Source organism: Peromyscus eremicus, chromosome 5, assembly GCF_949786415.1.
Source record: "Peromyscus eremicus chromosome 5, PerEre_H2_v1, whole genome shotgun sequence".
NCBI lineage: Eukaryota > Metazoa > Chordata > Mammalia > Rodentia > Cricetidae > Peromyscus > Peromyscus eremicus.
The window spans coordinates 55,897,769-55,969,857 of NC_081420.1; the positions used below are offsets into that span (position 1 = coordinate 55,897,769).

The following is a 72,089-nucleotide window of genomic DNA, read 5'->3' on the forward strand; positions in this document are numbered from 1 at the left end:
TTTAATAAAAAATAATAAAAATATATTAGTAATTTTCTAAAAATAACCTTTAAAATCATAAAAAAAATTTTGTATTAAATAATTTCCCCTTTTTTTTCTGTTCCCCCTTTACTTATATTAATAAAAACTGAGATTACCAGGGCAAAAGCAAAAGCTAAAAAAGTTTTAAAAAAGCTAAAAAAAAAAAAAACTGTAGCAAAAAAGCTACTTAGCAACTGCAAAAGCCCAAAGTAACCTGTCAGTTTGCACAAGCACTATCTCTAAGTCATTACTGTGCCTTCCATCCCATCCTTCAAACCCCCAAAACTGCTAAGGCTGGTCCCCGGCAAGTGGCACCCAATGTGGGGCTTAAAAAAAATCAAAGGGTGAGTATTTTGCATTGCAACCCAGTAAAAAACCTGCTCAAAAAATCTGCAGTCCCCTTAATCAAAAATTAAGGCTAAAAAAGGTAGACAAAAATTATAATGGGTCAAACAGGGTCAAGTAAAAATCACATGTATAAAAAATCCTTTAAAAAATTCAATTAAAAAAAGTCTAAAAAATTTATCATTTTCATTCGCAAAACAAGTTCTTGGCTACCAAAAAAAAACCCTTTAAATTACAAGTTATAAAAAAGGGTAAGCAATAACATCAAAAAGTGGGTGGCCAAGCATAAAAAACAACCTCAAATACCTATAAAAATGCCCTGCTATTTTGGTCTATAATAAAGCAGACTATAACTAAAGCAAAGCTGCCTAAACTTCCCATTTCAAGCCAATCCTCCATAATAAATACAGAGCAAGACCCACAACAGGCACAAAGCTACACAGAGAAACCCTATCCAAAAAACCAAAAGAAAAAAATAATTAATGCCTCTAACAACAACAGCAACAAAAAACCTTTCCTATGCTTCAGGTAAAAAAACTGCTATAAAATCTAAATCATTACTGCACCTTCCAAATATAACATCCTTCAAACCCCCAAAACTGCTAAAGCTGGTCCCCAGCACTAAAAACCAAAATCAAAGCAAAATAGGCAGAAGATGTAGTAAGTTCAGTTGGCAGAGTGTTTGCCTCGCTTGGATGGTCCCTGAGTTTTTAGCCTCTATACACATAAACCTGGCATGGTGGCACGTGTTTGCAATCTTAGCACTGGGGAGCTAGAGGTGGGAGAGTCAGGAGTTGAAGGTTATCTTCAGCCACATAGAGAGTTGGAGGCCAGCCTGGGCTGCATGAGACAAAACAGAACAAGACAGAGTACCACAATTAAACTCACCTACTTGTCACCCATCCAGATGGTGACCACAGGAAGTCTACTATTTCATTCCAGCAGGAACAACCCCTCCAATGGAGGTCAACCTGGATGTCATTTCATTTCCTCCTTAAATAGGTAAGCATGTATGTAGGGATGATAAAGTAAAATGAAAAATTAACAATATTTCTCAATAACATCAAGCATATTCAGGTTTTATTGAATGCATGAGAAAAATATAATGATTTCTGATCTGAGCATGATAGTACATGCCTATAATTCTAGCACTTGGGGATGGGGGCAGGAGAATCCAGAGTTCAAAACCATCCTCAGCTATGTAGTGAGTTTGATACCAACCTGGGCTACATGAGATTCTCTCTTGCTCCACCCCCGTTCTGCAAAAAGACTCCTTTCTATATTCTAATGAAGTAGAGTTTTTTCCTATTATTGTTTTCAGAATCTTGTGATCCTTATGGAATGATTTCAGAGATCACACAGAACACAGTGCAGAAATCAGGCAGAATTATTATAGAATAGTGTAAGTGACTCTCAAGGATGAAAGTGGACAGTGACCAAAGACACCATTTTTAGAGAAAGTCATTCTCACAGGGGGAGAACAGACAATGGCCAAAGAGGCCACTGAAGAGGAAAACACACTCCCAGGGTGAATGTGAGCATGGTCAGGGACCACCATGGTGACATGTAGGCTTTGTACTACTTCTTAAATTTTCCAGAACACAAAACTTGCTGAGAGGTGGTTCCTGCCCGGGGGATTGGCTGGTCCACTTGACTTAAGTCTTTTTTTTTCTTTTTGGTTTTTCGAGACAGAGTTTCTCTGTGTAGCCCTGGCTGTCCTGGAACTCACTCTGTAGACCAGGCTGGCCTTGAACTCACAGAGATCCACCTGTCTCTGCCTCCCCAGAGCTGGGATTAAAGGTGTGAGCCACCACCTCCCAGCCGACTTAACTCTTAAAGAAGAGGACAAGGGAATGTTTTTGTCCTTTACAAGTAATATTATGACGTTTTTGGCGGTTTAAAACAAAATGTTCCTGCCCAGGGCCAACAGGAGACTCAGATCCCATTCTTTTGACCAGTAATTAAGAGGCTGAAATTTTACTTCCCACTTTTGCAAACTGATAACTGTGAAAGGGGAGTCCATTCTCAGCAACTAGAAGCCTGTTACTGTATGACTTATGTCCTTAGTATTGTGACAAATGCTTTGTAAATTCCATGTTCTTTATGTATATTTTGTTCCCAGGTTTGAAATATTTTATGGCTTAAAACAAGAGAAACATACTGTCTCCATTCTAGAGGCTAAAAGTCCAAAATCAAGGTGTCAGTAAGACTGAGTATTTCTAGTTTAACTGTCCCTCTGCCTGTCATTTCATCATTAAAAATAATACTTTAGGAATAGGGAGATGGCTCACTGGGTAACATGCTTGCTGCACAAACCTGAGGAGCTATGTTTAGATCCCCAGAACCCAGGTAAAAGCTAGGCATGATGGAACATGCCTGTAAAGCCAGCACTGGGAAACAGAGAGAGGTGGACCTCAGCGGCTAGCTAGCCAGCTTGTCTAGCTGAAATGGTGAGCTCTGGCTTCAGTGAGGGACCCTGTCTCAAATAAAGAAAATAGAAAAGAGATTGAGAGAGGACATCCTGGTATCAACCTCCGACATGTGCATGAGCAGGTGCAAGCACACATGTATACACATACACATACCCCTTAATAAGTATCTTTGTACAAATCACACCTTATGAATTTAAGGTTGTTGAGACTTAATTTTCTCCTGTAGATCCCAGTGGGCAGAGTGCAGTTGTGAGCAAGGCCACAAGCTTTTAAATTTATTGAACTTCACCTTTGGGCTAAAGACTATAGACCAGTGGTAGAGCACTTTAACTGCTACACACAAGAGCCTGGGTTCTATCCCAGTACTGCCAGAACAAACAAACACACAAGCAATTTAATCCTTGATTTCTTCAATGACTTGCTCAAATCACTCAAAAGTGTATTATTCTGCCTCAATATGTCTGTATAATTTCCTTGGTTATTTTTGGTTTCAGTTCATTACGATCTGATGAGGTACAAATTATTACTACATTATGTTTTCTTTTTTGACTTGTATGGCCCAAAATGTAATCTATCTTGGAGAAAGTTCCAGAGGTGACTAAGATGAACAGCGTATAGATAGAATATTGTGCAGATGTTCGTTAAGCCCATTTGATCCATGATATAGTTTATCCTTGATGTTTATTAATTAGTTTTTCCGTATACATAATCTGCTAATAAGAGTAGGGTATTGACATCTACTTCTACTATAGTATCTGGGCTATCTGTTCCTTTACATCCAGTAGTGTAGGCTTTAGAATTGGAAGCACCAATGTTTGGACCATGTGTATTTACAATCACTGTATCTTTTTACATGAAAACAAATGTTTATTATAGAGCATTAAAAAGAAAACACTAATTAACCACCTTAAACAAGCAAATAAAAACTCCATGTTACTAAAAGGTGGCAATGACCTGGTAGCATGCAAATACCTCTGGTTGGAAAAACATGTTTTTTTTTTTGTTGTTGTTGTTTTGTTTTTTATTCATGTACACATCGTGGTGGTTAGAATGAAAACGGTCCCTATAGGCTCACAGGGAGTAGCACTATTAGGAAGTGTGGCCTTGTTGGAGTAGGTGTGACCTTGTGGGAGGAAATGTGTCACTGGGGGTGGGCTTTGAGGCTTCAAGTGCTCAAGCCAGGCCCAGGGTCTCTCTCTTCCTGCTATCTGCCAATCGGGATGTAGAACTCTCAGCTCCTTCTCCAGCACCATATCTGCCTTCATACCACCATCCTTCCAGCCATGATAATAATGGGCTAAACCTCTGAATTGTAAGCCAGCCTCAATTAAATTCTTTCCTTTATAGGAGCTGCCATAATCATGTCTCTTCACAGCAATAGAAATCCTAACTAATAAATTATTTTAGCAAACAGATTTAATTTTGCTTATAAGAATAATCTAAAAAATACCATTAATTTATAGGATCCTGTTCAAGATCATCAGCTGGACAACTACATACTATAAAAAAAAGTCAAGGCCGGGCAGTGGTGGCACATGCCTTTAATCCCAGTACTCAGGAGGCAGAGGCAGGTGAATCTGTATGAGTTCGAGGCCAGCCTGTTCTACAAAGCGAGTTCCAGGATAGGCTCCAAAGCAACACAGAGAAACCCTGTCTTGAAAAACCAAAAAAAAAAAAAAAAAAAAAAAAAGAAAGAAAGAAAGGAAAGAAAAGAAAAAAAAAGTCAAGTACAGCTGTGGTAGCACATGCCTTTAATCCCAGCACTTGGGAGGCAGAGGCAGGCAGATCTTGGTGCATTCTAGACCAGCCTGGTCTGCAAAGTGAGTTCCAGGACAGCCAGAGCTGAAACACAGAGAAACCCTGTCTCAAAAAAACAAAAAATAAACAAACAAAAGTCTATGTTAGTGGTAGGTAGGCAATGCATGAAAGTGTCTCTTAGATCATAATAAGAAAAAAAGGTTAAGGCAATGGCAGGCAGCAACCAGAGTACCACCTGTAGAGTACAGTCCTGGTTGACTGGTATGCACTGCTGGAAGGTTGGTGTGAGCTCCTATAATTTTCAGTTGTGCAATCTCTACCATGCAGATAGGAATCACACAAGCAGTCTAGGTTGAAGGGTGGTTGTCAACAGGGCTACAACTCTTTGGTATCCATTCTCAGTTAATTGTTGCACAATCCTCTGTCCTAGACAAATGTTTTTCTGTTTTTGTTTATCACACATTAGTTTTACCTGTTCTAAAATCATAAAAATAGAATCATACAATATATGGTCTTTTCTGTCTGGCTTCTTTTGCAGCATTTGCTTTAAACGGTCATCTTCTTGTGTAGTTATTTTTTTTTTTTGTTGAGCAGTATTCATTGTATAAATGTAATCTGTCCTACATCTTGATCATCAGGCAACAGGTGTGAACTGTCTCATTGGGCATGACTTGAGCATCTATGAGACCTCAAAGCCCACCCCCACAGTGGCATACTTCCTCCAACAAGGCCACACCGTCTAATAATGCCACTCCCTTTGGGAGCCATTTTCTTTCAAACCACCACATTGCACTCCCTGGTCCCAAAGGCTTGTAGCCATGTCATAAAGCAAAAATTCATTCAGTCCAACTTCAAAAGTCCCCATAGTTTATTAACAGTCTCACACTTATTTAAAAATATAACATTCAAAATCTCTTTTGAGATTTATGAAATCTCTTAACTGTAATCCCTGTAAAATAAAAATAAAAAAGGAGACCACATACCAACATACAATGTCACAAGATATACATTACCATCCCAAAACATACGGAAAGGAGCATAAGGAGAAAATACTGGACCAAAGCAAGACCAAAAACCAGCTGGACAAACTCCAAACTCTGCAACTCTATGTCTGATGTCAAGTTGCTCTCCAGATCTCCAACTGCTTTCAGCCTTGCTGACTGCAACACACTTCTTTCTCTTAGCTGGTTCCATTCTCTGTTAGCACCTCTCCTCTGGAGGTATCCCTGTGCTCTGGCATCTCCAACATCTTGGGGTCTCCAAGGCAATCCAGGCTTTACCTTCACAGCTTCACATAATGGCCTCTCTAGGCCTCCATTTAGGGACACCCCTGATATATGCCTAACCTCAGCAGCTTTCCATAGTCACAGAAGCAAATTCTGTAACCTTTTTTTCCCTGTTCTTAAAGCCATAACCACATGGCCAAAGCTGCTAAGTTCTGCTGCTTGCTGGGGCTGGAACATGGCCCCCTCATTCAATTACATCTTCACCAGCTTCCTATTTTCCATGGTTTCCTTCACTGCCTAAGCTTAGCAGTCCTGGAACTTACTCTGTAGACCAGGATGGCTTAATCTCAGAGATCTGCCAGCCTCTGTCTTTGGAGTTCTGGGATTAAAGGTGTGTGCTACCACACCTGACTCTAAGCTTTTCTTTAATTCCTTTTCACAAGTTGGAAAGTTAGCTGTGTGGGATCTTGCCCTGAGGTCATCACTCCCTTTATTCCATTTCTTAATCTGTTTATCTCCTTGAATACAAGATTTAGCTCCATTCCACTTCCTGGTGCTCCTTTTCTCCTCAGATTGTACATTTTGTATTTTTTCTTGCTCAGCTTTCTCCTTTTCATTATAGATCCATATAAGAATGAATAGTAATAAACACACAACAGAGTCAATACTAGACTGTTTTGAGTTTTCCTTTATCAATAGAATTAATCAAAATCTCTTCACTTTAGCCTCAGACAGACTCCTTAGACAAGGGCAAAAAGCAGCCACATTTTTTACTAAAATATCACAAGTGTCTAGGCTACATATTAATATTCTTCTCCTCCAAAACCTCTTGAGCCAGACCACAATTCATCAAATCACACTCAGCACCACTATCTTCCATGCTCCTACTAGTATGTTTCATTAAGCAGCACTTAAAGTGTTTAACTGCTTTTCTAATCCACGGTTCCAAGATCCATATTCCTTCAAACAAAATCATGATCAGGACTGTCATATTGCTGCCAGGGGGACCAGCCTCCAGCAGTGCAGAGCTCAATGGAAAGCCATGGAGTCAGCTTGTACTGTGACTTTTTTATCTGAGGGGGGTAGGGAAAAAGACGCCCACACACTCTCTTGATGGTTTCCTTCAGACCTTTTCTTTATTGTTCTTTGGCATTCTTTATTCTTTATTTTTCTGGTGATTTTTTTCTTTTATCCTTGATGTTTTCCTGCTAACCCTCTCATTCCTGATGTTTTTCTTCTAACTCATAGTCTCAGTGTTTTCATTCTAGCACATTTTAACTCTATGTATATTCTTTCCCTTACAGCTTATATACCCCAGCAAAATCTTTCAGCCAATATAAAAACTACAATGTGGTTACATTCTGTTTTTCAAGTGAATGATTACAATGACTACAAAACAAACAGTAAAAAACAGCATATTTTCCATATCCCTTAGATGATTACACATTTTACGTATTACAGGTGAAAAACAAATTATCCCAAGAATCCACATACATTCATACTCAAGCAACTTGTTATAGATTAACCATGTAGGCAAACAAGATATTATTCTCAGTCAGGTCTTTTACTGGCAGGCTGCATTTTTGTAGTTACAAAGAAAGGGCCAATTACTTTATTATTTATCTTGAAAGGTAATCTTACAAGGAATCTTAAAGGATTCACAAACCTAAACTTTTATATATGAAAAAGAATCAGTCAGCTCTACTTTAAATCTTTGGGGTATATAGCCACTCATCAATAGTTTCTTATATCAGAAGACTGAGGGCAAAAATGAGCACAAGGAATTAATCATCACCTTTGATCACCAATCAAACCTAGCAAGGAAAGTATGTCGGCAAGCAATAATTGGGCTGCTTCATATTTTTTATTCTAACCTAATGAATCTATAACTCAGCTATTATGTTCTTATGAACTTTTGATTGTTTTCTTGGGTTATTCATCTTAAAACTATTATCCAAGCACCTAATCTAACCTGAAGTTATTTTAAGGCTTTGTTTCAGCTAATGATGCACACAGAAACCTGTGAATGCATCTTTCAGCATTAAGGGAATTAGAATTTGAGCCAGTCTGGCTCCTGGGACTCAATAGTTTTTCTTAATCATTAACCTGAACAGCAATCTATGCAGCTCCTTAGGGAAAACTCGTAGGCCTTAGCTATGTAACATTTCCTTGTATTTATTTTTATTCATCAAAACTCTGTGTAAGCTAACATTACTATTATCAATTAGACAGTACAGCTTAGGGAGAAATCATCTTCATAACAATCCACAGGTAAAAATGCCCAGTAGATTGGGATGTTTCTATGAGATAAACACACTACATAACAGGCAGTGAGGATCTCCTCACACCCATTCACACCATGTCAAATACCAGAGAAAGATGGCAGGAGCAAACATGTACAGGCACAGCCGAAGCAAAAGACATTCTGGGGTCTGTGTCTCAAGGCCTTGCCTATCTGAGAGTCACCCGTCAGGGATTTTCCTCCTAGTGGGCTGACGCCACCTGCTGCTCCTCTAACATGGCTACCAGCACTATCACAGCAATACCCCAGTCTCTGGTACCAACTTCTGTCTTAGGGGTTCTATTGTTGTGAAGAGACACCATGGCCATGTCAACTCTCATAAAGAAAAACATTTAATGGGGTGGCTGACAGTTTCAGATATTTAATCCATCATCATCATGGTGGGACATGGGGGTAGAGAAGGAGCTGAGAGTTCTATATCTAGATCAGCAGGCAACAGGAAGTGAACTTTCTCACTGGGTGTGGCTTGAGCATTTATGATACCTCAAAGCCCACCTGCACAGTAACATACTTCCTTCAACAAGGCCACCCCTCCTAATAGTGCCACTCCCTTTGGGGGCCATTTTCTTTTGAACCACCACAGCAAGGTAGTGCTATTTGGGGCTATGCTCAGGCCTCGAGAGGCCACCATTTACAACTTAGGCAAGTTTCAGCTGAGAATCCCAGCAGGTAAATCGGTGTCTGCATCTGGAGAAAGGTGGAGATGGGAGCATTGCCTTTGTGGACCACTGCCTTTGTGAATCTGACTCTTTACAGTACTGTGAAGTTGGAAGGAGCCAATCTTCTCCCCATCTGTCTCCACATTGTTTGGAAAAATCAGGTCAGAGGACAACCTGTGGAAATCGGTTTTTTCCTGTTACCATATGGATCACAGGAATCCAGTTCTAGTTGTCAAGTTTGGTGGCAAGTTCTCTTTCTGGCTGAGCCATTTTGCTGGTCTGGAAGCAGCATTTTTGTTAGTTAGAGACCCAGTGATGCCTATTAGAATTTTTTAAACTGGATAAGACATTTTTCTTTCCTGCCAACTAGTGGATGAGACTAGGTTTACTATAGATTCAATGAGGAAGCTACAGTTTCATGTTTTTTGAAAGTTTTAAATTGGCATATATGTTCATTGTACATATAATGAGTTTCATTATAACATTTTAATACATGTATATGTAAAGCACTTGGATCATATGCACCCTCATTGCACTCTTGCCCCCTCCCACTCCTGCTGATGGTTTCTTTCCTCTTCAACAGATAATTCCCCTTCTAATTTTATGGTGTGTGTGTGTGTGTGTGTGTGTGTGTGTGTGTGTGTGTGTGTGTAAGTATGCATGTGTGTACAATGAGTTTAATTTAGGTTACTTACTGAAGGTTACTTACAGGAATATGGGTAAAGGGTTATTACACGAGCATTGGCAACTTATCAGTATTTACAACACTGAAGAATATTTCCCTCCGATCCCAGCAACCAATAACTCTATAAACACTCAGGGAGCCCCTTACCCTCTATAATGGAGTGTTGAAGGCCCTATGCAGGTCTTGAGCAGGTGATCACAGTTTCTGAAACTTCAAGAGTACAATGGTCATATCATATTCAGAGGACAATGCTTCATAACACTCCACCCAACTCCATCCTATGACTTGTACATTCTTCAGCTTGCTGTTCTTTGATCTTCCATGAGCTTTGGGGTGGTATAATTGGCCAATTAATGGCTGAGCATTCAACTGCCTTTTTGTTTGTCTGTTTGTTTGTTTCTCAAGACAGTGTTTGATTGTGTGGCCCTGGCTATCCTGGAACTCACACTGTAGACCAGGCTGGGCTCGAACTCACAGAGCTCTGCCTGCCTCTGCCTCCCAAGTGCTGAGATTAAAGGAGTGCACCACCAACACCTACCCCAACAGTCTCTTGTTGTCAGAGCTCTGACCAGTTAAAAGTCTCTGAATAATTACTAGTCACTTTTTCTATGACCAAACACTATTTTATAGGTAAAACCATAAGTATTTAGGAAATAATTTGACAGGAAATCTTATCCATTTAGTACAACAACAGCAGTAGCTTCTCTAGCAGAGCCTATGACCTTCCTGGCCTCTGGGTTTGACCAGGTTTACAGTACCAGGTGTCTTAGAGTTTCTATTGCTGTAATTAGACACCATGACCATGGCAACTCTTATAAAGGAAAAACATGCAAACTGGGGTGGCTTATAGTTTCAGAGGTTTAGTCCATCATCATCATGGTGTGACATGGTGGCATGTAGTCAGACATGGTGCTGGAGAAATAGTTGAAAGGCCTACATCTTGATCTACAGGCAAAAGGAAATGGTTTGAGTGTCACACTGAGTGAAGCTTGAGCCAAAGGATCCCTCAAAGCCCACCCCCACAGTGATACACTTCCTCTAACAAGGCCACACCTCCTAACAATGCCACTCACTATGAGTATATGGGAGCCCATTACATTCAAACTACCACACCAGGCATGAGTTGAATTGAACAGGCCTCAAATCTAAGCACGAAGTGGTTGGTTACCCCCACAGTAATCACGCCACCATTGCACCAATGGGCATATCTTGCCTGGCAGGCCAGTAGTATAGCAGACAGGATCCATAGCGGAGTAAGATGAGAGTTCTCCCCAACAGCCTACATAGCATCTTCTAACACTATGAGAGCTAGCCAGCATGGAGGAAGAAACAGCTATAATATACATGTGCATCTGGAAGTACGCATTTCAATCACAATTAGCCAGGTGGAGCTTCTGTTACAAAGATCTCTCACTAAGTGTGTTTTGTATTTGAGCTACATTGTATCAAAAATTGGTTGAGAGTATGTTCCAATTGGTCTTCACAACCTGATACACTGACAGAAAATTATCTTCAAATTCTGAGGCAGGAAAAGAGAGAGAGTGGTTGTGGAGGCAGGTGCTATTTCCTTCAAGCTTCTGCTCGGGAAAAGGGTATGCACGCATCTATCATAAATCATATGGCCTTGCCTGAACTTAAGAGGACGGTGAAGAGTATTTTCCCCGTGTGAGCCACCAAATATTTATGAACATTTATACCTACTTTGAGATAGTATGATGTGTTCTCCTTGTAGCTAATGTATCCCATAGTATGTCTTCTGGGATTTCTTTGAATTTGTAATTGTTAATCACGATTGCTGATTGGATTTAGAACCGCCATGGAAACACACTTTGTGTGTGTCTATGAAGATGTTTCTGGAGAGGTTTTACTGAGCAGGGAAGATCCACCCTGAAGGTGGTGGTGCCATGTCGTGGGCAAACTGAGCACCACCATCGGCCTCGGCTTTCTGATTTTAGACATGCCAGCCTCCTTCCACACCTGCTGCTGTAACTTCCCTGCCAGGATGGGCTGTGTCCCCTAGAACAGCAACCCTGAACAACCTCCTCTTCCCTTAAGTTGTTTCTTGTCAAGTGTTGGATCAGAGTACCCAATGCAGAATCGTAGCAGATGTTTTCTCAGTTTAAAACAGCTAACCCCAAGACATCTCCAGGGATGGGAATTGTTGATGAGGAGAGGAAAAGGCCATAACTCCCAGATACGTTCTTTGTGGATCAAAAATACCATGTGTTTTTTTTTTTCTAAGACAAGGGAACAGATTGGCCTAAGAACCTGGAGGTAAGAATCATATTTTATAGTCACAGCAGTCAATATCTAACTCTGAACTCTTAGTCCTCAAGGCGTCTTCATATGAACTTTTTTTCACCCCAAGTTAGTTTCCTTTATCCAGTTCAGTAATTTCCTAAGTCAATTATTAACTCAATTAGAATTTTGCTTATAATTTGACCTGTGTTCTCATCCTCTCTTCCTTGGGTATCTGCTGCTAGAATTCGAGCGTCGGGCACTCTGGGAAGGAACGATGGAGAAGGCCAGGGCTAGTCACACACTGGAGGTAGGAGCATCACTTCCCTTTCTGTCTTACGTGTGTAAAAATGTCCAAGATTCTTATGATGGAGAGGGAGTGTAGCAGGCAGCAGCCTGAAGATCTGTAGAAGTCCATTCAAGTCCCAGCAAGGATGCCCACTGGAGACCCAGTTTCCTGTGGGCTTGTGGCAGGGTTTTGAGCACCTTCCTTATTAATCCATGGGAAGGTATGCCTGCTCCTGGCCTCACCTAGCCATTTCTCACAGGTTGGGCAAGTGGGAACATTTGCATCTTGTTTGGACCACATTCCCTAGAGGAAAATCCATAGGGTGTTTCTAATTCTCCCTTGTTTTCCCAATTCTTATCTGCAGGACTTGCATTCATAGTGGTTGGTCTCAAAACACAGCCAGACACCTCTAAATTCTCAGGCACCTCAGTTTAACATGAAACTGTGGATTAGGACTACCTTTCCTCCTCAAATCACAAAGCAGTAAGAAGATTGAAGCTTTGGTCCAACTCACTACCCATCTTTCCCCTCCCCTTCACAGCAAGGCCAGGAGTAGGTAGGAAGGAAACCAGTTCTGTTTGCTTCCTGCTCCTCCACTTTTCTGGTCACACATCAGGCAGAATGTTTTTCAACCCAGCAGATTAACATCTAGTGATTTTATGTTCCCAAATGCATGTGTAGGCGGTCATAAGGGAAGTGGGCACAGCTGAATTCCTTGGCTTGAAAGCTGAAAAGCAGCACGTCCACATCATCCCGTCACACCAGCTATGGAGCGTCTGCATGGGGTGTCCAAGCAACGTTTCCAAACCTGCATCTCCATGTATGTGGATCAGACGTTCCCATCACCTCTAGGGTTCAGGTTTATCTGGGCTGTCTGGCCAGCCTATGGGGCAGAACTTAGGACTCTAATTGTAATTTTGGAGAAGAAAAAGGGAGGATTAGAGGGGATCTGTATCTGTCTAAAATTTTTTTTTTTTTTTTAGTCTGATTTGTCAAAGTGCTTGCCTAACCTGCACTAGCAGGGTTTTATTCCCAGCATTGTGTAAATGGAGCATGGTGATGTGTGCCTGTAATCCCAGAACTCAATGGGGTAGAGACAGGAGGACCAGAAGTTCAAGGGTATCCTTCAATACATAGGAAGTTTAAGGCTCACTAAAAAAAAAAAAAAAAGTTAGAGCTGGGTATGTTGGTATGTCGGTGCATGCCTGCAATCCCAGGAAGCTAAAATAGGATTGCAAGTTCAAGTCTAGGTTAAGCTAAGCTGCATAATGACGGCCTGTCTCAAACAACAAAAACACCAAATTTGTAGTTAGGTTTATCCAAAGACCAACTTAGCTTCATGAAACCTGTATCTCCAACTTCTGCCTCTAGTTTTCCTTCCTATAAAGGCTCTGTGTGTGTGTGTGTGTGTGTGTGTGTGTGTGTGTGTGTGTGTGCATGTGTGTGTATGTATGTATGTGTATGTGTGTGTGTATGTATGTGTGTGTGTATGTGTGTGTGTGTGTATGTATGTATGTGTATGTGTGTGTGTATGTATGTATGTGTGTATGTGTGTATGTGCACGCGTATGTGTATGGTAGGAAGAAACCTGCACTATGGTGTGCATGTGGGGTTCATAGGATAAGTTAATGGAGTCAGTTCTCTATTTCCCAAAATGTGGGTTCCAGGGATTGAATCCAGTCATCAGACTTGGTGGCAAGCACCTTTGCTCACTGAGCCATCTCACTGGCCCCTTTCTGTAAGTTTTCCATGTAGGGCTAAGGGACCAGATTGAAAAGCCCACACATCTTTAGTATCGCAGCAGAAGAGAAGTATTTTATCCCTTGCCTCTTGGAGTGTGGGATGGCTGGAAATCTCTCAACAGCTTTCTCTTTGTGATTTTTTACTTTCCCAGAAACCTCATCCGATGGGAATATCTCCATAGGAACCAACAATTCCCAGAAATCCTTCAGGGCTGTTGTAAATCCTTCAGGGTTGTTGCAAATTGATTGCATCTCCAAGACAAGGAAGAGAGTCGTCCAGTTAGGAAAGAGAACTCATGGTGTTTCATCTCATGCACTCACCTGCTGGAGGGGAACTCTCAGGCGAGAGTCACGCAACACAGAACGAGTAGTTACTTGAGTCTGCTCTTATGTCAAATGTTGATTCTCTCTCTTTAGTAAAAATATTTTAGTGCTAATACTACCACAGGGGAAAATTTGGGAGCAGGAAGAGGGTATGTATAGATCTGAAAACAGTACAGGTGTTAGTGATTGTTACTTCTGTCATAACAAAGAAGAAGTCGTAGTGGCCTCAATAGAATGGTGTATCTGGCCCGAGTACAGTCCAATACAGTCAGTCATGTTGCAATTCCTCACGGCATCAGACAATTTTATCTCCTTGTCAAACTTAAAATGGGCTTCTACCTCACTGGTGATTCCAGCTCCCACTCTAAGATCACGTGTCTGCCAGTGAGCAGAGCTAAGAGAGGAAATGCAACTCACATTCTCTTCAAGGCATAGCCCAGACATCGCACACATTGCTTCTACTCCTATCTCTGTGTTCAAAACTTAATCACATGATCACATGCAGCTGCAAAAAAAGGCTGGAGAATGTCATTAGCTTGGGAGAAAGGTGTTGTTGTATTTTACTATTACGTTGCTATGATACATACAATGACCAAAGCACCTAAGGGTAAGAAGAGTTTATTTTAGCTTATGCTTCCAGGTCACAATCTTATCATTGAGATCAAGGCAGGAACTCAAGCAGAAACTGAGTCAGAAGCCATGGAAGAACACTTGAAAGTGCCTTACTCTCTGGCTCATGCTCAGTCAGTTTACTAATATAACCCAAGTCTGCCTGCCTATGGATGATGCTACTCACAGTAGGCTAGGCCTTCCCATGTCAATCATCAGTGAAGACAATCTGATCAAGGGGAGTCTTACTTGAGGTTCCCTCATCCTAGGTGTCTCTAGGTTGTGCCAAGTTGACAATAGAAACTGACTAGAACACCAACAAGATGTGTTCTTCTAAAACCTGGAGATTTTACTACCAGTGGAAGAAGAAAAGAATGGAATTAGGGTGCCATAGCCATCTCTGTCGTAAGGATTCATTTTCCATTGTTGTACACCCCTCTTGATAATTTCACCATCTCAGCTGTACCCGAGTCCGGCTGTGAAGCTCCCACGAGCCTCCAAACCATGCCTTGCCTTTGTCTTAGTCACTTTTCTCCTCAGTAGGACAAAAGAGCTGACAGAGGTAACTCAGGGGAGGAGAGGTTGGCTTTGGCTCACAGTTTTAGAGGGTACACTCCACAGTGGCAGGGAAGGCACCGGGGAGTGACCCTGTGGCAGCAGAGGTATGTTGGGGAACTCCTCACATGGTGGCTTCATGGGACAGCAGAGAGGGAGACAAGAAGCAAGGCTGGGCTGTCATTCTCAAAGGTTCACCCCCAAAGATCTGTCTCCATGAGCAAGGCCTCACCTCTTAAAGGTCCCATAACACAAAGCAGCTCTGTTAGCTGGTGTTTGAATACATGAGCCTGTCAAGGACATTTTCAATTCAAACCATAACAGCTTTGTAGCAGAATTTGTCAGACATTTTTTATGTTATTAAAAATTATTAAAACCGTTAAAAACTACTGAGGATCCCAAAGGGCTTCCTTCCTTCCTTCCTTCTTTTCTTTCTTTCTTTCTTTCTTTCTTTCTTTCTTTCTTTCTTTCTTTCTTTCTTTCTTTCTTTTTAAATTTTGCCCTCCAAGTCAAGCGCTTTCTTTTTTCTTTTTTCCCCATTTTTCTTCATTAAGAAATTTTCTACTCACTCTACATACCACCCACAGATCCCACCTCCTTCCTCCTCCCATCTCCCAGCCCTCCCTCCCAAACCACCCCACATCCCCACATCCCCCAAATCAAGGTCTCCCATGGGGAGTCAGCAGAGCCCAGTACACTGAGCCTAGGCTTCCTTAATGTAAACTAGTATCTATCAATCTTAATCATCTTTAAAAACTAAAACCAAGAAAAATTTAAAATATCATTTATTATTTTATAAACAATAAGATAAACCCATTGTATGTAACACCAGAATGACGACAACATTACACATGCAGCTTCTAGGAATTTCCACCATACACTTGTGAAGGAGAGTAAACCAGTTAAACAGTATCTTAGTATTATCAAGAAAAAATTTTGTGATCATATCCCCATCTCCCATAATAAGTAATGATGATGACACAATTCAATTGAGTGGACTGGAGAGATGGCTCAGTGGTTAAGAGCACTGGCCCCTCTTTCAGAGGACAGGGGTTCAGTTCCCAGCACCTACATGATAACTCACAACCAGCTGTTCCAGGGAATCCAACATCTTCTTCTGGCCTCCCTGGGCACCAGGCTTACATGTGGTAAACAGATATACATTACAATTTTAACTTTATGCATGTAAGATTGTTTTTATGGCGAGGGTGGGGGTTGAGGCAGGGTTTTGCTATGTTGGTCAAGCTGACTTCACACTTGCTGTGATCCTCCTGCCTCAGTCTTCTGAGTGCTGGGCTTACAAGTCTGTATCACTAACCACAGCTCTTTAGAAAGATTTTAACATTTTTTTCTTTTCTAAAATTAGTGATTTGAGATTCTACTTAACCTTTCTTTTCCCTAAAAAGGTATCTTTTGGAAAAGGGGGGAAGACTATAGATAGAAAAAGTCTGGTTTACACTTGGTCACATGAAAGACCAAAAAAGGCTCTGTCTGACCTTTGATTTTCCATAACATTTTCCAGCCAGAAATGAAAACTGATAGTTTAAGCTTCTTGTGAATCCCCCAAAGCACTGTTAAATTTGAACATCTGACTCAACTCATTTGAGAGGAAATCTTATGCAAGAGATTGAACAAGAATGCTCTCGAGGGCGTGGGAACCAGAACCTAGTTGCTTTTGGTAGCAGTAGAAGGTTCGAGCACACAGGGATAGCCCGGTGGTTCACAAAGTGTGCTCTAGAGATCAGTATTAAGGCATTACCCAGGAACTTGTGAGAATTCCAAAGTCCACATTTACTGACTCAGAGACTGGGCTAGCCCCACAGTCTGTTTCCCAAGGCTTCCTGGTAACCCTGGATTGGGAGATTTTTGGAGGGGAATTATTTGAGGATGGCTGGAATATCCAGTCTATAGTTAATCTTTAGTATAATCACCTCCTCTGCTTCGTTTCCTCCCTTCACAAACATTGAAAGTATTCCTTTCTTTTCAGTGTTTTCATGATCTGTACCAGGTACATGTCTGTACTTTGTGTGTCCACTTGTAAGCATCAATAGTGCAGGCCAAATTTAGAGTACAATTAATAGCAGTCCCAAAGGAACCAGCTCTTGGAGTGGCCTATTAGTAAAGCATTTGGTAAGTATACTTCATGTCCTGGGACCTAGCCTTCTGCTCCTGACATTGATCCTAGACACAGGCTTCCAAACATTGAAGCTCCACAGTTCCCCACAACTTGGCCCCTTTGGTTTGATGTTATTCAAAAACTGTTCTGCCACAGTTTCTGCTCTTTAGAAATTCAAAAGTGAAGCTTCAGCAGAAAGGGGGTTCCCTTCTAGGATTGAGACAAGAACATATGGAGTCCTAGTCACCAGCCCAGAGTTTTAAAGGCTGATCAGTAAATGATGAAATCAGAAGAACCAGTTAGGCAAGCAGAGGTTGATAAAGGAGCCATTTGGATGAGTTTGTGAGAGCAGAAAGGGGATGCAAGGGAGGAGGAGGAAGGAGGATGGAGGAGGACGGAGGAGGACTGAGGAGTATTTACATTAGTGCTAGGCTTTCCAAACTGGGAAGTTACAGTGAAGTCACCTAAAGCTACTTTTTCTATATTATATATGGCATGAAAAGTATCCATGCACCCTAGCTTCCATCAACAAATATACACAAAACCAAAACACACAGAGTGCTGTTGGGCCCTCTCTCCCATTAAAGACTTTAGAAATGGTTAGTTAGATCCCATTCTTCAGTGGCAAAGTCCAGGTTAGTGATGGACATGCTGTTATGTCCTGTGACTTCAGAACTTTCCAGAACCCAAGGGATCAACAGGAGACACCTGTTGAGTGAGTGTTTGTCTTCTTTGATTTTGCTTGAGCTTCATGATTCCCATCAGCTTCTCTTGGCCTCTGACTGCTCCGAGTTTTCTAGATGCTTCTTCTACTCTTCTTCCTGGAAGATTAACTCAGTCACAGCCACACGTGTCATAGTACAACATGGTCCCCACCCAAACACATGTGAACTGAACCGTCCATTTTAACGCTGAGATTCTAAGTTTGAATTCTACCTCAGAATCTTGCTACCTTCCTACCTGATGAAACCTAGCTGCAAGGCTTCCCCATCCCTCCAGAGGCCAAAACTGACTGTCCACTTAGTCTCTTCTGTGCATTGATAACACAACTCACTGTTTTGAGAAAGAATCCAAAGAAGCCCTCCCATATCCCAGCTAACTCCAGGCTGGACGGTACAGATACAGAGACTGAGTGGGTCTGTGGAGGTGGATGTCCTAATGGCTTGTGCTTGGTGGCTAACCTCCAAGGCACATATTAGCTGAGACCCTCACTTTACATTTCACCATAGGATCTGGTGGTTACAGGCTGTCCCTCTCTTGGAAACCCAGGGCCCCTCTCTGACTCACTTCTCATCCTTACTCCCTACTTTTACCCAGCTGACCAATCATACTAATTTGGTCAACTCTTCTCTGTACTGCTTGATTCTTTTCTTCCTTTTCAGTCAGATCCACAGACCCACCCAAGTGCAGTCATCAACTTCTATGTAGATTTATTCCATCGTAATGTAATCAAACTGCCACCTCATGTAAACCTCGCCTCTACATGGCATTCAGACCACTCAGAAGCCCAGGGTTACTGTTTCTCTCCTAAGTGAGGTGTTCTGAGGTGTGGTCACCATCAGTAGGAAGTTCCAGCTCCTTAGTATGGCTTCATCTTCCATGACAATATTTCTGTCCATCTGTGCAGTGTGGTATCACTGTGGCCACGGTCCCCATTTGTTTTAAACCCCATCATCCAGGACTGCCTTCTCCCAAACCTTACCACTCTATTTCACACTTCCATACCCACCCCAGCCGCTTCTTCCAGAAGCTATTTCCTGCCTTCCTTTACCTGACATTTCAGAGGCCATCAGCTCAGTAAGCCATCTTTGAATCCCATGTGGGATTAAACACCTTTTCTGTTTACATATCTCCATCTTCGACTTTTAACAAATCTTCCTACCTCCTTCCTTCCCTCCCTATCTCCCTTTCTGCTTTTTCTTCAGTACTAGGGATTGAACCCAGGGCTAGGAAAGTGTTCTACTATATCCCTAGCACCACAAAAAAAATTTTCTGCAATGATGGGAATCCTTTGTACTTTTGTTGTCTATTAAACAGACATATGTTGGTAGTGAAAACTTGAAATATGGTTAATTCAACTAAAGAACTTGTGTGCGTGTGTGTGTGTGTGTGTGTGTGTGTGTGTGTGTGTTGCATGTGGAGGCCAGAGGACAATTTTGGGTGTCATTCCCCAGGAGTCATCTACTCTGATATTTTTGAGACAGGGTCTCTCATTGCACACTCCTGGCTCCTAGTAATTGTTCCTAAACAACCAGAACACCTCGGGCAAAGATCAGATTTCTCAGTAATTCAGAGGTGGGATTTCTAATTGGCCACAAGAGGGCACCATTAGGTGAAATTAGCCTATAGAAAGCAGAAATCTTGTTTTTGTTACAAAAAAATTATCTTATTTTTAATTGTGTCCATATGGGGGTGCAGATGTGAGTCAGAGTCAGGGTCTTGTTGTGTAGCCCCAGGCTGGACTCCTCGGTGCTGGGATTTCAGGTATGTTCCACAATTACTCCTCCCCACAGAGGTATGGTTTTTGTTTTTGGGTTTTGTTTGTTTGTTTGTTTTTATCAAGTTCTTTGATCATAGGGGTCATATTGAAATTATATTGCAGTCTCCCTAATGACTGTCGTACTGGGAAGTCTTGGGAACTCCTGTGGTTTTAGACACTTCCTTACTTCCCATTATAAACTGTGCTATTAAGGTTCACAAGGAGCCTATCCTCTTGAGTTTGGGTCTTCAAGCTACCAAAGAAAAGGCTATTGCCAGGTAGATGCTCACCCTAAGCAGGGAGATAGTCTAACAGTACTGAGCCCCCTAAACTGTCAGGCATATGATATTATGCTTCATCCCAGAACCCTAAGAGAACACCTTAAGGAAATGGATAGATTGCCAGGGCTATGAATAATTCCTAGTGCAACAACCATTGGGGGTCTCCTCATTTGGGCTGCAAGGATTTCTACTTCTTGATTCACCTGAGGAAAATTAGGAGCAGGCCAGATGAACAACATAAGAATGGAAGGAATTGGATTCCCACCCACCCACCTTATGGCTATGTTATTAAGGATTTAAGAATATCCGGGTTGGCCAGAACCTGCTTTGGCAGGAGGGGGATGCCCTTCACATCTGGGACTGTGATGGTTAGTTTTAATTGTCAATTTAACACAACCTAAAATTACCAGAAGGGAATTGCTCAAAGAGGGGTTACCTAGATCAAGTTCCCTGTGGGCATGTCTGCAGGGGATTGTCTTCATTACGTTAATTGATGTGGAAAGGCCCAGCCTAAATCCATGGGGTTAGGTTCCTACTGTATAAAAAAGAGAAAGTGAGCTGGGCCTAAGTGTGCACGCATTAACTTATTGCTCTCTGCTTTTGATTGTGGGTGTGATATGACTAACTGCTTCAGGTTCCTTAGCTCCCACACAGTGGTGGACTGCAACTCGGAACTGTGAGTCAAATAAACCCTTACTCCCTTGAGCTCCTTTTGTCTGGGTATTTTTTTTAGAAGTTTTTTTTGGTTTTTCGAGACAGGGTTTCTCTGTGTAGCTTTGCGCCTTTCCTGGAACTCACTTGGTAGCCCAGGCTGGCCTCGAACTCACAGAGATCCGCCTGGCTCTGCCTCCCGAGTGCTGGGATTAAAGGCGTGCGCCACCACCGCCCGGCTTTTGTCTGGGTATTTTATCCTACCCACAGGAAATGAAACCAGGACAGGGACAGGATAGCTTATCCAGCTGACTCTACTGAGGATGGACTGGCTTTTCTCAAGATGGTTTTACATTCTTACTTTTTTTTAAAAAAAAATATTTCGTTAGTTTTTTGATATAAGATCTCATGTAGCCCAGGACTGATGCCTTGATTTCCCTGCTTCCGCCTCCTGAGTGCTAGGATTGTAGGTGTATGCCACTATTCTTGGTTTCTTAGGATGCTGAGCTCAAGCCTGGGCTTTGTGAACATCCTTAGGTACTCACTCTACCAACTGAGCTACATCCCTAGGCACTTTATTTATTCATTCATTTCTTTTGAGATATGTCTCACTATGTACCTGAGGCTGACATGTTATTTTCTATGCAGCCCAGACTGTCCTCAAACTCAAACTCATGACCTTCCTGCCTCCAAGTCTTAAGTGTAGGGATTAAAGGTATGTGCCAGCATGCTAAGTCCTCTCCCTGCTCCCTCTTTCTCTCTCCCTCCCTCCCCTGCCCTGTGCAAGTATGTATGTGTGTGTGTGTGTGTGTGTGTGTGTGTGTGTGTGTGTGTGTGCAGGGGGAGTAAATGTGTATGTGGAGGCCAGAGGTCAACCTTGGGTATTGTTCCTTAGACCATTCACATTATTTTTTTTTCAAACAGTGTCTGTCTCTTAATGAACCTGGAGTTCACCAGTTTCACTAGGCTGGGCGGCCAGAGAGTCTGAGGGCTCCACTTCTGCCTGCCTCCTCGGCACTGGAATTACAGGTGAGTGCCCTCATGTCCAGCTTCTGTGTGATTTTGTTTATTTTTTTGTTTTACAGAGCTTTGGGCACTGGAACTGAAGTGCTCACGCTTGCGCGGTAAGCACCGGACTGAGGGCGGGATCTCCGCAGCAGCCTGTCAGTTAAGTCCAGGCTCTGGGCAATGTTCATGATTGCCAGGCCAGGGACCAGACAGTGGGGGTACTTAGCCCTTATAGTGTCGGACTCACCATCTGCGCTGCCAGGTGAGCCCACTCAGAAGAAGGATGCTGATGATCAGGAAGGCGCAGCTGGCCACTGTGAAAAGAGGGGGGGGGGGTCAGGTTGAGCACGGGGGCCATGCTTTGCGGGGAGGGGGCCAAAGGAGCTGGATCCCTATGGCAGGCCAGAAAATTCCCTAGGTGAGCGTGGAGCTCCTGCACAGCTGGGGCCTACAGCTTCGTCTTTGCACAGAAAGGGGCTGGCACTTGCCCTCTGGAATGGAGTGCAGCTGAAACTTAAGGAAGGCTCAGAGCGCAGGGCCTCACCAGTAGCTTCTTCCATGAAAGAAATGTTGAAACAAGATGAGAAATCCTAAACACACTGATACTTCCTGGAGGTGCTTCACTCCCCAAATGCTGACTTGTGAAGGTTCCAGAATCCACCGGTGCCCCCCCCTCCCCCCAGTAGTCCAGGCCAGTATAGCTTTGAAGCCTGTTTTTAACCCCTACCGGGAACAACTGAGGTGTTTATGGACATTTTTTTTTCTCTCCCTGGATCCTGGCTTTGTCCCTCACTAAAGTTTGGGGGGCACTGTTCTTGAAGATGTATGTGGGAGGAACTGGTTTGGGGCGCTTTAAGGTTTAAGTCTTGTTAGTTAGGCCCTTGGTTTGTATTGATTGTCAGGACCTAGAGTCACTTTAGAGACAAAACTCTGGGCATGTCTGTGCGAGATTATCTAGACTAGGTTAACTGAGGTGGGGAGACCACTCTAAAAGTGGGCAGTGCCGTTCCGTGGGCTGGGGTACTAGGCTCTACGCAAAGGGGGAAAAGTGGACTGAGCAAAGCATTCCTCTCTCTCTCTCTCTCTCTCTCTCTCTCTCTCTCTCTCTCTCTCTCTTTCCTTTTTTATTTTTTGAGACAGGGTCTCATTGTGTAGTTCTGACTGTTCTGGAACTTACTATGTAGAGCAGGCCGGCCTCAAACTTGCAGAGATCTGCCTGCCTCAGCTTTCCAAGTGCTGGGATTAAAGGCGTTCACCACTATAGCCAGCCTTTCTCTGTTTCTTAACTGTAGATGCAATGTGACCAGCTTGCTCCCTCTCCTTTGCCGTGCATCCCCATGGTGAGGGACTGGATCCTGGAACTGGGAGTCAGAACAAACCCTTCTTTCCCCCATTTTGTATCATCAGACATTTGATCAAAGCAGTTCGAAAGGTAGCTAATCCAACTCCCAGCATACCACAGCTGATCCACAGGGTTTTGAGCAATGTTCAAACCTATAGTCATCTTTTCCCCTTATAAACATTAGTGAAAGGAGGGATCATTTCAACCAGTCAGACTGCCTATGTCTTGGCATGCTGCCCAATTTGTCCGTAAAGGAAACTGCCTGACCCACCTGCTGTCTGATACCCCGTTGTGAATATGAATGTCTCCATAGTTGTAGGGGCTTCTGTCAGCAGTTGGAAGTCTGTGGGAAAGAGAGACAAACAAACACTCAGTTTATAGCAAGCATAGGACTGCACGAGGCTGGAAGAGGAGGGACTTCTCAGTGAATTCATCACTTGGTTGGGGAAAGGGATATGAGGGGCCTGGTGAGCAGGATCTGTCTGGAAACCTCAACCTCAGTCTTGTGATTTCTCCTTCTGATGCTTCCTTTAGATTGTTGGTGTATGTAGAGAGGGTATCCACATTTATGTGTATGTGTGTTCATGTGTGTGTGCAAGCGCCCATGCACATGTACCTATGGAGGCCAGAGGTCAACGTCAGATATCATCCTTAACTGATCACCTTATTTTTTGAGACAGGGTCTCTTACTGAACCTGAAGCTCATTGGTTCCGCTAAACTAGATGATGGCCAGCAAGCCCCAAAGATCCTCTGTCTCTGCCTCCCCAGTGCTGAGATTATAGCCAAATACTGCCATATTTGAGCATAGTTTCTGGGGGATCAAACTCAGGTCCTTATGCTTTGCATGACAAACACCTTACCAACTGAGCCATCTTCCCAGCCTGCTTTGGGTTGATTGTGTTGCTATGGCCATGTTCTTGCTTTGGAGGAGAGGAGGGCAGCTAGGGCCAGCTTCCCCTCCTCATCTTATTCATTGCTGGAGAAGCTTGCATAGCACTGTCTGCCCTTGCTTGATGGCCAAATGTCTGTTCTCAGAAGCTCTCTCCATACCTGTGGTGGTGATGGGGCAGGAAGTCTCACTCTCACTCTCAGGAAAAGGATCTCTGCTTCCTTGAGATTCTTCACCGGCTACAGAAGAGAAAAACCAATGAATTTGGAACCCAGGATGGATATATGAGACTCTAATGCCTCCCTCCACCTGCCATCTGCTGCTGGCTCCAGATACACCTGCTATAAGGGATGACACCTTGTTTGGGCATGTCTCAGGGACCCAGTTCCACACCAGGGGCACCAGAAGCAGCTAGAGGGCCATGGTAGACATATAAGGGGGAATTCTAACCCCGACAGTGACTGTCTATGGAACCATGAGCAAGACTTTCTCTCCAGGCTTCCTACTCAGCCCTGGATTCCACCCTTGACTTGGAAATGAGTCAAAATCACACATATTCCGCAACCACCACCAAATTTAGCTTTTACAGTCCCTTTGTGATCAGTGACTCAGTGTTGTAGTGCGTAGCTGTTTTGTCTATGACCTTGAAGCACCACCCCTAGAGAGGTAGCAGGTAATTGTCCTACCTACCTATGACCTTGAAGTACCTGCCCCTGGGGCGTGGCTCAGGGCTACCCTTAAGACCTGAGAGGCACATATTCCACTTCCTCTTCTCTCCCTCATGGGCTTGGATGCTGAGACAGACCAAGTGGAAGAACAGTGTGGGACTGTACCTCGGCCTTCTAGGACCCTACGATAAGTCTCTCGTGCTGTAGAGAGTTTTCCTCCCTAATAAATTCCTTTACCTCTAAGCAGACTCCATGGATTTCTCATAATAGAGTGTGCTGGCTAGTTTTATGTCAACTTCGCATAGGCTAGACTCATTGGAGAAGAGGGAGCTTCAGTTGAGAAAATGCTGCCATAAGATTGGGCTATAGGCAAGCCTGTAGATCATTTTCTTAAATAATGATTGATGGGGGAGAGCCCAGCCCATCACTGGTGATGCCACCTCTGGACTGGTGGTCCTTCTATAAGAAAGCAGGCTGAGCAAGCCACTAAGCAGCATTCTCCCACAGTCTCTGTATCAGTTCCTGCCTCCAGGTTCCTGCCCTGATTTGAGTTCCTGTTCTGACTTCCTTCAGTGATGAACAGTGATGTGTGGAAGTATAAGTCAAATAAACCCTTTCTTCCCCAAGTTGCTTTTGGTCACAGCATTTTATCACAGACACCTAGGGACTTGCCATTCCATCTCCTACAAAGAAAACTATTGGCATGCCCTGGCCACGAGGGTGACTCATTGGAAGTGAGTGATGAGAAAGACATAGCATCCCGAGAAGACCCTGGAGGAAGTCACAGAATGTGACAAATGGTAGTAGATGAATGGTAAAGAAACTAGGAAAATTCATGAATGAATGTGAGTACCTTGATTATGGAAGTAGTAAGATTTCAAACAAATATAGCAGAAGATCTCAACACAGGCAGGTTGTATGTGAGCATGAGTGTGTATGTGAACATACATGCTAAAGCAAACCATTTCTCACATATATTTTTTAATCAAAGATCAGGGAGGACCTTTGCAGGGAGTGTAATGACAATGGAGCACTGTACAATGACACACCTACATTAAATACAAGTGAAAGGAAGAAGCATGCGGGCGCAAGGCTGGACTTGTCCTCGTGGTCTTGGTAGTTGGGCAGAAACTGTGGAAGTTCAGGATCAGCTAGACACAGGATAGCAGTATTACAATGAGAAAGCACCCTGTGTGCTGCATTGGAACACTAGACAGATTTTGTCTGCCTCTAACTACCTATGTGTGGAGCAGAGATGAGGGGACCTCAGTGTTGGTCTGTTCTGTTTTAAAAGATGAGACCTAGAGGGTCAAGTGGCTTTCCCAAGGTCCCATGACAGAGAGGAGTCTCACTTTGGTCCAGATGGAGAAAAAAATGGGATGTGCACAAGAAAGGAATAACCTACCTGGAAACTGATGGTGTTCTCTTTCATGTACACATGTGAGCTGGGGCTGAGTCCATCCCTTCTTCCCACAGATCGTTTTGCAGATGCTTGTGGCGGGACCTCTCTGTAGGGCCTTGTATCCTTGAATACACTCATAGTGAACTCTCTGTCCTACCACGAAATGATAGATTCTCTTGCTATCTTCGTGTTCCCATGGAGGGGGCTCCCCGCAGTGACCTGGAAGAGGAAAATGATTCTGAAGGCAAGTTTGGGAAGGTGTAATGAGTGCCTCTAGGTTGCTTCTTGCACCCAGAGTGACTCTGGTCGCTAGAAACTGGACCTTGGTTCTTATTCTTTTGTTTCACTCTCTCACTGAACCTGCAACTCTTGAGAGCATCCAGGGGGCAGGAATGCAGGCATTGTAGGAAGGCATGGAACCCAGTGTTGTGCAACTATTTCCTGTGCATTGAATTATTCCCTCTTGGAGGGATGCTCCTTAGGACTCAGAAAAATAAACAAAACACACAGGTCTCAGGAAGTTCCTGAAACTCACCAACCTCCCATGCAAAGTTACATAAGCAATAACAATGACTGAGGGGACTCTCAATTGTTGGAACTCTCTCCCGGTCCTGCAGGAATCTCCAGGATGTAACTTTCATGGGTTGTCATCCATACTGGCATGGGTTTTTGGTGATGCAACTATGTTTGCATCATCCATGCTCCCAAGAGTAAGCCCAATAAATTGATTGGTTTATTTCATGACACTTGGATAGAAAAGTTTCTTTGGTTTGTTGTCAGTGCTCTGACAACATCTGGTGAACAGATGCTTGTATAACATGAGTCTCCCCAGGAAAAGTCACACAGTACCCTGTCACTCCTTCAAGGGTCAGACAGTTGATTAGGTGAGAAAGACATAGGTGGACAGAAAGTGGGTATTGCAGGTGAAGAGTGGATGCTTGCCAGGGGTGCAAGGGAATGGGCTCTTCATTTGATTGATGCTGCAAAGACCCTGAGGGTTTTTGAGAAGTAGACAGGTGTAAGAGGGGGCTCTGTTGAGGGGCAACAACAGGACAGAGAACTCTATGTTTCCACAGAATAAGTGAAGAGGCAGAAATTTGAGTGGCAGTTGGTAATCATTCTCAGACTTTGCTGAGCTGACCAAGGATAAGGCTTATGTCTGGAGAAGGGAAGACACAGAGAAAATCTCAGAGAAATGAATCATGATCTTAATTAAACCACATCTGAAGCGAAGCTTGACCCACATTGGCCCTGTCAGGCCTCCTAAAGATGCCCTGTGCCCAGCAACTTTATACTCACTGGACTGACCTAGGGTTGGCTGAACTTTGGCCCCTGAGATCATGGCCTGTTCTAATTTAATCTGGAACTTCCTACCCACTGCCCTCTGTCTGATCAGATAGAACTATACAGACTGTCTAACTCTGGATCATGATATTACTCATAGGTTTGGAACTCGCCAGATGTTCAAAACAATCTCCAACAGAAACACATACAAGCCCTCCAACCCAGTAGGAAGCTGAGTGTTCCTAACAATATTGTACTTTGCATAACAGAACTGGAACTATGTTTTAGTCTCAGAACAATATATTATTTTAAGGTCAGGAAACCTCATAACTGACAGAACCTGTTTGAATTTTATTTGTTTCTTTAAAATGGAAACACAAAACTGTGACAATTTATGAAACATCCCTCAGCTAGAAACAGCTGGTTCTCTCTCTCTCTTTGTAGTTTGGAGGTGAGGAGGGTATCATACAGTTCAGGTTGGCTTTGAACTTCTGATCTTCCTGCTTCTGGTCCCCAAATGCTAGGATAACAGGCATGTACACTAATGTCCAGTTCAGCTGACTGTCTCTTGAGTGAGAACAAACGTTGACCTTCCAATAACTGTAGAGGTTGGCACTGGTTAGCAGGAAAGCAGAGTAAACATCAAAGGTATTTAGAAACAGAACTTTAGGATGGAGCTGGACGAGGAAAGGGACTAAAAACATCAAATCGCAATAGTGCTTCTTGATTGTCACCTGCCCCCCATTATTGGATGCCATGAGTAGTTTTTAAATAGTTAAAAAAAAACCTTTCATTAGAAAGATCCCTTATCTAATCTAGGAGACTTGAGGTCTTACTTTAACCCTGTGATGTGACTTTAGCTAAACTGCTTAACTTCCCTGTGTCTCAGGTGATTCACTTGGTTGTGGGGTCCAAATGAGATTATACATGATATAAGAACGTTCTTTGTAAGGTTATAGCTTTATCATAAGACTGTGGGGGCTTCATATGGCCAACCGGTCCCTGCTACTCTCAAGTAACCCTAGCAGACTCTGTTCCTGACATCGTGGCTTAAGTTGGGTATTATTATTTCATTTGGGAAAGGTAAGGGCAGACATAGTGCCCACTCACCCACACCTCGTTAACTAGTCAATAATTGTCTGTGGCTTCCATTTTATAACCCTGTTCTATAAGAAGCCAATTGCTATCAATAGTTTTGCTTGACGTTAATTGTCTTGCACTTACGAGAAAATAGGAGGAATTCTTAAGGGCAGGGATCATTGCTTATTCAACGTGTTACTTCTGTGGGCATTTGTCTGGCTCACAGTTTTTCCCAACACATGCTTCTGAACTGAATTGAACTGCAGTTGAATTTTATACTCCCAAGCCATAGTCTGTTCCCTTCAGAAAGAGAGTTTGAAATGCTGAGCAGTGAGCCTGCCAACATTAGGCAATATTGTCATCTGCATGGTGTTCTGAGAGAAGGAATAAGAGCTGCTCCTGCCTGTGGAGAACAGGACTGATCTCTCTCCTTTGGCTCCTCCTTTCTGTGTAACAAAAGGTCAGCTCCCAGGAGCCAGCTAGAGGAAGGTTGTTGAGAGGCATATCTTACCTGGGAGGTTCCCTTGGTGCACAGACGGTGTTGATTTCTGCATTTTTGTGGTTGGTTGCTCTTTCTGGTCTTCAGGTTTAGGTGTAACTTGCTTTCTTGAGTTGCTATGGGCTAGAGAATATGGGAGGAATGAGGCAAATAAGTTTGCAAAATGCTCAGAATAGAAAAAAGCTGTTTGTGCATCCATTCACCCCAGGACGTCTCTCTGGCGTCCAGGAATGAATAGCTGAGTGCTGGGTTTGCAAAGCTGAACAAACAAGTCCTCCCTTGGATAGGGCCTGCACACCTCGCCTTAGCACTGACCTCTCATACGCACATTCACATTCATGTGCATTTTGACAATACATGCAACACATTCCTAGAAGAAATGCAAGATTCTCCTACTGGAAAAATCCTTGTGTACACATGACTGGAACATAATCAAAATGGGTCTCTGCTTGTTATCAGTGCTGCTGGCGTGGCATACAGTAGGTGGAGTGGTCTAACTCCACAACCCAAACTAATTCCTTCACTCCCCTGCAGTGGTTCAAAGCTATTCAAATGGGAGAAATGTGCTTTTAAGACAATGGTAAGAAAACGCCAGCTATGAAGAGAAGTTGCAGATGAGCACCTCAGTGAGGAGGCATCAGAACTCCATCTTAGGACAAGGGGAGATCTTCCGGAAAGTGAGTTAACCAGGCACTTCAATAGAGCAGCCATCTTTAAACTCTGCCCTCCACACATGGTTTGGCTCACTGACTCACTCCATCCTTAGGGTTAAGAAATAAAGATGAGCCGGGTGGTGGTGGCACATGCCTTTAATCCCTTTGGGAGGCAGAGGCAGGCGGATCTCTGTGAGTTCAAGGCCAGCCTAGGCTACAGAGTGAGTTCCAGGAAAGGCTCCAAAGCTAAACAGAGAAACCCTGTCTATAAATTAATATATAAATAAATAAAGATAAATGACATAAAAGATCAATTATGGGACCCACCTAGGTGTCCAACACCAGAGGAATAATTAAAGCAAATGTGGCATATATGGAATTTTTCTTTAATACATGCCTATATGCATACATAACCACATACACACACATTACAGTCAGGGTCTCACTACGCAGTCCCGATTGGCCTGGAGCTCACTATATATAGACCAGGCTGGCTTCAAACTCACAGGGACCCACCTGCTTCTGACTCTGAGTGCTGGGATTAAAGGCATGCACCACCACTCTCAGCTCAGCTGCATGATGGGAAGTTTCCAGCCATAAAGAGGAAACGGGGTGCAACTAGAGATAACAAACTTAGGCAAATTAAGCCAGCCTCAGAAAGAGAAATATCTTGTTTTCTTTCATTTGTAGTTACTAGGTTTGCTATAGGTACCTAAAATTAAGTATGTCTACACGACCTGAAAGTACAAGAAAATTGTCCAAGGAAACCGAAAGTGTCTGATGGGAGGGGTACAGAAGAGAGAGTGGGGGTATCAGGTGGGGGCAGAGTATAGTCATTCCACAGTGTGCACCTATATGAAGATATTCTTATGTAATACTGTGCTATGTGCAATGGATATATGCAATGAAAATGTTTTAGATATATAATATACCATATATAAATTTTATATTTTTATAAATACATATAATATATTTTATATTATATATATTGTATAAAACTAACACTTTTCTAGTCTCACCGCCCCCAGAATGGGGAAGAAACTGAATGCAGAGACAGGCTGTGTGAAGGAGCATTCTGAACTCAAGGTAAAAAAGGATAGAGACCAACAACAAAGTCAGGGACTCAATCAGATTGACCCGGGCTTAGCAAGCCTAGCCCTCAGAATGAGTAGACACTCCTGAAATAATGTTAAGTGAGTGGCTGTCACAGAAGCCTCTAAAACCAGTTACTCACAGATTTGTCTACCATTATGTCATGTTGGTCTGAGTTAATGGCACCTTGACTCTGTCTCCTGCTATCCCTGGTTCCTTTCCCATTGAGGTTACAAAGGGACACTTACAGTTGCTTGTACATTGACAGCTGCTGCTCCAGGAGTTCTCTGAACAAGCCATGTAGACCAACTCCTTTGTTCTTCGGAAACCTCTCTTGCATTCACAGTTGAGGATGGTGCCATTCTTGTAGGCGAGGGCTTTGAATGTGGCATTGGCGACCTCTGGTGGGTTATGCCCACACATTTCTGCAAAGACAAGAAGAATGTTAGTGGAGCAAGCCCTAGTGAGACGTGAGTTTGATCTTGCAGGGGCTTGCTCATGTATTTCTTCCTTCTATTTAAAGGATTGGTATGCACGCCACTTTCTCAGGAGAGGAACCGAGGCTCACACAGTGGTTCCTGTCCTGGCTGGTTTTTATGTCAACTTGACACAGGATAGAGTCATTTGAGAGGAGGGAACCCCAACTGAGAAAATGCCTCCATAAGATCCGGCTAAGATCAGAGCATGTACAGGCCTATAGGGCATTTTCTTAATGGGTGATTGATAAGGGAGGGCACAGTCCATTGTGGGTGATGCCTCCCTGGGCTGGTGGTCCCGGGTGCTATAAGTAAGCAGGCTGAGCGAGCCAGGAGGAGCAGAGCAAGCCAGTGAGCAGCACTCCTTCATGGTCTCTGCATCAGCTCCTGTCTCCAGAATCCTGTCTGAGTTCCTGCCCTGACTTCCTTCAGTGATGAAGTGTAAGTGTAAGCCAAATAAACCCTTTCCTCCCCAAATTGCTTTCAGTCACAGTGTTTCATCACAGCAATAGTAACCCTAACTAAGACAGTTCCTTAGAAGTCTTTGTATCAGAGAAGCTTCTACTTGCAGTGGGTGTTGGTCACTGCCCAGATGTATAAATGATCTATGTGCTGAGAATAAAAGACTGTTGAATGCTCAGCTCCTAAATGTGACATCTGCATCACTCCCTCCAAGGCTTGGGAACGTTGCAGAAAAGTGGAAGGGAACAAAGTAAAAGTGAGAGGAAAGGGTGGAGTAGGTAGAACATAGTTTCCCGAGTATGACTTGGGTGTGCACTCTTGAACTCCCAGCAACTCTAATTACCTGCACCAGATTGTGTCTGTCAACATTTCATCATAAAAAGGGGAGGGGCTCATGGAATTCTACCCTTTTCCAATGATTTATAGGCAGTTAACAGTTGCTGGGTAGGGGGATATCATGAGGTGTGGGAGCCCACAGAGGCTATCTAGTGAGACCTTACTCAAGGTCAGAGAATCTGAGCTTGCTTTACCCAGCAGGGCTGCATAAGGGGATGATTTGGCCACAGGCGTGTTTACCAGGTGTTTGGAAGGGTCTACACTTGGCTGTTCGATGTGCTTTGATCTTGCAAGGGGGAGGTCTTTTGCCTCTTCCCTTGGCATATTATAAAAAGCCCCTTTGAACAAACCTCTAGGTAGCTGGGTATTAACCCAGGGACCTCCTGAAGCAATCCTGTGTCTCTGTATTTCTCCTCATCGTCTAGGTCTATCTTTCTACCTAATATTTCCTCATTTCTCTTTCCTTCACACAAGAACCCCACGTAAGGTGGGAGCAGGTTGGAGCTGGACTCCCACAGACTTCCACAGTGAGGCCCCGCCACAGAAGATATATAGGCAATTGATGATTGCTGATACAGGGAGAGACATTTTCCTGAGTGATATAGCCACTGATACATTGCTTATTTTCCTATAAATAACCTTGTAACCATTTTCCTATAAGTAGCTCTAATTAAATTCATTGGTTCACCACAAAGATAGAGAAGAACACAGAAGAGCAGCTAGCTGGGAAGAGGCAGAGGATCAGTGGAAGTGGGACCACAGAGAGTGGTGGGTATGTATGTGAACATGATAGCATACATTATATACATGTGTGGAAATGTTATAATGAAACCCATTATATATGTTTAATATATGCTAATAAAAATAAAAAGATAACTATTTGTGTCAGAGATGCTGTAGCACTGTTCAATCAAGTTCTTCTGCAGAATAAAATACACACCATAGAAGGAAGAAGTAGAAGTAAGTAGAGTTCTATTCTGAAGGTACTGCATGCCTAGCAAACACAGAAGAGAGGGTGGGCCACAGGAAGTCAAAGCTCCGGAGACAGACCTAGTGTCCCAGCACAAACACCAGAGACAGTGCTTCCACGTGTAATATGTTTTGAGACAGGGTCTTCTCGTGTAGCCCAAACTGGCCTCAAGTTCATTATGTAGCTGAGGATGACCTTGAACTCCTATCATCCTGCTTCCACTCCCAAGTGCTGGGATTATAGGTGCACACCACCACAGCTAGCTCTCAACACTCAACTCTTGAGGAGGAAATGTGGTTTTGATCTAAGAAAATCATTCCATTGCAACACGTTCTTCCACTTGAAGAGATTTGGTGACTAGGACAGCACAAGGAATGGGGTAACAGTAAGGAGAGGAAATGTGGGGAAAGCAGGAGACTGTTGTAGGGGCGAGCCACTCCATCTGGGGGGAGCACACTGAGGCTGATCCCAACACTTGCTGTATATACCAGACTGTTGTTTATCGTGACAGTTGGTTCAAGGTGTCAATTTGAATGCTTTTATGGGTGCCTAGAGAATTCAAAGCGTAGTTCTGGGTGTATCCATAAGAATATTACCAGAGAAGATTGACTGTGGGTCAGCAAAGTAATAGAGAAAAGACCACCCTCTGTGAGAGCACCCACTATTCAGCCAGTCAGGCAGGGATGTGGCTGGGACAGGAAGTAGAAGGCAATGAAGTGTGTTCTCTCTATCACCCTCCCCTCCTGGTCTCCTTTTCCCTCTCCCTCTTCTCTACTCCCTCCTCTCCCTCTCCTCTCTTTGTGGTGGTTTGAGTGAGAATGGCCCCCATAGGTTCATATATTTGAATGCTTGGTCCCATTTGGTGGAACTGTTTGGGAAGGATGAAACATGGGATGGGTGGCAGCTTGGTGGTAAGCACCTTTACAGGCTGAGCCATCTTGCAGGCCCATTTCTGAAATCCTGAGACAGACATTTACTTACAGATCCAAGATGCTCCCTACTCCAAGAAAAGCAGATCAGCGTGCATCCATTGTGAAGCCACCAAAAACCTAATGTCTTAAAGCAGCTAGAGGAAAAAGTTACACATATAAGTGGAAAAAGGATGGATGATGGCCGACTTTGCCACAGAAACAAAGGGAGCCAGAAAATAACGGGTTATCAAAGCCAGCCTTCAAACAGACAGTCTTATCAGCTCATATTCCTGATTAGACATGACACCCTTGAAAAGTGAAGGTGGGATTAGCACATTTTCAGGTAAAAGAAAGTTTACAGAATCCTACGAGCACACTTGCATTGCATATTAAAGTGAAAAAAAAAAGCTAAAGACAAAACTTTGAGCTGTAGGGAAATTACACTAGTCAGAAATAGAAATCTACTGGGAATAATGAAGGATATGAGTAACTAAATATGCATGTGAAAATACCATCTTTTTCCTTGAAAGAATTGCCTTACAAATATGATATTGTGTGGTAGGTCTTTATTTATTTTAATTACATCTGTTGGGGGTTGTGGAGCACTCATGAGTGCAATATCCCTAGAGACCAGAAGAGGGTAACAGATATCTAGAGTCACAGGTGATTGTGAGTGGCATAATGGGGTGCCAGGAACTGAACTCAGATCTTCTGGAAGAGCAGTATACATTCTTAATCACTGTGGCAACTTGCTAGTCCCTGCATGGTAGATCTTACCACCTATGTAAATGTAAATCATGACAAGTGTAGAAAGAAGATTGAGGGTAATGGACCTTTAGATTTTTAAGTTAGTATGTCCGAAATGGTACAATATTAACTAAACAGAGCATGGAAAATTAAGAATGCATGGTGACTACCCTAGGAAAGGGACCAAATAATTAAACACTACAGGGAGCATATATAAAAAGATAATAGACTAAATTAAACAGAATATTCCAATGTGTATTAAATATGTATTTGAGTAGCTAAGATGAAGAATAAAGAAACAAGAATGCAGTTGGGGAGACTAGGAAAGAGCAAGAAGGCAGATGTGAAGGTCAAACTGTTATCAGCTATTAAACATAAATAACAAGTTTCTAAAATAGGAACTTTCAGACTACGACAAACAGCAGTGCCCAACTATATGCCATCCATCCAAGAACAGTCTTAAATATAAAACCCACAAGGAACTGGGAGTAAAAGAATAAAAACATGTACACAGAGATTAGTATAATAAAGCTGATGTGGCTATGTTACTACCAGAAAGTAGTCCCATGAGAAAGGGCATGATTCACAGCTGAAATGCCTCTTCCCATGAAAGTACTAAGGATTCTACACAATGGCATTTGAGTCATCAGGCATGGTGATCTCAAACCACTTGCCATCTGTGTATACTGAATCAAGTAGACAAAATCTATAATCAATTAAATTTACACATCAAAATCATAAAATATTCATGAAAAAATTTCACCCAAACCTCCAAGGAGACCAGACTTAGAAACTGTAACATTGCTGAGATAAATTTCAAGAGAAGTAAATAGAGAAAGATACAATGTTTATAAATTGGAAGACTGCCTATTATCCCCAATTCGGTTTTTTGAGGCAGGGTTTCTCTGTGTAGTCCTGGCTGTCCTGGAACCTGTAGACCAGGCTGACCTCGAACTTAGATCCACCTGCCTCTGTCTCCCGAGTGCTGAATTAAAGGTATGCACCACCACTGCCTGGCTTAGAATACTGTTGCTGGAGAATTTCTCTCCAGCTCCCGCCATCAAGTCCCGCCAGTCCCAGAGCCCACTTATAAAATAAACATATAAACTCTTACATTATTTAAACTGCTTGGCCATTAGCTCAGGCCTGTCACTGTCTAGCTCTTACTCTTATATTTAGCCCATTTCTATTAATCTTTACTTTGCCACATGGCTCATGGCTTACTGGTACCTTACATCTTCCTTGTCCTGATGGCAGCTGGCAGTGTCTCTCTCTCAGCCTTCCACTTCCCAGAATTCTTTTCCTTGTCCCGCCTATACTTCCTGCCTAGCCAATGGCCAATCAGTGATTTATTTACTGACCAATCAGCAACACACTTGACATACAGACCATCCCACAGCATTTCCCCTTTTCTTTTCTTAAAAAGGAAGGTTTTAACTTTAACATAGTATAATTACATATAACAAAACAATTATCAAGCAAGAATTACAGTTACAATATTAAAGAAGAGATCCTATTTATCTTATATTTGTAAGTTTAAGGTTTTATATCTAACTTATCTTTTATTATAACTAAGGAAAATTGTAAGTATCTAGTCTTTAACCACATCAAAGACCTCAGAAGGATATACTACTACCTGAGAAATGGAGAAGGATATAAGCAACTTTTAGGAGTCTTGTAGGGTAGACAGAGACAGCTGGCAGCCTGGACAGTCATTCAAAGTTCTCTTGTAAAGTTGGGGCATCTGTCTTCAGCCCACAGGCCTAGAGTCTCTTATTCACTTTTCTCTGTGTCCTGTAGAATGTCTGGCAGTTTTCTCTGCAAAGCAGGAACCTGAAGGACCATTTTGTCAAGCAAAGTTCAGTGGTCACCTTTGTATGGGTCCTGCATGTCCAGTTGATCAGGCAGTCCAGGCAAGAACAGTTTCTTGCCCAAATGGCTATTTTTGTCAAGGTGAAGATAAACTCCGTATGGAGTGTCTTCGATGCCCATCCTCCTCTCTGAAGTAAATCGGTGCTGTCAGGAGCAGACATGTCTCACTGTCCAGAAAGTCTAAATTTTTAAAACATTTTAAATGCCATATTCTGTAGGTCTTTGAAGTGTTTGAAGACTACCTATCTATCTGAAATATAACTATGTATACCTAGAAGACTTAACTAACATGGCTACAAATATGATTATCATAGATGACTAACTATTAATCTATTTTTTAATTATCCATTACAATTTTAAATGAGTTACATAAACATAATACCTCAAACAAGAATAGAAATATATATACAGTATAACAAAATTAAGTTTAAATTTGTATCAATAAACTAAAATCTGTAGCAATGTAAAACATTTTAAACAAGTTGTTACTCTTTAAAAGTAGGTTCATTAATCTACCCTTTTATCTTATCATATCTAAACTATCCCCTTTTTTTCTTTAGAAAGAGATTGTATTTATAATCAACCTGATTTAAATAAAAATATTGTTTTTTCTCTGTCCCACATCAGAGGGCTCTTCTGATTTGGGACATAAGAATCTCTTAACCATTTTTTTTTTTTTTTGAGCAATATGTCTGGGTTTAGAGGGGGAGTGAGCCAATTCCATCTCTAAAGCCAGTTTGGTATATTTGGGAATTTGGGCGTAGCTTCTCTTACTACTTCCTGCTGGAGGGGGGCGCTGTATCTTCTGGAGACAGAAAGAAAATTTTAGGATCATGGAGTAGTCCGTGAGGCTGTATATCTGAGCCAGTTGACTTGAAACCATTCTGGATGTTGAATCATCTGGGCCATGGTGTCATTGGAGACCTTTTAGGGGGTCTTGGCTGGTCAAACCTGATGTATCTTAATCTGGAACAAATCCATAGTCTCTGGCTTTCTGTGGAAACAAGAGCAGAGACTCTTTTTCAAAGCAACATATCCTTATATCCAAATTTTGAAGTCAAGGTACCTTTAAAATATACATTTTGGCATAACTCAACAGCTTTTACAATCAAATGTTTTTTTGCAGTTACGAATATCAAAGAGAACATAATCCAGATTCTCTGTGTGGTAGTCATCTTTACGTGGCTTATTTTTTTATATTAGCTTGAGCCTATTCCTTTTAAACTGTAGCCTTCTAAGCCTGAAACGGTGTAGTGGCTGCTGGCTCCGCCCACTTCAGCTTCCCAACATGGCGGCGGTCCGCTTTCCGCCAGCTCTGGGAGCCATAACTATCAGAAATAGTGGGTCTACATTTTTACCAAAGTAGCGTGTAGCCCAGAAACCTCTTTTTTTGTTTTGTACTAGCAAAGGCTAAATTCACCACACAGTTTAATGTGCTACTTGTAGAGACCTCATTCCCACCATATTGCAGATCGAGAGCGCATGCTAGGAACCTGCCAGTAGCTCAAACCGGCAGCTGCCGCTTATTTGAGAGAGACAATTAGGAAGCTGTTTTTAGGTCCGTTTTTGAATCTTTTTTCTAAGTTTTTAGGTGGAAACTCTTGCCCCACGTTGGGCGCCATTTGTTGCTGGAGAATTTCTCTCCAGCTCCCGCCATCAAGTCCCGCCAGTCCCAGAGCCCACTTATAAAATAAACACACAAACTCTTACATTATTTAAACTGCTTGGCCATTAGCTCAGGCCTGTCACTGTCTAGCTCTTACTCTTATATTTAGCCCATTTCTATTAATCTTTACTTTGCCACATGGCTCATGGCTTACTGGTACCTTACATCTTCCTTGTCCTGATGGCAGCTGGCAGTGTCTCTCTCTCAGCCTTCCACTTCCCAGAATTCTTTTCCTTGTCCCGCCTATACTTCCTGCCTAGCCAATGGCCAATCAGTGATTTATTTACTGACCAATCAGCAACACACTTGACATACAGACCATCCCACAGCAGAATACTGATTTTTAAAGACCCATGTCAGTCTACCTTCAGTTCAGTGTAATTACAATCAAAACATTCAACGGACTTTTTAGTAAAATTAGCAAGTTGTTATTCAAATTTCCTTGCAAGTGTCTAGGATAATGCTAAAATGGAGTGTATGTTTGGAGACTCAGACCATCAATGAACTAGTTGTAAAGACAGCAAGCTATTAAGACAAGAATGAGTACCACAACAGAACAGAAGTTCTGGAAACTCATGCACATTTAATTGCCCCCCCATCCCCAATTTGCCAAAGCAATTCCATGAAGAAAAGAAAATACTCTTGAGTCCTGTGGATAAATGTGTAGAGGGAAAAGGGCTTCCTTCCACAGATAAAAATTTATTTTTTCTTATGTATAAAGAACTGTATACTAGCTTTATACATCACACATGCAACCATAAAATTAAAGCAGTAATACTTCTAAAAGGAAATAAAGGCAAATAGCTTCAGAAGTTGGGCGTAGGTACAGATTTCTGAGGACACAACTTGTGCTAATATAAAAGAAAAATAGGGCTGGGAAGATGGCTCAGTGGTTAAGAATGCTTGCTGCACTTGCAGAGCACCTATGTTCTGTTCCCAGCCCCTGAATCAAACAGCTTACAACCACCTAGAACTCCCACTCCAGAGAATCTGACCCCACCCTCCCACCCCAACACACAGATTAAAAATATTAAAAGAAAAGAATACAAAATGCCTTTGGCTAATCCAAAGACCATGAGAAAATGGAAAAGAAATGGTAAACTGTGAGGAAAAAATATTTATAATGTATATATGACAATATTTCTTTCCAGAATACATAAAGACCTATATATCAACACTAAAAGACAAATGAACCAATAAATGAACAAATATTTGAATAGTCAAGTTTCTGAAGAAAATATATGATTATCACAAATGCTTATGGCACTCAATAAGCTATCGAGAAAATATAGGAGCTTGAGAGAGCTCAGCCCAAACCTGATGACCTGAATTCAATCCAATGGAACCTGTGGAGGAAGAACAGAACCCACTCCTGAGTTGTTCCCTGGCCTCCACTCATGTGTGCTTGTGCACTTGATACACACATAAAACACATTTTTAAAGAAATAAATCAAATTGAAAACCATCATAAATTTGCCCATTAGAATGGATGAGATGGATCAAAAGGAGAAACCCCAAGAAATGTGAGGGGGACCAGAGCTGCTGGTATTCTCTTATTTATCAGTGAGAGCACAAAATAAAATTATTTGGGAAAAACTATTTAAGGCAGTGGTTCCCAACCTGTGGGTCTCAACCCTTTGGGCAATGCTGTGGGATGGTCTTTCTGTATGCTGTGAATATGTGTTGCTATGACTGGTTAATAAAGAAGCTGCTCTGGACTATGATGAGTCAGGTTATAGCCAGGCGGGAAATCCAAAAGAGAGACAGGAAGAAGAAAGGCAGAGATGGAGGAGACACCAGCCCACCTCCCAAGGAGCAACATGCCAACAGACTGGTAACACCACAGCTATGTGGTAAAATATAGATTAATAGAAATAGGTTAATTTAAGATGAAAGAGCTAGCTAGCAAGAATTCTTAGCCATAGGCCATACAATTTGTAACTAATATTAAGCCTCTGAGTGATTATTTTATAAGCGGCTGTGGGACTGCGAGTGAGAGAGATTTGTCCCATCCATGGGCCAGGCGGGACATAGGAAATCTTTTGACTACAGAGCAAACCTTTATCTCCAAAAATATTTACATTATGAGTCATAACAGCAGCAGAATTACTGTTATGAAGTAGCAACAAAAATAATTTTATGGTTGGGGTCACGACAACATGAGAAACTGTATTAAAAGGTTGCAGCATTAGGAAGGTTGAGAAACCACTGGTTTAAGGTATTTAAAATGGGCTGGAGAGATGACTCAGCAATTAAGAGCTGGTATTCTTGCAGAGCATCCACATTTTCCAGGACACATACTATGGTTCACAACTCTCAGTAATTCCATTCCCAGGGGGAAATGATGCAGCCTTCTAATCCCTGTGAAACCAGAAACCTTATCTCTAAAATAACAAAACTAACTCAGTAACTCATGTACCTATCATTGTGAGAATAGAGCATAAATTAAAAAAAAAACACTCAAACATTCAAAGGAATGAATTACTGCCACATACAACATAGATAAATCTCAAAAAAAAAGTTGAACTAAAGAAGCTAGACATATTGTATGATTACATGTACATGAAATTAAAAAGAGAGGGAAAGAGACAGAGAAAGACATAAAGAGAGAGACAGAGACAGACAGATGGAGACAGAGTTTGAACACAGAGAACTTAGGCCAGTGGTTTCTTAGGGTAGGTGGAGACTTACTCAAAGGAGACAGAAAAAAAAGCTCTGGGCTGATCATATGCTTGCGCACAGTTGTCAAAACTCATCAAGTCACTTCAAATCTGTGCATACAGCTTCTCTAGAAACAATCTTTCTTACACACCACACATACACATAATACTGATAATCATAATAAATAAGATAAAACAAACCTGCAGGGTTGGAGTCTGGAGGGAGGGACCAGCTGCTGCTCTTGATTGTGCTCCACAGTCATTAGGACCAGAGTTTGGATCCCAGCACCCATGCAGCAAGCTGGGTGTTCCTTCAAATACCTGCGACCCTAGCCCCAGTGGGTAGTGCAGACAGGAGGACAGCTTGGATTTACTGACTTCCAGACTAGCTGAGAACGGATGAGGTCCAGGTTCAGGGAGAGTGACAAGGTGAGGGGGCACTTAATAGCATCTTATGGATTTAATAACAGTCAGGCATATGCCTCTATACACACAAGTGTGCATACCCTCACACAGGCACAGATACATTACATAAACAAACTAAAGTAATAAATAAAATCCTTTAAAAATAATTTCTCTATAACTAATTTCACTGCAACAAAATCAATTAACTTAGCAACTCTTGGGTTCCTCAGCACAAAGAGTCAAGGGTTAATTTTATGTATTTTGGAATCTGGTGACACACCTCAAGCCAAGGAGCCTTTAAACACAGAATTTGAAAAGGGTCAGATAGGTTATTTTGGGGATAACTTTGCACCCTAGGCATTCTTCAGTATAATGTGGTGTTTTTCTAGACAAGGCCATGGAAATTTCCACAGTCCTGTGGAGTAGTCCAGTGTCCAAGGAGGTCATGTGGGGACATGGAGAAAGTTCTAGAAATTTGTACTCTCACAGATTTTTCTTTCCTAAAAGAATCTTTCCCGGAATTGCTTATAATTCTCTCCCCTGAAAGGCCTTGCCAATCGTATTCCAAAAACTATCCAAAGACCCTGAGGCAGAAGGGTCCATGGGAAAGGCAGTCATGGAGGTTTGCTCTTTCTGATCCCATAGGAGTAAATCTGGGTTACTCTTAGCTCTTCTCACTCTGGTGTCATAAAAGAAACATCAACAGCCAAGAAAGAATGAAAATAATTTGTCTAGAAGGTTCTCAGAGAGGTCATGAAGGAGAATTCCATGTACACAGCTCAGAGAAGGAATCCTAAACATATTACCAGTCTAAAATGACATCATGTGGCAGTTTCATCTCCTGAAAACCCCAAAAGCACGTCTTCCAAATTCAGCTCCCAGGTTTTCCTCTGCCTTAAATCTTGGAATACGGGGCTCCCAGGAGGCTCCTAGCACAGACCCCAGGTTCACCATGTGGCTTTGCCTTTCAGCTTTTACACCTTTCACGTAGGCACTGGGCCAGGAAGCAGCCAGCGGCTATCAACCAATAATCTCAAGGGTTTGGATCAGAGACCTGCCCTGGGAGAGCAACGCCAAACGCTTCCAGTGTTGAACATGTTGCCCATCTTATGTTAGAGTCACCATACTGCGGGGTCCCTTCTCCCCAAACCTCTCCTCCATCACTCTCCCTGAAATACTACCATGAGGCAGCTACCCTTGGGTTTATTTGTGAGTCCTGCATCTCCAGGTATTCCCTGAACAACTGGAATAAAAGACGTAGGAATTTTTGGCTCCTTCAGGTAACATTCTGGAAAGTACTAGGGACATAAAGCCTCCTTCCTGTGGACTGCAGCGGAGAACAGGTAAGGGAGAATGGTGTGTGTTGTGGTTTGAATGTGGGGGCCCGGTCTCCCATAGGCTCATGTTTGAACACTTGATTCCCAGCTGGCGGCGATGTTGGAGAGTATTGTGGAACCTTTCAGAGGCGGAGCCTCGCTGTGAAAGGAGGTCTTTTTTGCTTTCCTCCTTTTTCCCTTCTGCTCCCAGGAAGAGGCCTCCACATACAGTCATGAAATTAAGGAGCACAGATGAGCTTAGTACTTCTTCCCCTCATGGCCATCTCCTTCATATGGTTTTATGGCTCAACTCCACTCCTCAAGTAGAAAGGCATCCCCTTCGTTTTCAACGCTTCATTTTTAGAAAGAGAAAACACTAAAACTAATTTTGCCTTGACATACTTCTGTGTCCCTTGAGTTAAACGGGAATATTGATAGTTGAAGCGTACTTGGAAGACAGGAAGCCCTTTTCATCAGTAAGACATTATTACCACTGATGGAGGGTGACGGGTGAAGCCGAGGCTGCTCATGGCGGTGAACATTCAAGTCACCTGGAGATACAGTCTGGGCTTCCTACTAAGCTCTCAGGTGGTGTTGGTACTTCCTGTCTACAGTCCCACACAGGGTAGCTAAGGGTTAGGGAGAGCTCCTGGCTGGTGCAGCCTCCTTTCTCTCTGTATACCGTTCCCAAGGACTATTGCCCTCCAGTGCACAATGAGCAGGGCTTTGGTGCTTTGGAATGTGCCTTCAGAGTGGCTTGTCCTTTGACTCGGGATCTAGCTTGTGGCTGCAGGAAAAGTGGGTGAATGAGAAACGTTTGTGGATTGGGAGACATCAGCGATGTTTTATCTCTGATGTCTAAAATGAGACCTTATCTGACCCCTGCGGCTCATGTAAGTGGCATGAAAGGTACAGAAAAGGAAGGGGCTTCCAAGGACGTGGACAGAGTTTGAGATAAGAGTCCTTGCTGTGTGGGTGATTCAAGGAAAAGCTGTTAGGTCTGTAAGCACAGCCAGCCCTGAGAAAGTGGTTTCACCTTTCTGCCTCCCCCTTTTCCATCTACAGGGAGTGAGGAGGGAGATTAGAATCACTCACCAAGCATGGGATCTGCTAGGTGAGCACTTACTAAGCTTTAGAAGGGACTCATAAGTACCTGAAGAGTGTGAGTCACCCGATAAAGAAACAGTCTGGCTTCTGCCTGAAAGTCCTTCTCTTCAGCTTCCAGCTCTAATAAGAAAGCCAAGGGTAATGTCAGGTTGTCTCCAACCCAAATCAGTGACTGGGCATTATAGTCAGTGGTTTTCTTGTTTTTGTGTGTGTGTGTGTGCAATAAAATACTATAGGATGTGATAAATATCTTTTAACATGATCAAAATGCTCTGAGAGCTGGTAGAGTCATTAGGAAGAAACCGATGTCTTCGTCCTTTCTGTGAATCGTGGGAAAGCCTGAGGGAAGACCTACGTTCTTTGAATCCAAATTCAGAGATCTTCCTTCCAATTCAGAGACATGTAATCTCCCGGGGACAGGATGCTCTCCTCCCTGTTGAAGGCTGTGGCTTGCAGGGAGATAGCTCATTCTAAGCTATCTGTGGACTAGGTAGTGTTTATTGATGTTGTGGTTCAGTTCAGATCATTATCTGCAAGTCAAAGTGCTAGGCCCCCCCCACCCCCCCTCCGCGGCCCTCCCCCTGCCCCATGCAGGGCTTTTTTTTTTTTTTTTAATGTAATAACAGCTCTAATTTCTGATCTCTGCTTTGTGTGCTTTACCTCCACTGCTCTGAGCATTGCAGCCACGAAAGTGAGATCTTCTCATCCGGCTTCACACAGCTGAAGACTGAGGTCCCAGGAGGTCAAGTTACCCAAACCACATTCTCATAGTGGTGGGAACTAATTGGCTGCCTTTATTTTTATCTTTCAGAAAAACAAAAATCTCCCTTTTACCTTTAGGAAATTATTTCAAGTAGAAAACACAAATGTGGTAAGACAGAACAATGAGAAAGAGAAAAGAAGTATGAATCAATAATGGTCTTAAAGCCCAACGTTAGAAATAAACACACAAACCACCCTGTTTCCCTTCTGATCCATTTCTCTTAGTGACCATTATCATCTGAGCTAATTCCACACATCCTCGGCCTTCACATCCACCCGGCTCCCGAGAGGCACAGCACTCTTGCACTCATACGCCCTCTCCACTGACTTTCAAAACTCCAGTACAGCCCAGCAATTGCCCACCTCTGTGGCAATAGCATCCTACCATTTCTCTCTGCCCCACTTCTCTCTACCCTTCCAAAATGCCTCTAAAATACCATCAAAACAAAGAAAAAACTAGAAGTGAAGTGCACGTGTGATTCAGCTTTGTGGTTTATCTCTGGATTCGGCACTGCTACAAAGCCTCTCTTTTGACCCAGGAAGTTTTTTTTTTTTCCTAACGTCTGCTGAGTTCTTGGCAAGGAATGCTGACTTTGTCCTTGCTTTGCTTTGAGCATCCAGTTGCCAATCAAATAGCAGAGGGCAGCTTCCTCTGAACCATCAATCGACCACATGACCAAAGCAGCTTTTCAATCACCGGGAGACATTGCTTTTGGCCACACGGATTTGTCCTTCTGGGCTTTTGGCATTGGGGAGAATCCTGGCCCCCGCCTCAAAGCCAGACAAAGGAATGAGATGACCCTTGACTGGAGTTCAGAGTAGACAAAAGCCATCCTAGCAGAAGGGTTATGAAACACAGTGTATTATTTTTTTCCTTTGCTCTAACAGAATACCCAACAAAAGCAACTTAAGGAAGGAAGGATTTACTTTGACTCATAGTTTGAGGATGCAGTCCATCATGGTGGGGAGTCACGGCAGCAGGAGTTGGAAGCAGCTAACTACATTGCATCCGTAATCAGGAAGCAGAGAGTGGTGAGTGCTGGTGACCAGCTAGCTCTCTCTTTTGAATGCAGGCCAAGACTTCTGCCCCTGGAAATGATACCACCCACTTTTACTTATTAACCTAATCTGGAAAGATACACATACACACAAATCACATGCCCTAGGATTTGTTTCCATGGTGATTCTAAATCCCATCAAGTTGACAATGAGATTAGTCATCACAAAGGCATTGCTGTAAGATTGTAAAACATCAGTAGCGAACTTCTGCCCTCTGGGGTTCTCCCATTGTGCTGTAAGCCTGTATTTAAGACCTCTTCCCTCCTTCAATAAACAGCATTCAGCATTAAAAAAAAAAAAAAGAAAAAAAGAAAAAAAAGAGAGAGAGAGAAAGAACATAAACTTGTGTGGGCACAGAGGTGGAAGAGAGTCTGGGAGGAGATGGGGGAGAGGAAAGAATATGATCAAAATATATTGTATGAAATTCTTCAAGAACAAATAAAAACATTTTTTAAAAGTAAAAAAAAAACAAATCTGGAAAAGAAAAACTGACATTTACATCATTTCAGATTGAATTATAAATTTCTAGGCAAAAATAAATTCAGGAAACAGGAAAAAAAGGCATTGCTGTGTTCAGTAGACTATGGGGAGACTCTCATGCTGGAATATTACTCAGAAGGGACAGAAAGATGAGCATTCCTTGAAATAACGTATCATTTCATCTGTAAAATCCTCATAAGTCTTAATGACTGCTCAGATTACTTCTTAGTGTTTTGTTGCGTTTTGTTTATTTGTTTGGTTTTTTGAGACAGGATTTCTTTGTGTTGTCCTAGCTGTCCTGGAACTCACTCTGTAGACCAGGCTGGCCTAGAACTCACAGAGATCTGTCTGCCTCTGCCTCCTGAGTGCTGGGATTAAATGCATGTGCCACCACTACCTAGCAAAAGATTATTTTATTTTATTTTGTATGCTTACATATATGGAGTCAGATCCCCTGGAATTAGTTACAGATGGTTGTGAGCCACCATGTGGGTGCTGGGAATTGAACGTAGGTCCTCTGGAAGAGCATCCAGTGCTTTTTAACTACTGAGTCATGTCTTCAGCCAGACAAACAATCTCTCTCTCTCTCTCTCTCTCTCTCTCTCTCTCTCTCTCTCTCTCTCTCGTGTTTCAAGAAGACAAGTTTTCTCTGTGTAGCCTTGGTTGTCCTGGAACTAACTCTGTAGACCAGGCTGGCCCCAAACTCACAGGGATCCACCTATCTCTGCTCCCTGAGAGTGCTGGGATTAAAGGCACACACCACCACTGCCAGGCTGACAAAGACATCTTATGGGAGAAAGGGTTTTTTTTAGCTCACAGTTCCTGGTTACAGTCCATAATTTTGGGGAAGTCACATAACAGGGCCTTGAATCAGCTAATAACAGTATCTTTAGAGATTTTTAAAATTAAATTATAATAGTTTTGAACCAGTTTACATTGATCCATTTTTTTGTTGCTATAATAAAATGTCTGAGACTTGGTAAATTTATAAAGAACAGAAGTTTCTTTGGCCTATAGTCCTAGAGGCTGGACAGTCTAAGTCTTGGACTCTAAGAGATAGCATGGGCATTTGCTAGGCATCTGATGAGAGGCTTCCTGTTACACCGTAAAAAGGCAGATGGTATCACATGAGTGGTAGCCCGGCTGTCTCCTCTTCTTGTAAATCCACTACTGCCACCATGGGGCCCTACTCTCACGACCTCCTATACGATAATCACCTCCCAAAGACTCACTTCCAAATACCACCAACGGAGAGAAGGAAAGTGGTGGCTGGTAGTTCTCACAGACAGTCCAAATAGCCGTAGTTCAACCTGGACTCTAGGAGGATTTCTAGTGGGTAGATAAAAGCCAGCCTTCCTCAGGAACTTGTGAACTGTTTCCCCTCTGCCAAAAGGAGTCATTTCCCGGACCTCTGACAGAAGGGGCATATGCTACCTATGGTGCCTATCAGCATATCAAAGCACATGCTGGCCTCCAGCCTCCTTCAGCATCACAGCAGCTGTTACACATTTCAAAGCTTCCATGACAGTTTCCTGGACCATCCCTCCCCGTAGCCATTCACCCTCCTCATAACCCACATTCCTTACTGTTGCTGCTCTTACTCTGTCTTATTCTCTCTCTCACGATGCTCTATTGAATAGTGATGATCTCTTGCTATCCTGCTATCTCCAATATCCCCTCCTGCTTCCCTAGCCCTGCGCCACATTCAGTCCTCTTCATTTTCTCTCTCCTCTCTCTCTCATCTACAGTAAAAACCTTAACTATACCATAGGACAGTCACATCAGAAGTTTCTTTGCTACACCCCCTTGCACACAGTAGGTTAGTGTGATGGCCAGTGTTGTCACCTAGGTGGCAAGTATCTGGGCGCACCAGTGAAAAGTTGTCTAGATATTAAGGGCAACCTCTAAGAATGTCTGTGAGGGATTGTCTTGATTGCATTAATTGATGTTAGTGAACCTATCCTAGTTGTGGGCTGACTGCTCCCTGGGCAGGAGATCTTGGACTGTATAAAATGGGGAGGGTCAGCTGAACACTGACATACACATATTCAAGCACTCTCCTTCCCAATTGTGGTTATAACGTGACCTTACTTCCTGAGATATCATAAGCTACTCTGTTTTTTCTTTTCTTTTTAAAATATGGCTCATTGAATGTCTGATGTGTGGAAAGTTTTTTTTTGGGTTTTTTTTTGGGGGGGGGTTGGTTTTTTGGTTTTTGTTTGTTTGTTTGAGAGAGGGTCTCTCTGTCTATGTAGCTCTGTCCTAGAACTCTCTATGTAGACCACACTGGCTTCTAACTCACAGAGATTCACCTACCTCTGCCTCCCAAGTGCTGGGATTAAAGGCATGTGCCATTATGCCTGGCTATGCGTTCTTTTTTTTTTTAATTCTTTCTTTCTTTCTTTCTTTCTTTCTTTCTTTCTTTCTTTCTTTCCTTCCTTCCTTCCTTCTCTCTCTCTCTCCTTCCTTCCTTCTCTCTCTCTCTTTCTTTCTTTCTTTCTTTCCTTCCTTCTCTCTTTCTTTCTTTCTTTCTTTCTTTCTTTCTTTCTTTCTTTCTTTCTTTCTTCTCATATGCCACAGTGTATGTGTAGAGGTGAGATGAAAACTTCCAGAGTCAGTTTTCTATGTGGGTCCCAGCGACCAGGTCATCGGGCCTAGTGTCAATCTCTTTACCTGCTGAGCCGTCTTGCCGGCACCAACTGTTGTACTTTAACGTCTCTAAGTTCCAAGTTCCAATGGGCTTTCCTTCTTGATTGGCTCAGCGTGTGGCCACACCAAGATTCAGTGTAGACCTAGGAAACTGATTGTAACTTGGACACACTTTACAGCTCAGAGTCTGCATGGTAGAAAGCATGGTCTACTCTGCAGAGGGAACTGGAAGGCATTTCCTTTGTAAGCAGGGACAGCAATAGGGGATTTGCCAGAGGTGGTGGGTAAGTTAACCACTGTTGCTGATGCCCACCCTCACCTCAGCACTGATTGCTCTGGTTGGTCATGTTCTCCATGCTCAGAGGTTCTGAGACATTTAGAGGATTAGCCAATGACTTGGACATTTTCCACTCCTGCAGGCCCAAGGACAATTTTGGCCAGGGAGAAGAGCATGCAGGTGACTCCTACAGTCCTAGAGTGCTGGCGTTTGTAGATGTAGCTCAGTGGTGTGAATACAGCCTTGCTATGCTCATGGTCAAGGAGGCCAGAACTCAGTATCTGCACTGTCCTATCTGGTTTGACCTGTTTCAAGGTCCACCCCCAAAATACACACACACACACACACACACACACACACACACACCAAAACAAAACAAAAACAAAACAAAACCCTGGTGAACTCTGAAACCAGAAGCTGGGAAAAGAAGCATTTTCATTACCTGGGCAAGAAGGAAGTTTCAACTTGCTTAATTTCGCTTGTTTTGAATTTGTCTTTGTTTTCCCTGAATATTTTTTCTCACTTCTTTATTTAATTGTATTTATTATCTAACTTGGATTTTTTACATCTATTTCTCATTTTAATTCCTTTTTATATTAGTTCAACTTTCATTATTGTTCATCTTTTCTAGGTGTGTGATATTAGTTCTTTACTTTCTTATGGTCATTGGTGTTGTAGATGTTATTTTAGTAGGTTTTACTTTATTGTATGTTTAGAACATGATTTGCTTCTGAGCCATTGATGTTACTGTTGTCGCTGGAAATCAAGCCCAGCACTGGACCACATAGGGTAGGAGGTGAGATATACTCCTATCTCAGATGAAAGTAATTATACTATCTCCCCTCCATGACTCAGTCCTGCTCAAATGTAGGCAATATCTCAACACGAATAATGAAGGAGACAAAAGTCCCAAGATGCAGAGGAGTGGGTTGGAATCAAGGCTGGAGACTCAATACTGGGTGTAACAACAGAGAGAAGTAGCACACTGTTCTCACTCCCACAAGAGAAACACTGCTACCAATCTCAATCACTTTTATACTCTTCCAAGTTACACAGTGCTGAGTCTACAACAACCACCAAAGATAACGCATCTCATACACTGCACTGTCTACAACACAGCTCCTGAACTACCAAAGAGACCCCACTCATGGGAATACTACAGAAAAAGCAGGTCCTTCAGCACTCAATCAATCAGAAGCTACCAAATGTAGCCCAGGAAACCACTAGAAGTAACCTACCTAGAATTAAACTCAACACTTACTACACAACAAACTGTTATTCCAAGGACCACTATCAAGAGAAAGTTATAAGAAGGTCTTGTTAACTGTCAGTAAGCTTGATTTGTGGGCATTTGTATAGCTATATGCCCATTACATAGGAAACGTGCATTCTCTTTACCACACCTGGAACCTTCACAAAAGCTGAGCTCTTACTTAGGCATCAGAGGTGGTTTCTACAAGTATCAAAGAATAAGGATCACACAGATTCATTTTCTAACCATGGTGTAATGAAATTAAAAGTTAAGAACAGAAAGCAAAACCACAAACAACAATAAAACTTAACACATTTTAAAAAGAAAGCTTAAAGTTCCAAATAAATCTGTGGATCAAAGGCAACTCAAAACTCACTCTGCGCTGAATGGTAAAGACAATGCTAAGTGTAAAACCCGCAGTACTCAGCCAACACACAATAAGTGTAAAGCCCACAGTACTCAGCCAACACACAATAAGTGTAAAGCCCGCAGTACTCAGGCAGTACAGTACCTACGGGGAGGTTTGCAACCCCAAAGGAAAACATATGCTTAATTAAAGAGCAATCATTGTCCAATTAAATATTTACTGAAGGAAGTTAAAAACAGTGGAAGAAAGTTAAAGAAAGCTTATCAAAGATGCAAAGACTACAGGAAGAACTGACCAAAGAGGGAAAAAAAAATAGCCAGCAGAGAATGTCAGCCAATTAAAGGCTATTCATTTAAGCAGATTCTGAAAATAACCAGGATGGAAAGGAGCAAGTACAACAGAAAAACAATATGAAGAAAAGGGAGGTGTAACTATTGATCCACCAAACACTCAAAGGTAAGCAGGATTTTGAGTTCAAGTCCACCCAGAGGTATGTGGCAAGACCTTGTCTTAGAAAGAGAGAGAGAAAGAAATTTAAGAAAGAGTAGAACTATAACTAATAAAGAAATCAATCATTTGAAAAAGTCAGCTCATGAACAAATACATGAAATAAGTTCCAGATGTTTAATGCAAACTGTTTCAGAGAGTATCTTAGTTACTGTTCTGTTGCTGTGATGTGACATCATGACTACCAAGGCAACTTACAAAGAAAACGTTTATTTGGCTTATGGTTTCAGAGAGTCGGAATCCATGATGGCAAAGCAAAGGAACAGCTGAGAACTCACATCTTGGTCCACAACCATGAGGGAGAGAGAGAGAGAGAGAGAGAGAGAGAGAGAGAGAGAGAGAGAGAGAGCATGAGCTATCACGTGAGTCTTTTGAAACCTCGAAGCTCATCCCTGACTCCTGTTGCATACCTCCTCCAACAAGGACATCCCTCCTAAGTCTCCCCAAATGGTTCCGCCAACTATCAAATAGATGAGCCTATGGGCCACTCCCATTCAAATCACCACAGATGGTTAAATGACTCTTTCCAATTTCTTTACATGGTTATTTTAGTCTTTCTATTAAACCTGGAATGAACTGCAGAGGAAATGATCATAAGAGAATCTCACTTATAAAAACAGATGTGAGAATATTGATTATGATATTCGAACTCAGTTTTAGCCATGTAGGATAAAAAACTAGTATTCTGATTGATTAGAGTTTATCTCTGCAGTGATGGAAGGTGCATTAGTGGAAAATCTCTTGATGTGATTCACGACTCTGTTTAGAGGTGGAAAATTATATGGTCATGTCAATAGCAGAAAAGACTCTAAAGAAGATTAAAGAAATATTCATTAAAGCCAGTCATGGTGGCATAGTCCTTTAATCCTAGCACTCCAGAGGCAGAGGCAGGTGGATCTCTGTGAGTTCTAGACCACCCTGATCTCCATAGTAAGTTCCAGAACAGCCAGTAGCTACAAGTAAGACCCTGTCCTATATATATATATATATATATATATAATGTATACACATATACATATATATATATGATTAAAAGAAACATCTCTTAAAGTAGTCATTATTAAAGAGAAGTTTTGGTTTTAGTTTTTGGTTTTGTTTTATTTTATTTTATTTTGTTTTTAGAGACAAAGTTTTTTTGTGTAACAGCCCTAGCTGTCCTGGAACTCTCTATGTAGACCAAGCTGGCCTTGAACTCAACAGAAACCTGCCTGCCTCTGTGCCCCATCCCCACCCCACAGAGTGCTGGGATTAAAGGCCTGTGCCTCCACACCAGGCTCAAGAAGTTTCTTAAAATCAGAGCGAAGACACTGAAAATAAACAGCAGCAATGCTTGCACAGTGGTGTCCCCTATGATTGCTCCAGCTCCTCTGAGAGTCTTGGTGATCTGGCCCACAGTTGCTGAGGCCCAGCTCTCAGGCTGCATCAAAGAGGCAGCTCCCACAAGGCAGGAATGGGTGACTCACCAGGAAGACCCCTTTGCGGACAGCCTTGTGCCTTCATCGGCAGTACTTACACAAACAACAAGCAATAGGTCTAGAAGAACTAGGAATTTGCTCTCAGAAAGGGAAAGAGAAGCAAGGGCTCTCAATTGTCCAGTCTGGGCATCAGTAATGCTTCCGCCGCCGTAGAGTGGTTGGGCCTGGTTTCTCTCACTCTCCAGTCTCCTCACTGAAAACAAGGTTCAGTACTTGAAAGAGTTAACCACAAATTTACCACAGAATGTCAACTTGATTTAAATTAAAGTGTTATCAGATTTTAAAAAAAAGAAGAAAGAAAAAAAAAAAAAACAGATGGGGAAGAAACATCCCTGTTCTTTCTCTGAAAACTGTTTTTCCCCAAATCTTAGAAACTGATTTCTTGGGAAGGAGCCATATTTTTAGCAGATATACTAAATTGGTACATCCCACCCACAGTCTTCTGGAAACAGACAGAGCCTTCTGAGAAGTTAGGTTGTATTGATGAGGAGATTTTCAAATGGACATCTGTGGGATTTCCCCTGATTTGTAGTCCCGGTACTCAGGAGGCTGAGGGACGTGATCACCATGTGTTTGAGGCCGGTCTCTATATAGTTAGCTCCAGGTCAGCCAGGGGTACATAGCAAGACCCTGTCTCAATAAACCAACCAACCAACCAACCAACCAAACAAACAAACAAACAAACAACAAATAAATAAAAATAAAACACAAGAAAAGACCAGAGAAGTAAACATGGTGTGGAATAGCAATTTAGAATTAGAAGAGAAACAGAAAACAAAACCAAACAAAAAGTCATGGAAAAAAAGAGGCACCCAGGAGCAACTATGCTAAGCATTGTCAACACTGTAGTCTAAGAATTTACATTATACTGTTTATTATAATATGAATTTGTGTTGAAATATATGAAACCAAGGCTGGAAGACGGTTCTGTGGGTTTGCTGCATAAGTGTGAGGATCTGAGTTGATTTCCCCAGCATCCCATAGACTCTGGTATGGCTGTGCACATTTAAATCCCCATACTGGAGGACAGGCAGAAGTGGAGAAGCTCACCCCCTGAGCTCACTGGCTAGACAACCTAGCTGTCAATCACTGCAATTGTATTCTCTGAGGAGGATGGCGGCCAGACACCTCTGGAGCCTGGCATGCTCTGGCCAGTAGTTCCTTAGCATCAGTAGCTAAAAATTGCCTCAGAGAGGCAGAACCTGAGGAAACAGTGAGAAAGGGAAAGTGATGGACTGGCCGGTACCAGACAAGGAAACCTAAGTGAAAAACCAAACATCAAGAACCCTCAGGGTGCACCTCCCCTCAGGGGTACTAGCAGGATGTCTGAGGACATTGCCCTTTTATTCTAAAAAAGACTCTTAAGAAACTTGTTTTACTTTCTTTTAAATAAGGAGTTTTCTCTTTCCAAAGGTTCTTTTTGCTCTAAGTCAGACTCTGAACAGAGGTGTCACCACCGCAAGGACAGGAAGCAGACACCACGCTGATACTCAGCTGAGTGACAGGCTTGGCGGGGAAAGCCACCACAGCCTGCCCACAGTCAGCAAGTGTCAAACATGCAAGCTGGTGTCAAGTCATTGGCCCCAAAACTCCCTGGAAACTCTCAAGGTGCCGGGCAGGAAGAGGTTGACGTCAACACAGATGTTGGGGGACTTTAAATAAAACTTTCAGAAACATTTCATTTGCCATTACCCAGCAACATGATAAACTGATCTTTCCCTGGGGGACATGGGCCAGTTTGATTTGGGGACTAATTCATTTACATATAAACATCGTATGTTTGTATATATTCATTTAGTATGTATTATTCTTATAGTTTATAAATACATCTTTAAAGAAGCACTGATTCTCTGCTTTATAAAGTAATGTGAGCACTGGGGATGTAGCTTGGTGGTAAAATGTTTGCCTAGCATGAGTGAAGCCCTGGGTTCAACCCTTAGCATCACACAAAACAACGCAAACAAAAGTCTAGTGTGATGCTATACTTTGTAATCCCAGTACTTGGGAGATGCTGGGGAAGGAAGATGATGAGGTTGAGGCCAGGCTAGACTGTGTAGAAAGTTCAAGATCAGCCTGAACTAGAATCTCTGTCTCAAAAAACAAAAGCTTGAGATATGCTCAGTGGTAGAGTGGTTACTTAGCTGAGCATGTGTTAGGTACTGTTAGATCCTTAACACCACAAAAGGAGAGAGAGAAGGGAGGGGAGAGGAGGGGAGGGGAGGAGAGGAGAGGAAGGAAAGAGAAACTCACTAACCATATGAATTGGGTTAATGAGGTCCCTTCCCTCCCTCCCTCCCTCCTTCCCTCCATCCCTCCCTTTTTTCCTTCTTTCCTTGAAAGGGTCATAGGTGTTGAGGACTGGAGAGAATTCCAAATGTACTCAGACATGTGACAGTTGGCCTATTGATGATGCCTCTAAGATTTATGAGGCTGTGGAAATAGTCTGTTACTAAAGGACTCCAAATATATCCTACCTCAAATGTTCCTGCAAGGAATCTCTTGAGGCAAAGTGCACAACCTCTGTCCAAACTGTTCTAAATTCAAAGTGCAAAGTGTTGGATCCTAATAATTCCAGCAATTTATGCTGACATAACAACGCTCTCAGCCCTTCTCTCTATTCTAAATGTTAGTGTAATGGAAACGGTTACTGGCTTACGGTGTGGTCTTGCAGGAGTAATGGACAATGGCCTATGTGTACGTCATCTCTGTGTTCGTACTTGAACCTCAGCCCTTGGCTTGGGTCATGAGAGTCCAGGCAGTATTTCTCCCCTCATAAGCTCTTGGAAGCCAGGAGTTGAGTCTTACTCATCTCTGTCTCTCTAACCTTGTGACTAACACGTAGTAGCTGCTCAACAGATGGCGAATGAATTTGTGAATAAATGACTGAACAAAGCAATAGACATAGAAATAATCACAAGTCCAGTGACAAGAACAGTGTGTTGCTGTCACTCTGTTCCTTCCACCCGTCACATTTTACCAATACAGCAGCTTCTCTGTCTGCACGTACCCATCTTTACCTTTTGTTTTTTATTATTGAGAGCACACACACACAAAAGCCAACCCAGTTTCTGAAGGAGGTATCTATTTTGGTCCCAAACAGAGAAGAGTGGGTAATTCTGTGGGCAGAGATGGCAATTCCTGAACAAGGTGTGGTGACTCATGCCCAGAGGTGCTCAGAATTTCCTCTGTTCTGTGGGCTTCTGAGGCAGACTCAGCTACAGAGCTTTCTCTGAAGCTCAGTCGGATGCGAGGAAAATACCCCCAACTGCTCTTTGAAGATAGCAAGAGGAAAACAGGTAGAAAGAGCTGCAAAGGAAACAGAAGGATCCAGGCAGCGTGGGTTCTAAGGACCACACGTGTCCTGAAGAGCTCCTACTAGACAGATAAGAGTGGCATGCGTTTATAATCCAAGCATCTGGAAATGGAGGCAGAGGGATCAGGATGTTGAGGCCAGCCTTAGTCACATCGTGAATTTCTAAGCCAGCCTGGCCTACATAAGACCATGTCTCAGAAGAAAAAACGAAAGAGGCTGAGGCTATACTGGGAAAGCATGAGCACTCAGGTTTGGATCCCCACTATCCATGTAAAAATCAGACCGTGGCGATGTATGCTTGTAGCAGTGGGGCTGGGGGAGACAGGAGGATCACTGGGGCTTTCTCACCAGATGGTCTAGCTGAATTGGTAAGCTCCAGGTTCAGTGAGAGACCCTGTCTCAAAAAAAAAAAAAGGTAGAAAGATAAAAGAAGATAGAATGTTGACCTCTGATCTCCACATACATGTGTATATACATGCATGTGTATATGTATATACACACACAAACAGGAAAAAGAAATACAAGCTATTCAACAGGTAGGTCATTCTGGTAGACTGTGGAGCTGCTGTGCAAGGTAGGTAGTGGGAAAAAGTACTGCAAACTCAATTTCTAGAACCTTCCTAGTTGTGTTACATCAGCTACTGGTTTAACTGATCCAAGACTCAGTTTGTCAAGTATAAAGTGGAGATAATAATAACTATTTTTTTGAGATCCAGGGCCTAACTATGTAGCCCTGACTGGCTTGGAACTCTCTATGTTAGTGGCTCTCAGGGTCACCTAAGACCATCAGAAAACAGAGATAGTTACACTGCAATTCATAATAGTAGCAAAATTACTGTTATGAGGTAGCACCGAAAATGATTTTATGGTTGGGGGTCACCACAGCATGAGAAACTGTATTAAAGGGTCACAGTATTAAGAAGGTTGAGAACCACTAATCTATGTAGAAGAAATTCTAGAGACCTGCTGCCTTGGTTTCCCAAGTGCTGAACTGAAAGACATAGACCACAGTGCCAGGCAGAACTACCTTATTTTGAAAACTGACCCAAGAGATACTGATTTAACACAACACCTGAAAAACTACACACAGACTGTGAACATAAACTCTTGTTATCATCACTGTTTAAAATGCTTTTTCTGGGGCTGGAGAGATGGGTCAGCAGTTAAGATCACTTATTTCTTTTGTGGAGGACCCGGGTTCGGTTCCCAGCACCCACATAGTGGCTCACAACCTTTCATAATTCCAGTTTCAGGGGATCCAGTGCCTTATTCTGGCCTTGGGCACCAAGCATGCTCACAGTGCACATACCCACATGCAGGCCAAACACCCATACACAGAAAATTGTAAAATCTTTAAATAAAGAAATGAAATGCTGCTGCTTCTGCATGAAACCATTTACTGCTGGTACTCCAGTCATGCAAACCTAAGCCTCTTGCGTGCAGGATGCCTGCTACTGCCTTGAGAGTGCCTGGCCGAAGCCTAGCGAGCTGGCAGGATGAAGCAGGCTGTCAGGGTAGAAGCCCCGGAATTCTGGCCTGTGGAATGCAGTTGACAGGGCTGGTCAGAGTTCAAAACATAGATGTAGAGCTACAAGACTCAAAACTTCTTTAACCATACCCAGGGATATCACGTGATACTAGCAATGCTGGTCAGTAATCCATCATGTCAAAGAAATCTACTAGAGACGACTAAGGCCTCTAGGCACCAGAGAATTAAAGTAGGATGAGGAACAGGCAAAGTCTTGTGTCTGAGCAAAAGTATCACTGCTACTACTATTATTGTTGCGCACGTCCATGAGGGTGTATCTGTCATGTGTGTGCATGTGGAGGCCTGGAGTCAACCTCGGGTGTCATTCCTTGGGAGTTATCCAGCTTTTCTTTTGAGATAGGGTTTCCCGTTAGCCTAGAGGGATCTGCTTTGCTTTCCCAGCCCTGGGATTCCAAACATGTGTCACCATGTTCAGCTTTTTTATGTGGGGGAAAGCATTAATTCTTATCAGAGAACCGCTATGCACTTGAACCTCATTTTCTTCAGACACACATCTGTATGCATATATATGCATATATATATATATATATGCACATATGAATATGACAGATACAGTTCATCAGTTTGGTTGTTCTGTTTAGCTCCTCAGACTTCAGTTGACCATGCCTGGATAACAATCCATGTGTAAAGCTTTAGCAAAACCATATAGAGTACTATCTTCTAACATCTTCTATTATTCTTAAACACCCTTCAGAGCTAGTTTCTCTAAAAGCCCTTCTCAGAGAGTCTTCCTTAATTATCCAGGCAACATTCTGCTCTCTATATTTATAGAGAATATTTAATATTTGTAGGCTGCGTTATACAAACCTTGCAATCTTTGATCAATATTTGATCTTCTCTGGAGTTGCTTCCCATTTTAGTCTCGAGTTCTGTATGGGTAGGTAGTGTGCATTTCTTCTGTTATGTGATAGCCTGCTGCTCAGAACAGGGCCCATGGACTGTTCATGCTCAGAATAGGGTCCCTGCACTGTTCATGCTCAGAACAGGACCCATGCACTCTTCATGCTCAGAACAGGGTCCCTGCACTGACAACACAGCTTCATGTCAGAGCCCCTTTGAACTAGAATTTCAAGCAACCAAATCCCTCTCCAAACAGAGTGCTTTATAACAAAATCTCCAGGTGTCTTGTAAAGTTTGGGAAGTTCTCCTCTATTCTCAATGAATAAAAATGAAGTAAAATTAGACCAACACGGGAATCGTATTTCTCTTTCTCCTTCTCCCTCTCCTTCCCCCACTTCCCTTCCTCCTCATCTTCTGTGGTTTGTTCTTTTTAACACTGTCTCACTGCGGAGCTTTGGGTTGGCCTCAAACTCACAATCCTCCGGCACCAATCTCCTAGATTCAGGATTATAGGTGTACACACCATGCCTGGCTGGGACATTATTTTACTTCTCTAAAGTGTTTGTTAGATTTCAATCCTCACTGCATCTCCATTGTTTTGAGAGACATAAAAAACAATGTCATCAGTGTGTCTGGTTTTTCTCCCCCTGAGAGTCTGACTTCACTGGTCTTAAGAAGTCCTATTCATCACTTTTATAAGCATCCCAGCTGCACATTCTACTGTGCATCTGGTATTGAGAAACCTTGTTCCTCAGACAGTCCCTGTGTTTTCTTATTGATGAAGGCAAATCCCAAAATGACCATAAAATCAAATAGCCCAAAACTATCTGAGCAACATTAGAGTAGAAAATGTCTAAAATTTCCAAGGATGACTTAATTATTGTTTTTCCTGCAAATGGGTGACTTCCTTAAAAACATGGTGGGGAATCGGTCGTGCAATGGATTGTTGACTCACTGGCAGATGTTGACTTTCCCTTGGCAGTCAAGATAGGAACCACTCAGGAAAATGTTTAATTTTCCCTGGTGAAGAACAAGGGCTGTCCCTTTTCTCATCCCTATAATCCTAATATGTAAATGGATGGCTAGATGGAGAAAGAGACATCACTTCTGAAAATCAGGATAGAGATGTACAAGAAATACTGGGCCAGTATTCAAGAGGCCTGGGTTCTAGTCTTTATTTGAAACCCATTCAGAGATGAAGGGTTTATAATATTTTAAAAAGAATTATTTGTATTTATGTGTGTGTCTATATGTACATGCAGACCAGAAGAGGTCACTGGATCCAAACAAACAGTTGTGAGATTCCCAGCATGGGAACTAGGAACCAAATTCATCAAACATAGCATGTGCTCCCTAACCACTGGGGCATCTCAGCCTTGGGGTTTATAACCTTTTGAACTAATGTATTGAATGAAGGTGCTCTTTTTTTTTTCTTTCTCACGGGGAATGAATGGCTCAAGATAAAGAGAGGAGAGAGCTAGCTCCCCACTCCTGTTGAGAAACATGGACATCATTCGGGGGAAGAAATTCCTATAGAAAGCAAAGACTTCACCAAAACACAGTGATGTTTTTACCTTACGCCCACAACTTGAGCAGTACGGAAATAGTAATCATGCTGCAATGCAGGGCAGTACCTTTTGAGAGTGGGAAATAACCTACAACTGAGCTTTCAGATTTTGGTCTGTTGATACTGAAGGGTGACCTTTCAATCCATATGGTACCAGGCATGTCTTTGGTTGGGAACGTCTTTTGTTTCCAACAGTGCCCCAGAATAAAAATGTTTTTGTGCAGAACTTTTTTGTTTCCAGAATTCTTGACATAGAATGATGGAGCTGGAAGGGGATTTCAACAGCCCTCTGTCAACCTTCTCCTTTTTGCAGAGAGAAATTTGCTGACAGCTGTGACTTCCTAGGTCTTGTCTTTGGTTCTCCCAACACCATCATCAAGTGTCTTACTCCAAATGCCACTTCTTTCAAAGTTCGTTTGCCTCCTCGTTCCAGTCCTCGCTGACCACTGATGGCATGCTCTATTTCTTAAGGGAATTCATTCTTCATTTGTAAAAATTTACGTCCATTACCAGACAATAAGGAAAATGTGGTGTTAACCTGAACAGCCAGTGTGTTAAGGCGCAGTCTGCCTTCATGGTGTGCATTGCTATCACAGGGATGATTTCCACAAGAAATTACATAAAAGTATCTAGAATTCTCCAAGTTTTTGAGTGTGTGTGTGTGTGTGTGTGTGTGTGTGTATGTGTGTGTATGTGTGTGTGTGTGTGTCCAGGGCTGGGGAGATGACTTAGTTTGTAAAGTACTCGCTGCCTAAGTATGATGACCTCAGTTCTGATCCCTAGTGTCCACATGAAAGCTGAGTATGGTGGCTGGAAAGATGGATCAGCAGTAAAGAGCACTTGGTGATCTCTCAGAAGACCCAGGTTCACTTCCCAGCACCACCTGGTAACTTATAACCATCTGTAATTCTATTCCCAGAGGATCCAACCCCCTCTTCTGACCTCTGAGGTACTAAGTAGTCACATGGTGCACATAGAAACATGCAGACAAAACATTCATACACCTAAAATAAAATACTATTAAAAATTGAAAAAAAGAAAAGCAAGATGTGGCAGTCAGACCTTTAATACCAGCCCTGGGAAAGCAGAAATAGGCAGATTCCTGAAACTGCCCAGCCAGCCTAGCCTAACCATGTAGCCCCAGGCCAGCAAGAAACCCCATCTCCAGACAACAACAGTAACAACTCCCAAACAACAAAACAACCTCATGTGAATGGCACCTGAGGATTAATACCAAAACTGACTTTTGACTCCCCCCAACACACACACTCATGTACACACATATCCACATGAACACAAGTGTGTATGCGTGGACAGAAAAATCTCCAATTGGGAGGAACAGAGTGATGGAGCTGTAGAGCGTACGAGCTGTTCTTTCAGAGCATGACCAATTGACATATAAGTGGATGGAATCAATTATGCTTTTTTCAATTCTCAAAGCTAAATGGAGCATAAGCATGGATTACATACCAAACCATCTATTTAAGACACTTTAAAAAAAAAGTCACGACTCTTATTAAGTATTTTGAATGCTTAGCAAAGTCCCATCTCTCCAAGGTCTATTTTGAAGATGAACACAGCAACAGTAGCTATAATACTGTGGAGAAACTGAAGGATCACATATGAAGCATGTGTCATAATAACAAAGCTAAAGATGGGAAATTCTAATGTGGGCAGTAGCCTTTACCAGAAGGGATAATTAGACAATCATATCACCTTAATGGGTTTCCACACCTTTTGTCTTTTTACTCTGTAGGGATAAAGATTTGATTACAGAATTCCTAGAATGAAAGATGATCAAAGGGCATCTCAGAATTTCCACAATTCTGAGAAAGGTGCCTTCAGTAACCCGCTGGGTTGGCAATATCAGGGAGAATTCTCTTTTTAACCACATCCCAAGACCCAGTGATATAGAGACTAAAAACACCCGGGTTGACTAATACATCCCTTGTACCACATCACACTTTTAAATGGTGGCTTTGGAAATTTTCAGAATGAAAATCTGTCTTATGAATCAGCTAGAAATTACATATCTGTTGACAGTCTATTTTATTTCATTAAAGACTGAGGAATAGAAGGACTTGTTTATTTTTCTAAACTTTTTTAGATTTAAGATTTATTTATTTTTATATGTTTAAGTATTTGGCCTGTGTATACATCTGTGCACCGTGTGTATGCAGTGCCTGTGGAGGCCAGAAGTTGTCAGATCCCCTGAAACATGAGTTACAGATGGCTGTAAGCCACCACGTTGGGTCTTGAGTCCTCTCCAAGAGCAAAGAGTGCTCTAAACCAAGGAGCCATCTCTCCAGCCCCATTGATTGTTTAAACTGGATTCTTCCTGGAGGAAAAAGAAGTCTGGAATGAGACTATCTTTTGCCCTGGGGTAGTTTCTGAGCCGCTTTCTGACCTCAGCATTCCAATCCAATTCATTGTCTTTCCCACTGGGAACCAGTTTGCCTCTTGACATACTTCCTACACCTGCTCTACCTCCGCTCTCAGCCAGGGTCACCTCCGGTCCTGTTTTCAACAGAAAGAACAAGCTGTGTTTGAGCCTTGCAATCATGATCATCTGAGTTTGAGGTTGTTCTATGGGTTCATGACACCCACACTGCAAAGTGGTTATAAGTTGTAATAAAAATTTATACATCTGCGCATCAAATGTACTCTATAAATGGCATTCCCTAACATTTTCAAGTAGCTTTTTGTTGCCTACCAAATGCAACTAAGACATTTTAAGTTGTGGACTAAGAATGCAGCTCAGTGGTAGAGTACTTGTCTAGCATGTTCAAGGCCTTGGATTTCTTCCCCAACAACACAGGAAAAGAAAAAGATTGAACTTTCTGTCCAGGGCTTTAATTCCTTTGGCCTAGTTCCTATCTTTCCGTTCTTTACCCCATGACCCCGTATTCCTGCCCAGGATAGAGAATACACTGGACCACTTATTGACTCCCCATGCACCTCTATGTCATCTTAAATCTTACCTTAAGGAAATCTGCCAGTCCCCAGGGCTCAGTTGACATGCTACCTTCGTGAAGGCTTCTCTGACAGCCCCACACTCCTGTAGCTCTACACACATTCCAACCTGTATTACTGTCATTTCTCCGTATACATATGCATAAGAAGTATTGGGCAGATATTTTGCAAAATCAAGTAAATGAAGGACTCTGAATGGTAATCCACAAAGACCATTCTGAACCCCATATAAGTCAACCATGGCTCATAATAACACAAGTTTACTTGAAATGCCTTCCTTAGAGACAGAATATGCTTTATTGTAATGACTTGGTTATTCTGACTTGGATTGACTTGGCAAAGACACTCTTGAGGGAAAGCTGCTGTTGAGGGAGAAATCACATTAAAAGCTTCCTAATATCATGGCAACCTTAACTCCAAAGTCACAATGCTCCTATACCAGGTCACTGCATGGCCCAAGACAATGTGGTCACTTGCCCCCAAATCAGCAACTAAACTCCACATATATGTTGTAATTTTTCTCTTCTCAAAGCATTTTTTCTGAAGTCACTTAAGAATATACTTCTAGAAATTAAGAATATGAAATCATAGGCTTTCAAAAATATTTTTTTCAGCCTGGAGTGGTATTTTGCACAGAAGCAGGTGGATCTTTATGAGTCTGAAGCAATCTAGTCTGCATGGCAAGTTCCAGGCAATCCAAGACTGACTACATAGGGAGACACTCCCATGTCTCTCTCTCTATATATTTCCCCAAAACCTTATTTCTCTTGCTGGGTTATCAAGAAAAAAAAACAGCATTAGAAAATTCACTTTCAATTAAGAAGAGTTATTTGAGACCCGAGTTGGTGGTTTCTTAAAATAATATCTGAGAAAATCCATGATGATGGAATTTATGATTAACATATATGTCCATATGTACACATACAGAAGCTACACACAGAGAAGCAGATAAAAGCTATGCTGTGAAAATGAGTATATTTGTTTTCTGAATTTGCCATAAAATCACACTCACAAGTATCTCCCCAAGACAGCAAAACCAAAACATCTCTGGGGATAAAACATACTTAAGTCCTAAATTGTCTGCTTTATATGAGTTGCTCATACTTTAGGCAGATTAAAACTGACTTTGAGAGGTCTCTAGTAGCTTTTTAGAATTATCATACAGTTGTGTTTAGAGATGCAGTGGAAGAATCAAAGAAAATGTATTAGTTGGGCATGGTGGCCCAGGCCTATAGTCCCAGCATGTGGGAGACTGAGGAAGGGGATCTCCAGTCTGAAGCCAGTCTAGGCTGTATAGTGAGTTCTAGTCTAACCTGGGCTACATGACTACCTGAAAACAAGCAACTACCAGACAGGTGGAGCACACTTATCAGGAGTTAAAGGTCATCCTTGTTTACGCCTAGTGAAGTTTGAGGCAAGCCTGGGCTATATGAGAATCTGTCTCAAAAAAAAAAAACTGAAAAGGACTATGAGTGATAAAATCCTTCATGCCATTCTAAGCAAGGTTTACAGATTAGGGGCCACTGAGGCACAAAATGATGTCCTGATGGGCCACAGACAACAGGTAGAACCCAAGATTCAACTCCCTTTTCACAGTTTTCTACCTTAGTGCTGCCTCTGGTTCTGTAGCTGGGAAGTGGTAGGCTTCCCAAGATTCCATTAGCCTTCCCAAGATTCCCAGGGCAGCTTCTGGCCTCTTACCTGTCAAACAACTGGGTCCTATGAGGAATGAGAGTAATCCTAGCATCAGCAAGAGTGTCTCCATCTTCCAGGCTCAGGAATCAGGGTGGAACAGGGAACTGGCTGAAATGCTCTGCGGTATGTTGGGTCAGCCTCTTTCCTGCATCCTACTGGGAGGATGTCAGAGCAAGGGCTGCATCCTCTCAGGCTGTCATCTTAACTTTTTATATAATGTCAATGACAGTCAGGAGTTGTTCTATTTAAGCATTAGGCTGATCTGCTCAGCAGGAAGTTGTGCCTACTCTGTTCTGTGATCTCATATAGGAAGTGTTTTTTGATGACAATATAGTTTGCGGTAATTTTTCAAACCAGTTTTTTTTTTTTTTTCAAGTTCAATTGCTGGGAGGTGTGGGCTGTGCTTGGTGAGAAGGATCAGGCTCCACATATGAATCCTTTCTTGTGCCTCACCCATAAAAGGAAAGGGAGATTCCCCTGCTGTTGCAGGAGGGGTGAGCAAGCATTTCTTGGCAGTGGTCTCATTTAGAGTTTTGTAAACTGAGTCCTCTAGGGGGGAGTCCCCCCCAGAGGACTCAACAGAGGCTGTGAAGAATGGAGGAGCAAAGTCATGCAAGGACATGGAAAGGCAGCTTTGGCCAAAGATGGACATTTCATGTAAATTGGCCTGACCCTAGAGCCCTCTTAGGAGTCTAAGTGGGTTCCAGGCTGTGCTCTGTGCTTAGAGGATATGACAAACAAATGTGTTCAGTCCATGTATGAGATTTTTGAATAATTCTGAAGCATGGTTCACTGCACCATGGGTGTAGGCTATACAAATAAGAAGCCAGACTGGTACCCAGATGAGTTTGCAGTTGCAATGGAAGACTCTTGAATATGACTTCTCCCAGGAGGCCTCTCAGAACCCTCTGGATACTCTCATAGCATCGCCAGGCTGTGCTGCCAGCCACTATTTATATGCCTTTTTGACATCTAGTTTAGTTGCTGTTCATCTTGGTTTATGAATAAGATCTGATGAAATCTTGGTCTCCTCCCTTGAGAGAAAAATGCACATCGGCATATAATTAGGTAATCTGTAGACATTTTCATGAGTGTCACAGGCACTTTGAACTCTAAGAGTCTGAGAATTTTAGGTTCAAGGTACTGTGGGCTTCTGGAGACAGGCTATATCCAATGTAGTTTTGACATCACCACTGGAATAGTAGTACATAATACATGTGGGTGTTCAACCATGAGGCATTAAGACACACGTAAACATGCAAATATAATAAGCATACTTTTTAAGCCATTTCAGACAAGTTCTTGTGAGCACATTTCAAAGTTTTGTGTCAAACCTGCTGGAAATAGGTAGTTTCCACTAAGTCCATTTCAAATACTTCTTCCCTGGCAAAGACTTTTTAAGGAAGAAATGATAGTCTAGATGACCCCAATAGATTAATTTAAGAAACATTTGGTTAAAGGTCACTATGTTCCTTCAGGACAGGTGGTTGGTCAACTGTATAAAGCTGAGTCTCAAAATATCAGGAAGTTGCTCAGCTCTGTTATCAGAAATGTTTGGTATTTCTCAGAAGAAACTGCTTGTCATACCAGGCACCAAAAAACATCTGACCTAGATTGCCTCCTCTTAGGAGGTGAGGCTTTGCTCTTTCTAACCGTACAAGGTGGCAGTTGACTGGTGACCATGATGCAGAAGAGCAGGAGAGATTTAGCAAGGGAAAAGTAATAAATAGATATGTTCAGGAAAGACATAAGGGTTGTCCTTGAAAGGTGAACGTAGTCTTCATATATGGATCCTGCAGGCGCAAACTGTGGTCAACAGTTAACCAGAAGTACGGTTGAGCTGGCGGCTAGAAGAAGGCAGAAACGTCAGTTGTATTAATGGTGAAGAGGATTTTGAAAGCTAGCATAAAATGATTAGATCTGAGCCACTGGACATGTCCAAACAGGGTGGAGCATGATTCCAGTGTCCTACCTAGTTCTACGTCAGTTTCACACCAGTTAGAATTTTCTGAAAGGAAGGAACCTCAATGGGGACAATGTCTCTGTGAGATGTGGCTGTAGGACATTTTCTGAATGATTGATAGGAGAGGGCCCAGCCTATTGTGGGTGATGCCATCCTTGGGTTGGTGGTCCTGAGTGCTATAAAAAAGTAGACTGAGACGGCCATGATGAGCAAGCCAGGAAGCACCCCTCTGCATCAGCTCCTGCCTCCAGGTTCCTACCCTGCTTGAGTTTCTGCCCTCTCTGCTTTTGACGATGAATTGTTATATGGAACTGTAGGTGAAATAAACCCTTTCCTCTCCAAGTTGCTTTTGGTCATGGTGTTTCATCACAGCAATAGTAACCTTAAGACACCCAGGAATGCCAAAACTAGTATGGTATGCTGGGAAAAGTTAAATTTCAAGAGAAATGAAGACTGAGAGATGCTAAAATATTCTCTAGGCATGAAATAATAGAGACTTAAATTAGTTTATTATAAATCAAAATAACATGGAAGCTTGCTGGCTGAGTATTTGTACATGGGAAAATGCAGTTTTTAATACCTGAATATGGGAGGTAGAGAACAGAGGTTGTGGGCTTTAGTGGGGGGAAAATTCACTGGTTTGAGTTAACCGCATGAAAGGGCTGAGTCCGGGTGCTTGAGGCTGGTGTTAAGTGAGCAGTAGAAAGATGGTTCCACTCAGGGAGGAGCTAATGCTCTGCTTGGGCCGTTCTCTCTCTCACACTGTATGGGATAGTCTTTGAAGATGGTCTTGTTTTGTGTTGTTTTTGTTTTTGTTTCTCAAGACAAGGTTTCTCTGTGTAGTTTTGGTGCCTGTCCTGGATCTTGCCCTGTAGACCAGGCTGGCCTCGAACTCACAGAGATCCTCCTGGCTCTGCCTCCTGAGTGCTGGGATTAAAGGCATGTGCCACCACTGCCTGGCTGAAGATGGTCTTTTTACCATCTACACTAATGTTTAATTCCCAGTCTCCCCCACCCCCACCTCACTAACTTTTAACATAGCGTTTTTTGCTGATCAGAGTCAAGACTAGAGAGGAAGATAGAAAGGAACTGAGGGGAAAGTTGAGGAGAGAAGTCAAGTCTCCTCTCCCCTGGCCCTCCTACTTTTTCACAGCAATCTCAGAAAAGCCACCAGCCCCAGAGAGCATAGATGGACCTGGGAAAGGAAGGGAAAGGTATGTGTGTGCAGGATGGAGTGAAGACTGGAGGCATGAATGGGCTAAGGAAGAACTGCTCAGAGGGTGGTGGCTTCTCCTGGCTGGTGAGGACCCGCATTTGGTCATTCTTTTCTATTGCAGATGCTTTCATCCTGCCCACAAACGGTTACTGCTTCCATTAGTATTTTTGAGTCAGAGTCCCTCTATGTAGCCCTGGTTGTCCTGAAACTTCTTATGTAGACCAGACTGGCCTTGAACTCAGAGATCCACTGTCTGCCTCCTGAGCACTGGGACTAAAGGCATCACCATGCCCAGCTTACATTTCCATTACTTTTTTGTAGGTAAGTTTAAAATATTCACATGAACAATTTTACACAAGTATTTTGCAGAAGTAGCCATCTTTGATTTTTTTAATCCTATTACCATGATTTTGTCTTCTATTCTGTATGTTAGTTAACTTTGCTTTTATTTTTTCTGGTTCTGAAAGGCCCAATATCCTACTTAAAAAACAAACAAACAAACAAAAACAAAACCAAAAAAAACCTTACTCTAATCTTTTTCTTTAACATTTTCAAAAAGTTGTGCTTTTTGTTGTTTTGTGGCTGGGGATGGAACCAAAGGCCTCACATGTGTTAAGTACATGTCCCATCAATGTTAGGTACATGTCCCATACTGAGCCATATAACTCCAGACCCAAAGCCTTCTTTTTCTAAAAACTGAAAAATGACGTCTATGCTCACTTATGAGCATACGTGCAGTGTGTAATGATGTAGTCTGGTGATAGCATTTCCATCTTGAATTTTTTCATCCCTGTGTATTGGGAACATGCAGGTCCTTCTCTTGTAAGTTGTTGAAGATTACAGTTATCCGACTACGTTACAAAACATTAGAACAGCCTTCTTCCCTCTAACTGCATTTTGGTACCCATTATCTACCTTTCAAAAGCATCTGCTAAGGGACTGGGGAGATGGTTCAGGAGTCAGAGCATTAGCCACTCTTCTTGAGGACTTGGGTTCAGTTCCCATCACCCACCTAGCAGCTTACAGCCATAACTCCAGTTCTAGGGCATCTGACTCCCTCCTCTGACCTCCAAGGCTGCTGAACACACATGGTGTGTTTACAAACACACAGCAAAAGACCCATACATATAAAAAAATAAAAATAATTTTTCAAAAAGCATCAGTTGAATCATTTTATCGTTGTTTTCAGTTGTTAAGAATGGTTCAGGATGGGGAACAGTTCAGTGGCAGAGTATTTGTTTAGCATGTGTGAGGCTGTGGTCCCTAGCATATCCCTGTCTCTCTAACATGTTTAATGTGGTAGGCAAGACTTCACAAATTAGAGATGCAGAGTGAGAAAATTTACACTTTAGAAAAGATGAGGAAGGGCTGGGAGATGTTTATCAATGAATAAAACACCTGCCAGGCAAGTGTGAGGTCTGGAGTTCAGATCTCCAGAACCCAGGCAAAAGCCAACCAGGCATGGCGGCTGCTTATAACTCCCACACGTGTGTGTAGGAGTGGGATCCTCAGAGCAAGCTGGCCAGCTAGACTCTGAACCGGGGGAGCTCTGGGCTCAGCAAGAATGAAGTAGTAAGTGACCAAGGAAAACGCCTGATGGCAAACATGCATGTGCACATGTACACACACCCAGGAGCTCAGGCACCCACATGCATGCAAACATGCAAACATGCACACACTCCACAGCCACATATGCACACAGGAAGTGAATTAATGAAAAGACACGCAATAGATAGTAGAACAGAGTTTAAGGAAGAGTGGCAGACAGGGATCAAGATAGAATGGGAAGACTAGGGCAACTTTGGGGGCACAACCAAGAGAGTAAAAGAAATCTCGAACTTCATTTGAAGGAAATAGTTCATGGTTCCTTTTGTGACATTAACCTTTCCCCCAACACTCCAAAACTTTTTCTGATTAAGTTCCTTTTTCTTGGTTATACGTTCTGGAGTTGAATTAGCTTTGAGGATGTGTTAACATTCTGAGCACAGCTTTCTCTGTGAGCAGGTGTGAGAGGGAGCTGTGTAGCCCAGAGTCTCACGAGTCCCCTCTCCTTCCTCTCCCATCGCTCCTGTCCATTATGGCTACAGAGGAAGGCCACGGGGAACAAAAGCTGAAACTCAGACCAAAGCCCTTCATCTCTGTCAAGTTGTCCATGAACACATGTTGGCTGAGTACCTGCGATTAAACAACCTGTTACACTGGGCTCTGAAGTCAAGAAGTGAAGAGGTCATCACTGCCCAGAATCTACTCAAGGAGAAAAAGAAACCGGCCCTTGGAAAGGGAAGCAATTGCTCACTGCTCCTTGACACTATCAGACCTACCTGTACCACCCGAGTGACACCACATGAAAGCTTCCTCACCCTGTCATTTCACTCCTCTGTCTGAAGAGCCATGTGCTCGTCTGTGGTCTCAGAATTAGAAGAGGAGAGGGGAAAAGAGGTTAGGGAGGAGGCATGGAGGGGGAGGAGAGGGGAGAGGAGGGGGAGGGGAGAGGGGAGAAGACAAGAGAGGAGAGAGAAGAGGACCGGGGAAGAGAGAAAGGGAGAGTAGGAAAGTAGGGGAGAAGAAAGGAGAGGAGAGAGAAGCCAGAGGAGAAAGAAAGGAATAGAGAGGGGAGGGATAGGAGAGAAGATGGGAAAGGGGGTACATAGAGAGGAGAAGAAAAGGGAGGAGAGGAGAGGGGAAAGTCAAGAAGAGGGAAAGGGGGGATGTGAGGAGGAAAAGAGCGCTCATTTTCTTGGAGGACTCCTAGGAGTAGCTCAGGGAACCCATCATTTATATACTTACTGCATTTTTTAGGTGGTTTTCAGCCTATGGGGCATCAAGCCTTTATTTCTTAGACACGGGGGCTTGGATGTCCACCTAAGTCTCCATCATTTCACCTTTACACAGTTCATGTGCTCGTGTGTGCATCATTTTGCAGTATTCAATTCAATAAATACCAGTTAAGGATCTAGGAAGTGGGTTCTGTGCCAGAGTATGGAATCAAAAATGAATTGAAAGGGATTCCTGCTCTCAAAGAGCTGGCGTTCTAACCATGGAGATGGGAAGGCAGGGTCAGACAAGCCCCTATTAACAGTAAAGCATTCCAAATGGATCACCCCCACGCAAGCCAAAAAGAGGGAGTATGGTGGGAAGGGAGGCAAGCAGGTCTCAGTCCTTGTCAGGTGGCTGGTGGAAAGACAGTGTCACTGTGGTTGATGACTTCCATCGTTGGCAGGTATATGGGAACACTTGAGATTCTGCCCTATTTGGCTGCAGACAAACAGGCTTCTTTCTCTCAAACTGGTGTTAAGAGAAGACGGCGGCTAATTCTGTGAAATCTACAGGTGCATCCTGTTATTGTGGCACAGGGCTGAATTTCTCAGCTTGTAATTTCCACTAGGTTTTGCTAGACAAGGTCCTGTGGAAAACCAGAATCCACTGTGCACCAAGGAACCATCCTCTGTGAAAACGCTGAGCTCCCAAGGAGCTCCCCGACTTGTGAATTATTCCTCTAATAAAGTACTGGGAGACCATTATGTCAAACTCACAAGTTCAGTCCCCATGCTGAAAATCGACAATCAGCTTTGCTGTCATCTGCAGCTTATGCTAACCAGTCAGATTCCTATTCCCTCCCTCCCTCTCTCCCACCTCTCTCTCTCTCTCTCTCTCTCTCTCTCTCTCTCTCTCTCTCTCTCTCCCTCCCTCCCTCCCTCCCTCCCTCCCTCCCTCCCTCCCTCTCTCTCTGTCTCTCTCTGTCTCTCTGTCTCTCTCTCTCTGTCTCTCTCTCTCTCTCTCTCTCTCTCTCTGTCTCTCTCTCTCTCTCTCTCTCTCTCTCTCTCTCTCTCTCTCTCTCTCTCTCTCTGTGTGTGTGTGTGCATGCATGCATGTGTGCAGGGGTACATGCAGGGGTTTGCACGTGTAGAACCAGAGGAGGCTGGTGTTGAGTGTCTTCCTTAATCACTCTCATTTTAGTTGGAGACTAGGGTCTCTTACTGAACCTGGAACTTGCCAAATTTTCCTCGACTAGCTGGTTATCAAGCCCTATCTCCACTTTCTTAGTACTAGGATTCTAGGGCACCACTTATGTTGGGACTGGGCATCAAACCTAGGTCTTCATGCTTGTGTGGTAGACAGTTTATTGGCTGACCCACCTCCCCAGCCCACGATCCCCCTTTCTATTGAGCATTTGCCACATGGCTATCAGGAAAGGCTCCCTTACCCCTTCTGCCCTTGTTCTAGCTCAAGGATGGACAATAGAACCGCTTAGTCTCTCAAGCCAGCAGTGATGAACTCCAGCGGCTTCTGGAGGCAAAGATTGTGAGGTTCTGTATTGCTGGGCTGTGGGGTTTTGGAGGAAGGTGAAGTCATGTCTGTCACTTTTTGTCTAGACATCTATGTAACCTATAGCTTTCCAACTGACTTGGTTGACTCAGACATTCTGCCCTCTGCTATGGTTTTTTTTCTTTTTTTTTTTTTCCAGTGCTGGTGATCAAATGCAGGGCCTGGCACATGCTAAGCAAATGCCTCACCACTGGGCTATACCCTACTGCCTGCTTTAGTCTCCCCTTCCTGAAGAACACATTTCTCACCACTGGGCTATAC

General features: G+C 42.7%; 1 protein-coding gene across 1 annotated transcript; it reads right to left on the minus strand.

Moving 5' to 3' along the window:
• Positions 1–18,097: 18,097 nt before the first annotated feature.
• Il2ra (interleukin 2 receptor subunit alpha) lies at positions 18,098–31,053 on the minus strand. Its single transcript, XM_059262425.1, has 7 exons — positions 30,879–31,053; positions 28,898–29,008; positions 26,026–26,241; positions 24,114–24,191; positions 23,334–23,405; positions 21,968–22,034; positions 18,098–18,122 (listed from the first exon to the last, which is right to left on the minus strand). The coding sequence occupies exons 1-7, from the start codon at positions 31,051–31,053 to the stop codon at positions 18,098–18,100; spliced, it is 744 nt and encodes a 247-aa protein (XP_059118408.1).
• Between the last annotated feature and the right edge of the window lie 41,036 nt (positions 31,054–72,089).

Coding starts and splice junctions, on each gene's coding strand:
- Il2ra (XM_059262425.1), bottom strand. CDS start 31,053: ATGTGTGGGCATAACCCACCAGAGGTCGCCAATGCCACATTCAAAGCC. Junction 24,192..26,025: donor AGAACACCATCAGTTTCCAG/GTAGGTTATTCC, acceptor TCTCTTCTGTAG/CCGGTGAAGAATCTCAAGGA. Junction 22,035..23,333: donor AACGGGGTATCAGACAGCAG/GTGGGTCAGGCA, acceptor CTCTTTTCACAG/TGGCCAGCTGCGCCTTCCTG.